This window comes from Vicia villosa, unplaced genomic scaffold (genome assembly GCF_029867415.1).
Source record: "Vicia villosa cultivar HV-30 ecotype Madison, WI unplaced genomic scaffold, Vvil1.0 ctg.002629F_1_1, whole genome shotgun sequence".
Classification (NCBI taxonomy): domain Eukaryota; kingdom Viridiplantae; phylum Streptophyta; class Magnoliopsida; order Fabales; family Fabaceae; genus Vicia; species Vicia villosa.
The window spans coordinates 204,824-276,912 of NW_026705989.1; the positions used below are offsets into that span (position 1 = coordinate 204,824).

Here is a 72,089-nt window from a genome sequence, read left to right on the forward strand (position 1 = left end):
TGAATTGTGACATCTCTTGTATGTTTACTCTGATTAATAATTGTCTATATGCCGCGGGTTATTAGAGGGGTGTTACAGTCAACATCACAAGAACCTACAAGGTCACACACATAAGGAAATATTGGTGAGAGAGTGAAATATGGAATACCGTAACGTATGATATACTTAAGAAATTACGAATTATCGTAAGATACGACGTGTTTAAGTGAAATGTGTAACACTATAAGGCACAATGCACTTAAGTGGAATATGAAATATCGTAAGGTACCGTATACTGAAGTGAAATACATTACACCATAAGGTAAAATGTACTTAAGTGAACTTTTTCAGCCTGGATCCCACATAAGAGGTTTTACAAATAGAACCCTTGTGTAGAAGCTTTTACACTTGATGAAATTCAGATTGGAAACCTATTCGTATTCTCTTTCTATATCTATCTATGTATATTTCTCTCTCAAGGTCTTTATTTCTAGCATCTAGCATTGAGATTGAACACACTTTGTTTGTATGGACTGAGTAGATGAGTTATTCTTTGTTTAATGCTTCTGATCATTCATCTGATTATGCATCAAAGGTGTTAATTTCTACAAGAGTTAACTATTTCTATCACTGACCATGTTCATTTGTAAGAATCGACTTAAGGAAGATTTTATTTTCTGCTGCATTTTATATCACATTTTCCCTTCACACACAACAGGGAGTTGTCACGAATTGTACTTTTAGCAAGTACAATTGTCGTCCAAAGTGAGGCTAGCTAAAACTGACCTGGGCCACATTCATCATCACTCACCAATCGTTTTCAACACCTTCCCCTAAAAGATGTAAAAACAAAGTTCCAAGATCACTATTATAAACACCATTGCCGGAGGTTTCGCCAGCGAGGAAGAATCTAGTTCTTCTCACACAAAATATGCCAAGTAGATTTTTTATAGCAAAAGTCATACCCACCACTATGGAAACCCTAGAGAAAGAGCCAGAGTCCAAAACTTCCTTCTCCAGCAAAGTCACCATCAATATTCTTTATCACAACAATGATCCCATGACCATCACGGTGTAATATGATAATTGAGATTTGAAACGAGTATTGATTGACCTTGGATGCTCATCATATATCTTATTCTGGAACACCTTTCAGGGGCTTCAGCTTGACCCAGACGACATCCGAGCATTCCCAGGCTCTTTAGATAGTACGTTAGACAAATAAGTACAGGTGAAATGTTACATAATGCTCGGAACAATATTTATCTTAGAGGAAAGCGCAAGGACAATCAAAGTAAAATATCTTATAGTAGATTCCTTGTTCTCATACAAATCCATCCTGGGGCATTCCGCCCTCAACTTATTGGGGGAGGTCCTTTCCATCCTTGAATTGAGCATAAAGTATACACTACCCAAATAGCAAGTTGGATTGGTCTAGTAAAACCATAAGGCCGTCTAAGAATTCTATCTAAAGAGTCTGGAAATGAGAAGGGAGAATGTTGTTGCAGAAACTTTCCTTCAGTGAAACACATAAAAGGTAAATTCCGCAAGCTAGGGTCCTAGATTAAGGCCAGAGGATGAAATGATCGCCCCCACAGAAAACCTAAAAGAGGTATGTATTGGCCCATTAGACCATCAAATCACCAAGATAGGTAACTCCCTATCTGATTCTGAGAAGAATGAGTTTGTCACCCTATTGAGGAGAAACATAAACTTTTTTGTCTGGGATCCCTCTGACACGTGAGGGATATATACAATAGTGGTCTACCACCGCATCGTCAATAACTCCAAGCAAAGCCAGTGTCTTAGAGGAAATGAAAGGTGGGAGAGGAAAAGAAAGCGAAAATTAATGAAGAAGACTAGAAACTGAGAAACATCACTTTTATAATTGAGGTTAAGTACATATCTTGGCCGGTTGACATAGTTTTGGTATGGAATTCATCAAATAAATGGTACATGTGCATCGACTTTAGTGACCTTAATGCTGATGCCCTAAAGGTCCATGTCTTTTACCTAATATAGATCATCTGATCGACATATAATTTGGCTACAAAATATTGAGTTTCATGGACACCTATTTTGGTTACAATCAAATCAAGATGGATCCCATAGATGCTCCCAAGATAATATTCATGTCCAATGACGACAACTACTATTACAATGTCATGCCCTTTGGACTAAAAAACACAAGAGCCACCTGTCAAATGCTCATGGTCGTTGTGTTCTCAAAGCAAATATGGTGCAACCTATAAGTTTATATCGATGATATGATAATAAAGACATCATATGGGAAAAATCACACTGCAGATCTGAAAGATATACTGGAATTAGTCAATAGCTACAACATGCACATAAATCCTACTAAGTGTTCATTCGAAGTACATGGGGGTAAGTTTCTTGATTTAATGTTAACTAAGAGAGGTAAAGAGGCGAACCTAGATAAGTGTCAGGCCATCATTAACATGGGAAGCCCATCTAACATTAAAGAAGCTTAACAACTAATAGAGCGCTTAGCCGTGCTAGCTCGTTTCATTTCTTGTGCAGGTGAAAAGGCTTACCATTAATTTTCTACTTTTAAGAAAAAAGATAAGTTATAGTGGACGAGCGAGTACGAGTAAGCATTCTCCAACTTAAAGGCCTTCCAGGTGCTGCCTCCTATTTTGACACGCTTGATAGTAGGTTGCTCCCTCTACCTTTATCTGCGCGTTACTAACCAAGCAATATGGTATGTGCTCATACAAGAGACAAACAAAGTTGAGCGAACTGTCAATTTTGCGAGCAATGTATTTAAGGGCATTGAGACCATATATTAGAAGATTGAAAAGCTTACTCTAGAAGTCATGATAACTGCAAGAAAACTAAAGTCCTAATTTCAAGGGAACAAGGTAATGGTTAAAACCCACCATCCTATTTGATAAGTCTTGAAGAAATCAGACCTCGTAGGGAGGATGATATATTAGGCTGTCGAGTTATCTGAGTATGATATCCAATATCTCCCTAAAGGAAGTTTCAATTCACGGGTGCTGGCTAGTTTTCAGAAGATTTTAGCTTGTCAATAGGTAAAGAGATCACCCGCATATGGATATTGTTCTATATGGCACCTCAAATGTTAAAGGAAATTGCACATGAATAGTACTAGAAGATCCAAATGAGATATTGCTTGAGCTATATTTGAAGTTTGAATTCAAATCCAACAATAATCAAGCCAGATATGAAGCCCTTATTGCTTGTATGATCTTCGCCATTGAGATGGGTGCTTCAAGTCTGGAAGCCAAGAACGACTCGCATCTAGTGGTGAACTAGGTCATTAGAGAGTACCATGCGAAGGAGCCTAGCTCATCAAATATCTAAAAAAGGTACACCACTTATTTGAATATTTCAAAGCTTTTGAAATAACATATGTGCCTAGGGAACAAAAATTTCAGGATGGCATTCTCTTTAAGCTCTCCAACAAAAAAAGAGCGGGACATAACTGTATTGTAATTCAGAAAACTCTAGCCGCCCCTAGTATTGAGGCAGATGAAATCATCACTCTCAAAGTTTCCCAGACCATCAGCTGGATGAAACCTATAATACGTTATCTACAATTAAAAGAACTATTTCTAGACGAGTTAGAAGAGAAGAAGATTAAAAAACATTCATCAAAGTACCTTAAGATATCAGAGAAGTTTTACAAAATGGTAAGGGATTTCCCCATGCTGAGATGTATAAGACAACATGAGATCGTCCTAGACCTCACAGAGGAACACTAGAGAGCTTCCGGAAATCACATTGGTAGGCGAGCACTAACCCATAAGTTGCTAAGGACATGCTATTGTTAGCCCACTCTAATGAAGGGTAATGCAACACTCATTAGGAAATATGTCAAAATCTAGAAGCATGCCAATATGCATCATGCACTAGCTAAAATCCTCCATTATGGCACGTCGCCTTGACCATTCTACTAATGAGGCATGGAGTACCATATATTTTAAAGGCATAACCAGTACAAAATCTTCGTCCATCTAAATTATAAGTATTATTAGAATCAACAAAATAATTTAATTAATATGTATCCCCTTAATTAGTATGTATCCCCACCAAAAAACAAACATGTGTTAATAATATCTTTCAAGAACTTTAAAATCATTTCACCGCTTCTTAGTGTGTCTTTCCTGAATTTTCTTTAAATCCACTGACAACACTAATTTGTTGTAAAAAATCTGGACATGTACACACCACGACGTACATTAAAGTTGAATTACTGATATTTTGGAGGTATTTTAACCATTTGAATTTGAATGAATAGTTTTAATTAGTAAAACAATATATAGTTAAGTATGAAAATAAAATACCTGTTAATTTATTGAACAACCACGTTATCCAACTCTTAACAATAATTGTGATTCTTCTTTTTATAAACTATCAGCAACTCATTAATCAATTCAATAATATGAAATTGAGAATAATGTAGTACAAGTCCAAACATACTACCCTTAGGATTCGTGTTTCCTTGACAAACTTATAATTGAGGATCATTTTGTTAGTCAATGACTTGTTTTGCTTTGGTATATGCCATTAATTGAAGGGACATTACCAACCCCAAAGATATACATGTAGACTTCTGAGATTCCTTTTACAATTTTAGTATCAAACTTGATCATCCTACCTAACTTGTGTGATTCTCTAGAATAAGTTAAGTATATACATCATACATGTAACATGTGCATGTGACAACTGGTTTTTAATCCTACGTATTTTTAAAAAATCATCTTATTACTATTACTAGTTTAATCAGTGTTTTAAAAATCAGACCGGTCATTAAATAAATCAGTGAAGATATTTGGTCATTGGTTCATTGATTGAACTATTGAACACTGGTCAAACCGCATGACTAAATCGGATTAAACCGATCTCTATTGTAATATTATATATTTATTAAATCGGTACGAACCAGATGACTTAGTCTATAAAAAATATCACAACACCTACAAAATTTTATAATTTTAAAATATCATAATTTCACATGTTTATTTTTTATATTCAAATTCTAAATATAATCACCACTCACAATAAAATAATATAAAATATAAATTTAAATAAATTTTAAATCAAATCTAATTCAATAAGAGAAAAGTTGTTCCAAATAAGGTTTGAATAAAGTCTAATTATAATTTAATTATATTTTTTACTTAAAAAATCATGAAAACGATGTCGTTTTGTGCGAAAAAAGAGAATATCCATTTGAACCATCTGTTTTTTAAAATTGCCGGTTCATCGGTTTTTTCCAATTTTAACTGGTTTTGGTCAGTTCTCACCGGTTCAATAGCATATCTGATCCAACAATTAGACCAGATCGAAGATCTTTCTGATTCCCAGTCTGACCGGTCTGACCGATTCGATCAGGTTTTTAAAACATTCAACATAACATTCTTGTCTTACACGAGACTAATCATCCCCTCAATCACATGCATGGTAAAAAGATGACATGATATTGACGATTACTTTGGTTCAACTTCTTTTGTATGTATATTCTTATCATTTTCACATATATTAGTATTGAAAGAAAAATAGATAGTATATTTATTTAATGTATCCATGATGTAGGGACAATTTTTTGTGAAGATGTTATGATTAATGGCAGAGGTTAAAAATGATCCTTGTTGAACATTTTTGGTGAACAGTTGATAAAAATTTACTGTAATGATTATAAAATGGATCAAAATTTACTAGTACTTTTTATCTTCCATTAATGAACTCATGTTCTTTCTGCCGAATTGTACAAATGTTTCTTTCACCAATAATATTAATGAAAGTGTAATGTTTCTAGTAAGGACAATTTTTCTCCTATATCATCTTCACCAACACATGCTCCTTCTAGTTCTAGATTCTTCAACCTATCATAATTTTCTATTGCTGCTCTTTATTTCATCAACCTCTAACAAAGGATAAGAACTTGTTTCTTAACTGCATTAAATTTGTAAAAAAAATATTAAAAAAAATAAAAAAATAAAATGTTTGTTAATTTGTTTTGGACGGCAGAGAATGTGTTATCACTAGACAAAGGTTGACTTGGATAATCTCATTTTGTATTACCTGTCTAGAGAATAAGATGAATCAATTATACTTTAATTTATGTTGTATGTGAGTACTCATGTCACTTTTCATATCTTTTCACCAAAGGAAAATAAAGTAATATTCAACAAATAAAGTAATATTTCCTTCGCAAATCCTAACTCAAATGAAAAAAAGTTGATATTATTATATTACATGCCATCACTAAAATTTGAATCTCGATATAAGGATGGCAGGCAGACCCAAATCCGCGGAGTCCACCCCTACTCAAATCCGAGTCAACGGGTGAAAATTTGAGTTGATTGAGTTCAGGTGCAGATTTAGATAGTGTGAAACCCACACTCGAAATTCAAAACCACATTTACTTAGACCTGGAATTACATAAGTGTCCCTAAATATATATAAGTGTAACGAATTTGATGGAAAATTTTAGACTATAATTTAAATTTCAATGTTGATGAAAAATTGTAATGTTTGATGTTGGAAAGTTGTAGTAAAATTGATAGAAAATTGTAATGTTGTTGTTGAAAAGTTGTAGGAAAATTGATGAAAAATTTCAATCTTATTGTTGTATTCTATGTGTTTTGCCGCAGGTTTGAGTTCGGGTGAAAAAACCCGAGCCCAACGGATGTGGGCGTGAATGTTATTTTACTATCCAAATAGCTTTTGAGTTTAGATTCGAGTCGGATAATAATTTCGAATACATGTTTAGATAATGTGAAATCCACACCCGATCCTACACGTTTTCATCCCTACCTTAAATACTCACCATTACAATTATATCTATTAATATACGAAGTAGTTATTAATTATTACTACTTCATTTAGAAGAAAAAAAACACTAATATTTCCATCTAATGTTTCAAAATCATGATTAAACACTATTCAAAATTTATTACAATATGATTTATTTTATAGTGGTATTATCATAAAAATATTTATAGTTGACGTTTGAGAATAAAGACAAACTCTATTTATAATGTACAAAAAAAATCATATAACTTTTGGAGTACTTTGAACATGAAATCTACTAATTTAGAAAAAGATTAAAGCAGAGGAATATGGTAAACTATGATACATTTGTTTCCAACATTCTCCAAAGGTGAATTTCAATAAGGGAAACACGTTTTCAACTTATGAGACAGAAATACATAATTATTTATTCAATTTTTGGCAAAATATTATATATATATATATATATATATATATATATATATATATATATATATATATATATATATATATATTTATTTTGTTAATTATTTCAACGTGATTAGTGAAAAGATAGTTGAAAAATGAACAAACATAACCATTTCTCCCTTTATATATATTACAATGCTTCTGCATAGTTTCCTTACCAAATAAATACTCTCACATTTTTCTCTCTGACTCTGCTCTATATTATTCCAAATTTCAATCTCAACATTTACATTAAAGTGAAATTTTACAAGGAAAAGCAAAATGGGGTTGGAGACACTAGAAAAGACAAAACCAAAACATAGGAAAGGTTTATGGTCACCTGAAGAAGATCATAAACTCAGAAACTATATCCTTAAACATGGTCATGGCTGTTGGAGTTCTGTTCCTATTAAGTCAGGTTGGTTTTTTCTTTCATCTTCATGTTTGTAATTTTTCTTATGTACATGGTAAATGTGCATTATTCCCTAATCATATTTTTAAATACACCATTTTTATTTTAATTTTTTCTATACAGCGTGTGGATTATGTGATAAAAGTTTGATCATATTATCATAAACGAAAAAGTTTAAATTTTTTTAGTGACGGTTGTAAAATGTTTATGAGTATCTCTTTCTCGATTTAAATTTAATTTTTTTTTTTTACTAAATTTTGTAGGCTTGCAAAGGAATGGAAAAAGCTGCAGATTAAGGTGGATTAACTATCTAAGGCCAGGATTAAAGAGAGGAAAGTTCAGCAAACAAGAGGAGGAGACAATCCTGACCCTTCATCACATGTTAGGCAACAAGTAAGCTAGCATTATAGTTAATCTACTTTTAATTTTACATTTCTTTTCAATTTTTAATAGTTTCAGTTTTATGAAAAAGTTTAAAGTGAAAGAACTAGTTTTTGTAATTTTTGTCTAAAATATTGATATAAACTTGCAAGGAAAGATAAAAACAATGTTGTTAATTTAATGTAACTAGTTTGGTGGATAGTTTTATATATATATAATTCAATTTTATTTATATAGAATAAAGTGGTTCCAATTTAAAGGGAAAATAAAATAAAAAATTGATAGGTAAGTCAAACGAGGAATTGGCATGGTTGGCATGCTTTTCTGTATAATAATGGATGAACATTGGAAAACAATTGATTATACTATTCCTTAATTCTATATATTCAAACTAAAACTATTTCAAGATTTTGTATTCCTTTGGATAAATTCCAATATGTTATCACCGATCAAACATTTTCCAGTCAAATATAGTACAACTATTTTACTCCAATTTTTTTGCTACAAAGGGATCAAGATCTTCACCATTTTTTCTTAGGTTCACTTATTTTTTATACATTTCATTTCTTTTTTATACAAATACATTGCATTCTTAATTAGGTTAAATTTGATAAATAATTTACAGACTTAGATAATAATTTTTGATGAATGTCTACTTCAAAATTATCTTAAACTTTTTTTACCCAAATAACGAGACTATGACCTTATTGAAGTTTCAATCAATTTTTAAGTACTACTGTATAGTAGAAATTCCAAAACTATGCATTTAAAACTTTTTTTCTCTATACTATTTTTTCCCTTTTAAAATGAAGACTGTTAAGAAACTTCAATTACATTGTTTAGGTGGTCACAAATAGCACAACATTTACCAGGAAGAACAGACAATGAGATAAAAAACTATTGGCATTCATATTTGAAAAAAAGAGTGGCCAAAGCTAATGAAATGGAATCTCAAAAACAATTTCAATATGCTACCTCAAGTTCAGACACAATCAACTCCTCACACTCTCTTCAAAAACTTGCAACCCAAGATCCACACACTTACAACAACATCATCACCAAAGAGACTCAACAAAGCTCATTACCAAAGCTTTTATTCGCCGAATGGCTTTCACTTGATCATGTAAACGGTACGAACTCTTCAAATTCAGTTGAGTCTTTGGTCATGAGAAATGGATTTGATCAAAATAATTCAGGTTTTCAAGAAGCTGCAATGCATCATGATGTGTCGGAGTATCATAATAGTGTGATGTTCAATTCACAAGTTAAGTTTGCTAACCAAATGATGGGAAATGGGTTTGTTCATTGCATGCCTGAGGTTGATTTGAGTAACAATTTCAATTTAAGCAATGATGCAATGTATGTTTGAGGGGTTTGAGTTATGGATAATGAAAAGGATAAAAAGTTTAGAAGTTTAAAATTATGCTTCCTTGGTGATTTGTATTTACTATACTTCTCATAACAAATTCAATGATTTCTAGAGTTGTTTATGCATACACACATGTTATATGGCTTTTAGGTTAAGAAGTTAACAATCATGTGGTCTTGATATGTTTTTGTTGTAAATCATAAAGATTTGTGTGGAAATGATTTACAACTTCATTTCTCTTTTTATTTATTTAAATGTACATTTAGCATTGACCTCCGAGCAATTTGATTCTCATAAATTTGGACCGAATTAACCGATTTAATATCAGACTAATTACATAAACAATCAAATAATATGATCTTTTTTTTATAAGCAACAGTATATTCAATTCCGAGTACTAGGGGTACTCGAACCTGAATACAAACACCAACAATTCAACTATACATAGCTGTTACAAAAATTCCAACGGATATTTACTCCATTCGTAAAAATTACAAGGTAAACGATTGGCATCTATTTGAAGCCACCACCACGAATGCATTTTGATCTTAAAAACAGCTCGTCAACATCTACCACTTCCTCCTTAAAAACGACGTCGTTGCGAGAATTCCAAATACACCACATCGTTGTTAGCCAAATAACACATTGTCTATACCGCGCCGTCTTGTGCAACATTAAGTTATGGAAATTAAGAAAAAAACAACAGCAATTAACACCTGAACTGATCTCTATATCCGTCTCCTTCAATTCTAACCAAACGAATATCCTCCGCCATATGTCTCTAGCAATTGTGCAGTGAATAAAAAGATGATTACAGGATTCTGTTATACCATTACACATCACGCACCTGCAATTTTCCGGATTCTCTATGATGCCCCTCTGTTGTAACAGTTCCCGCGTCGGTAAACGCTCTTGCAATAATCTCCAGCCAAACACTTGAACCTTATGCGGCACTTTGGAATGCCACATGATACAAAACGGTTCCTTTAGCTGGTTCGATATGGTAGCATCCCCCGCCCCTGCTCCAGCTTTTTATAACAGGATTTTACCGAAAAAACGTTCCCGTTTTCAAGCGGCCAGACCACACGATCAACAATTATATTGTTTGGTGAAATACCAAGCAACATCGATTCCAACTCTGCAGCTTCTATTGACAATTCATTATAATTATGCAGCGTTACATAGTTCACCTTCCACTACCAGCCACCATCCCCCCACTCCCCACACTCACTAACAGTAACAAACTTGTTTAGAACCGTCGAGAACAAACCCGGAAAAGCATTGCACAATCTGACTGCTCCAATCCAATTTGAAAACCAAAAAAGAATTTTATTTCCATCGCCCAACCTCCACTTCAATAAGCTCGGAAAACCGCGAATTTCCAACACATCAAAATCATTAATTTTCAGTAAATCGCGCCACCATAGGGATTCCTTGTGCTTGTTTCTGTGGACAAACCCAGCCTCAAATCTTCTTCTGATATCCCCATATCTTTGTCTTACCAAGTTCTGCCATACCGCATTATCATCTTCAAAACATCGCCATATCCACTTATACATTAGGGCCTTATTGAATTGAACCACATTCTTGATCCCGAGCCCCCCGTCCTCCTTCGATCTACAAATTGATTCCCAGCTTATAAGCCTCAATCCACCCTTCTCAGCTGTTCCATTCCAAAGAAAATTCCTTTGGATACAAGTAATTTGATGCGAAATTTTTGACGGCATTTTAAAGAACGATAATTGGTAGATAGGAATGTTGGATATGAAAGCATTGATTAACGATATTCGCCCCTATACACAATAACCGTCCCTTCCATGCCGAAAGCCTTGACAACGTCTTAATTAACGGGTTCCAAAAATTTAGTCTCTTATGATTCCCTCCCACTGTCATACCTAGAAGTTTAAATGGAATGTTGTCAACACTGCAACACAAGAATTGAGCAGCAGCATTCATAAAACCTTTTTCAATTCCAACCCCAAATACTTTACTCTTAGCCATATTAATTCTCAATCCCGAAACCATTTCGAACCCTCGTAATACCGCCTTCAATGTCCATATGTTCTGCCACGTTGCCTCCCCCACGATGACGGTATTGTCCGCGAATTGTAGTAAGCTGAAACCCTCCGTATTATTCAGACAAAATTCTTTAAATAATTCTTTTTCAACCGCTTGATTCATAATTCTAGTTAACCCTTCCGCAGCAATCGCAAACAAGTATGGAGACAGAGGATCTCCCTGTCGTAATCCACGCGAAACACCAAAATTCGTCGTTGGACTACCATTCACTAAAACAGACGTGAAGTTCCTAAAAACGCTAGCTTCCAACCAACTCATCCATTTTGGGCCAAATCCTATCTTCCTCAATAAACCTCTTAAATTGTTCCAATCCACGCAATCGTATGCTTGCGCGAAATCCACATTAAATAAAAACACCCCTTCTTTTCTCTCCTCGCAAAATCAAGAATCTCGTTAGTAACCATTACCCCATCCAAGATCTGCCTACCAGGAATAAACCCCGTTTGGTTGGGCGAAATAATCTTGCCAATCACCCTACGCAATCGAGCAGCTAACAGTTTCGATATAATTTTGTATAAACACCCAATAAGACAGATTGGACGAAAATCACAAGCTCTTGAGGATTGTCCACCTTCGGTATCAAATCGATAAATGATGAAATCACAGCCTTAGGAAGCTTGGCATAAGAATGGAATTCCAAGATGAACTCAGTAATGTCATCCCCCACTATGTTCCAACATTTCTTTATGAATGCTAAGTTAAAACCGTCTGGACCTGGGCTTCTATCCCCATCACACTCGAAAACCACCTCCATAATTTCTTCCCTAGTGAATTCTTCCTCTAAACCCAATCTATCTTCATCTGACAGAGACTTGAATTCCAAATTATCCAAATTTGGCCTTTGCATCTTCTCCTCCGTAAATATTGACACAAAGTGATTCTTTATTTCCGTCTTCACATCTTCAACACCCTCAATTACACCGGACTCCGTTCTGATCATGACAATAGCATTACGACGGTTCCTAGCTTTCAACATAGTATGAAAATACCTGGAATTTCAGTCACCTTCACGAATCCATGACTGCCTAGATTTCTGCTTCAAGAAACTTTCCTTCAAGATTAAGTTTGACCATATAGATTCAGCCGCATCTTTTCTCTTCTCCTGCAGCTCCGGCCCTCCCAACCCCCTAGACGACATCATATCACTTTCCAATTCGTTCAGCATGTCCACACCCTCATCAATCTTCAGATCCACCCAGCCATCAACGTTTCAATTCCACCATTTCAGCTTCTCTTTTAGTAGTTTAAATTTCCCCTTTAAGGCAAATAACTTTTCCCCTGCCCAACATAAGACTCCCAAACAGATTTGACAAAATCAAGAAAGTCTTTATGGTCAAACCAGCAATTATACGCTTTGAAAGGTTTCGGGCCCCAGTTCAGGTTACACGCCTTGATCCAGATCGGTCGATGATCTGATATATCCCTGTTTCCAGAACATTGCACTACAATCTTCCAAGCTTGAATGATCCCATCAGAAAGAAGAAATCTATCTAATCTGCTACTTGCCGACCCTGAAGCGTTTATCCAAGTATGAATACACCCTATAACCGGAACATCCACCAAATCCATCATGTCTATGAATGAATTAAAATCCTCCATTTCTCCTTATTTGAACCCCAGCCTCCTCCCTCTTCTCTCCTCCTTTGACTTCACTGCATTAAAATCACCACCCACCACCCATTCCCCCACTCTGAGACTGTTCTTTAGCTTCAACAGTTCTGCCCATAGCTCACGTTTTCCAGCAGAGAAACAAGAAGAATATATATTAACAAAAAAACAGATTACACCATTCCACATTGCTTTCATCCCCAAAAAACCTTTTCCTCTGAAGGAGAAAATCGGCTGAACAATACCCTTCTTCCAGATTGTTATTATTCCACCAGAGCGTCCCTCCACACCAATGGCTGACCATTCACAATCCACTGAGCCCCATAAAGTTGTAATGAGTTCGACATTCACCTGCGTAACCTTCGACTCTTGGATAAAACACATATTCACATTACCTTGTTGCAAAAAATTTTGAATTCGCCATTTTTTTGCAGAATTCCCACACCCTCTAATATTATAAGATACAATATTCATGAGGAAACCAGTTGCATCTCCACCCCATTTTTATCAGCAGCGCGATCCCTTGCTTCCAGACTACGAACAATTCCTTCATAGACTTCGTCATCCTCCTCTCCCTCAACGCCCAGCTCTTTAATCGACTTCCATATCTTTGATGGTAAATTCCTTTCCATTTCATTCCAAATCGAGAATTCCCATGTTGAATATCTGAATCATTGGTAGAATCGCAACATAGAACAGACCCACCAGAATAATTAGATGAAGAATTTTCAAAAAGCCCCAATTTTAAGATGGGTTAGAATGTTTTTTCAGAGAGCCCAAAATTGATTCAAGGGATTTTTTCTTCCTGGGCCGAACCACATATGAGGATCCCACTTGGCCCAATAACCCTTGATCCACAGGGTATGTTGAAGATACATAGCTTAGGACTGTTTTTATGTGTTAACAGATAGTTAACACTGTTAAGTCTTAGTTAGTAGAGTTGGTTAACCGTTATGTTTACTAACGGAACCATGTGTATAAAAGCTATGATGTAGTTCCTTGTTTGGCTAATAATGAAATTCTGAATGATTAAACACCTTTACTCTTTCATAGCTTATTCCTTTTATCATCTTCTTCACTGAGTGAAGTATGGAGCAAAAGCTCAACTTCTAACATGGTATCATTCGCCTGATTCGTTCTTCCGCGCTTCTTCTCCTTCTGCAGATCCGTTTCTTGATTCGTTCTGGTGCTCGATTAACCAATCTTGAAGATTCATCAATGGCGTCTGATGGTTCTCCCGATTCGACAATCAAATCGCAAGAGTTCTCAACAGGTGGCGTTGGATCCAAATCCACTACTCCGTTTGGTCCGAAACTCTCCATTAAGCTTCAAGATAACAACTATTTGTTGTGGAATCAACAAGTGGAGGGAGTGATTCTCTCTCAGAAAATGCACAAACTTGTGGTGAATCCAGTGATTCTGCTGAAGTTCAAGACACCTCAAGATCGAGTTACAGGTACAATGTCTGAAGAATACGAAAACTGGATTGTGCAAGATCAAGCCGTTTTCATCTGGTTATTATCCACAATTTCTGAATCTGTCTTACCAAGAGTTCTTGCGTGTAAGCATGCCTTTGAAGTTTGGGACAAGATTCATCAACATTTCAATGCTCAGATGAAAGATAGGGTTCGTCAGCTACGTGTGGAGCTCAAATCCACCAAGAAAGGGACAAAATCAGTCACTGAGTATGTGCTGCGAATCAAAGCCATTGCCAATTCTCTTCTCGCAGTAGGTGATTCAATCACTGAGCAAGATCAAGTTGACTCTATCTTACAGGGACTTCCAGAGGAATATAATCCCTTCGTAATGCAAATGTATGGTTATCCTACACCTCCTACACTGTGTGATGTAGAAGCCCTATTGTATGTGCAAGAAGCACAGTTGGACAAGTTTCGTGAGGAGCTCGCAGCGTCAACCATAGCAGCCAATGTAGCTCACATGACTCATGAAACACATGGCTCCAGAGGAGCATATTCCGGCAACAGGGGTAGAGGAAGGTTTCAACGCAGCCGTGACCGTGGGCGTGGCAGAGTTTCTACGGGAAACAGACCTACGTGTCAGCTGTGTGGCAAATATGGTCATGAAGCCTCCACATGCTGGCACAGGTTTGATGAGAACTATGTCCCTACCAGTGCAAATAATGGTGTGGTGGCAAACTCTACTCAGACTGCAACTAAGCAAGAAGCACAGTCCAATGCTTCCACAAATACTCAGGCTGTGGCAATGATGGCCACCACAGGGCACTCGACTGGGTATACTGCAGAGTATAATCTACCCTCAGAATTAGAATCTCAAGCCTGGTTTGCAGACTCAGGTGCATCTCATCACCTAACTCCTTTCTCTCATCTGTTGTATAATAGGAAGCCGTATTCTGGTAATAGTAGGGTATTTGTGGGCAATGGTCAGACTATCACCATAGCATCAGTAGGTTCCACACACTTACAATCCACCTTGCACCCTGCACATAAGTTAATCCTCAATAATGTTCTTCATGTCCCTTCTATCACTAGAAATTTGTTGTCTGTATCAAAATTTGCTAAGGATAACAATGTCAAGTTTGAATTCCTACCTAATAAATGTCATATTATCTCTCAGGCTTCTAGGCATATCCTTGCTGAAGGAATTCTTGATGCAAGTGGCCTCTACTACTTTCCTCAGCTGCATTTGGAGCAACAAAAGCATTCGAGTTTACATAGCAACCTGAACCATAAATCTGGTATTCATAGTTATGTTGTTTCTCATTCTGATGACAATAGAGTAGATGTGAATAATACTAGGACTCTATGGCATTATAGGCTTGGCCATGCCAACTTTAATTCTGTTGCTACTATACTCAAACTTTGTAATATTCCTTCATCAAATAAAAATAGTCATTTCTTTTGCTCTGCGTGTCAACTTGGTAAAGCACATAGGATACATGCTCCTCTTACTAATACTGTCTATCACAAGCCTTTTGATATGATTTATACAGACCTATGGGGTCCTTCCCCATGTTCTTCCAGCTCAGGTTTCAAATATTACATAGCTTTTGTAGATGGGCACACTAGATACACTTGGATTTACTTGTTGAAACAAAAGTCAGATGCTTTGCAAGCATTTAGACTGTTCCATGTTTTTGTTCAAACACAGTTTTCCACCAAGGTCAAAGCTGTTCAGTCTGATTTTGGAGGTGAGTTCAGACCTCTCACCAAGTTCCTAGCAGAGTTAGGGATATCTCATAGACTCACTTGCCCCCATACTTCACATCAAAATGGCTCAGTTGAAAGAAAACACAGACAGATAGTTGAAATGGGGCTCACTTTACTTGCTCATGCCTCTCTACCTGAGTCATATTGGGACTATAGTTTTACTACTGCTGTTCATATCATAAACAGGTTGCCGTCAGCATCTCTCACCCATGCCAACTCACCCTACCATGCCCTTTATGCCAAAGACCTTGATTATACTACCATGAAAATATTTGGATGCTCTTGTTACCCTTTACTGAGACCATACAATAAACACAAGTTGCAGTTTAGGAGCCAAGAGTGTGTCTACCTTGGAGTATCACCTCAACACAAAGGATTTAGGTGTCTAAGTAGGGATGGGAGGATTTACATATCCAAAGATGTTACTTTTAATGAGCTCATTTTTCCCTTTCCCAAACTATTTCCCAAAGATTCTACCTCAAATAAAGGGACTGACAATCGAGTCTGTCCACCTACCAGTCTACCTATGCCTCACCTTTCCTCCCTTGTTCCTTCACTGTCTACTCCTGCAACTCTTCCCTTAGTCTCTAATGAAGTGGTCCCTACAACTGACCCTGTCTTGGTTCCAAATATCTCAGAGGCTCATGCCACAAATATGTTAGATAATACCCTTGATCACAGTCCCCAAAGCTCTGCTCACTCTTCTCTGCCAGCTCAAAAGTCTGCCATACCTCAGACTCTTTCCACACACAGTCCTCAAAACTCTAAGCCTAGTATAGCTGGAACACTTCAATGTTCAGAGAACCTTATTTCTCCCTCCTCTGAGTCTACTCAGCTACATCATTTCAGGCCTAGTAATAATACTACCCGTGAACCCAACACTTCAGGACATAGCCCTATTCCTTCTAATGTCCATCAGGTTGTGTCACCATCTGAAACTAACTTACAGGACTTATCTCTAATTTCACCTAACCTCACATTTGATGTTGATACTACTCAGTCCTCTATGTCTCCTTCCATAGGCACTAATGTTTCTCCTCCTCACCTTCTACACAATTCTCACCCTATGATGACAAGAGCTAAGACTGGCCATTCAAAACCCAAAGTATTTTTGGCTCACTCTGAAACTGAACCCACTAGCATTAAACAAGCTTTATCTAAACCAGAGTGGGTTAAAGCTATGACAGATGAATACAATGCTCTTATGGCTAATCAAACTTGGTCTCTGACAACTCTTCCTCATGATAGACAGGCAGTTGGGTGTAAGTGGGTATTTAAGATCAAAGAAAATCCAGATGGGAGTATAAGCAAATATAAGGCCAGACTTGTGGCCAAAGGCTTTCACCAAGAGCAGGGATTTGATTACACTGAGACCTTTTCTCCAGTTGTGAAGCCTGCCACTATTAGAGTTATACTCACTCTAGCTATCACACACAAGTGGGACATCCAACAAATAGATGTTAATAATGCCTTCCTCAATGGCACTCTTCAAGATGAAGTTTATATGACTTAGCCACCTAGCTTTGTAAATTCAGACAAGTCCCTAGTGTGTAAACTACACAAAGCCATTTATGGGCTCAAGCAAGAGTAAAGGTGTTTAATCATTCAGAATTTCATTATTAGCCAAACAAGGAACTACATCATAGCTTTTATACACATGGTTCCGTTAGTAAACATAACGGTTAACCAACTCTACTAACTAAGACTTAACAGTGTTAACTATCTGTTAACACATAAAAACAGTCCTAAGCTATGTATCTTCAACAGCCCCCCTCAAACTGAAGATTGGGGAGTGAAGCTCACAACCTTTAGTTTGTCTCGCAAGTTCTGAAAGGCAGCTGTTCCGAGAGGCTTTGTTAAGGTATCTGCAATTTGAAGAGCAGCTGGGATATGCTTGATTAACATCTTACCTGCCACAACACGTTCGCGAACAAAATGTATATCCAACTCTATATGTTTTGTGCGAGCATGTAAAACCGGATTGTGCGATAACATGACTGCACTTAAGTTATCACACAGGAGAATAGGTGTATGGAATGGAATACCCAACTCAGACAGTAATGATTCAAGCCAGAGTAGTTCTGAGGTTGAATGTGCGAGAGCACGATACTCAGCTTCCGTGCTTGAGCGTGCTACAAGCGACTGCTTCTTGGAGCTCCATGAAATTAGGTTAGGACCAAAATATAAGCAAGATCCTGATGTAGACCTTCGATCATCTGGGTCACTCGCCCAGTCAGAGTCACTATAGGCTCGCAGAGAGTACTTAGAGGTAGAGAGAGATGGAGATAACCTGAAGCCCATTTTGGCCGTGCCACTTAGATATCGCAGCAATCGCCTAACAGCACTCCAGTGAGATTCCAAGGGGCATGACATATACTGACAGGCTTTATTCACACTAAATGATATATCTGGCCTAGTGAGAGTTACATATTGCAGTGCACCCACCACTGACCTATACAGATGAGGATCAGAGAAACAGTCCTTACCATGTTTGCTCAGCTTGCAATTACTCAACATGGGAGTGGGTACCCCATTAGCATTGGACATCTTGGCTCTTGCAAGAAGGTCCTGAATATACTTGGACTGATTCAGAAATAAGGAGCCATCTTTGCAAAACTTCACTTCAATACCAAGGAAGTAGCTAGGTCTTCCCAACCTCTTGAGAGGAAAACTATTGTGCAGATTAGTTATCACAGTTTGAATGAGTTTGGTACTAGAGCCTGTTAACAAAATATCATCAACATACACAAGTGCATACATAGTAGTGCCCATTTTGAGTAGACAAATAAAGAAGTATCACACTTGGAAGCTGTAAAGCCAAACTGCAGAAGAGCATGTGTCAGTTTCTCATACCAGGCCCTAGGGGCTTGCTTGAGCCCATAAATGGCTTTGTGTAGTTTACACACTAGGGACTTGCCCAGGCCTCCAGAGAAACCGGATTCAGTGGAGGCGGATGTTGAGGGTTCCAAGGACGGCGGACTGAAAGCTACTAAACAGTCTAAAAAGGTGGCAGGAGGCGTGATTTTGGTGGAGGATATGGGGAAGATTGCTTGTGATGATGTTGACAATTTGGGGTCAACATTTAATGCTGAAGTTGACAAAAGTACAAAAGGAAAAAGGTTAGAGTGTGGGTCAAAAGATGCGGGCCATGGTGCTATTGTTTGTCCAGATAATTCGGGGGGCATGTGAACCAAAGTAGGGTGGGCCTTACGGTAGTGGACTCTGATCCAATTTCTTCATCCCCTCCTTAGAACTGATTAATGGTTTCTTAGGGTTTGCCAACACATGAGCATAAGATCGATCCTCGTGTATTCTACTTCCACTGTTAATATTTACCCCCCCTTGAATCTACTAGCATCCCTGAACCTCTCCTCAGTCACTCTCTGATTAGCAAATCCCATCTTGCCATTTACATTCTTCCCTCGTTGAAACTTTGGCACGTTTGCATGAAGTTTCTTACCTTTGATCATGATATTATCCAGCTTGATCCCTAACATATGCTCATCTCCCACCTTCCGAAATCTCACGAAACCAAATCGCTTCCCGTACTTGTCTCTCCTTAGTGGTATCACTACTTCAACCACCAAACCAAACTCCTTAAAGATATCAAACATCTCCCTGGCTCCATATGCATCTGGAAAAGCCGAAAAGAAGAACGAAGAGATCACCTCTTCTCTTAGGGCACCTTTACCTTTCTTTGAATCCCATCTTACTTCCATATTTGTGTGTCTCTTCCCCTTATTGTAACTTATTTTCTGCCACCCACCACCGTCGTCAGCTCCGCCGCCATTCTCTCCCACCACACTCTCTCTCCCGTCTCTCATAGAATATGACTAGATTAAAGATAAGTAGGTTTAATCATTTGAACCGAACAAATCAATTTTAAAATTATGCTAATTTCATTCAAATGAAATGTCTCACTTTCAAGCTAGACAATGGAAATTTCGTACAGATTTGAAAAGTTTCAAACAATTACTTTTAATAGGATCCAACAATTTTTGTCTTTCTCTTTCTCTGTTATTCCTGGTTTATTATTATGTGCTTGGGGAGGGACTTCAGTGAGCCACTATGTAATGAATGATTCACGTCCAAGTTTTCCATAAGTCCATTAGGATTAATAGTGATGAGTCACTACTATTTAGAAGGATCTAGATGGTGATTAATTAATGGATTGCAATGTTATAAATAGGTGTTTAATGAATGTAATAGATTATCAAATGAAATGAATAGAAAAGTTAATTTTAGATTTGTTAGCTTCTTTTAGTGTAGTTTCTCCCTATTTATCTTAGCTCAAAGTTATGTTCATAACAAATTATTCATTACACAGTATATATTATTATTTTTTTCTAAAATCAAAGTTGTAACTAGTGGGCCACGAAGTCCTTCTACTATATATCGAAGTTTCATCCTATGGAGTAATTAAACCATCATTATCAATCAGCCTCAAATAACATAGTCGTTTGTGAGTACTAAGCTAGCCCATACTAGAACAATAGAAGTAATCAAAACAATCATAATTGGTGTCCATTTCATAGCAATCACCTGTGCTCCAAAACAATAATCCATAATTAATTAATTGAATTAAGAGTACGAAAGTTTAGTTATATTTTTTATTGTTTTATAATCAAAAGTATAACACAATACCTCAAGGCGTGGTGAACACCATATTGAGGATGCAGGTTCAGGACTAACTTGTAACCCTCTTATTCTTTCTGTAAATAAAAGATATTACCATGTGACTACAGAAATTGCATAACTTGTTTTACATATTTTTTTTCCATGTAAACTTCTTGGTGCAAATAATCAGTTTTTAGGAGGGTGAGAAAACTTACCTGAATTTCTTCTCCTTTCTAAAATGTGGGACATTTCTTCTGTAACAATTTCTAAATCTTGCTTCCTTTTGAGATTAAGTTTTGATAAGTTAGCCTGAGTTCTTGTATCAATGTATTGTCTACTAAACTTTGCAATTATACCATCTGAAAATAAAACTGTGATTTTTCTTTTTGGCAAGGAAATATGGTAGAATAAACAAAAATTTAACAAGTGTTAGATCTCCAATAACTACTAGAAAAATTGAATATAGAGACGGGGCAAATTTGTCTACAAAACATTAAAAATCCGTCATTGATCATTTTAGAGACAAAATTTGAGACGGATCAACACACATGTTGCTGCAGAATTCTTCTCGAAGTGTTCAGATATGAAAATGTTGTTCTTTCTAAGTAGAGATGGATATATTCCGTCAGAAGTATTGTAGTTTCGTCCTAAATATCTTATATGATAACTTTCTAAATCTGTCATTGTTATAGACGAATTTGACCATCTCTAAATCGTATAATTCTAATGATCTGTCTCAAACTCATACAATTCGGTCTCTATATGGACAAAACACTTAACCTTATCCGTCTCAAAACTCCATCTCTAGTAACATATTATTCTTTATTTGAAAAATACATTAATTTTTTAAATTATTTTTTAATATCCTTTACTAAAAAGTGTTAAAAAAATAAAATTTCATTTATTATTATTTTAAATATTAATATTCTTTCTAGTCCTTATTATAAAAAAAAAAAATCATTTTTTAAATACATTAAATATTTCATAAATAGAAAAAGTAATTTATTTTTCCTATAATAAAGACTAGAGGACAAGAGGAAGTATTTGTTAATTAATTGCTATATACAATTAATACATAGAAGTATTAGTATATCATATTAATGGTTCAAGGGAATTACCTAATTTGACAAAACTGTATGGTCTTGTGATTTTGCCTATGAGGGTTTTATCAAACTTCTCAAACTCTTTTTGTATGTCTTGTAAGTAATGAAATGCTAGCTTTCTTGGGTATGCCAACTCACACAAAACAATATAAACAACTCCATTTTCTACCAAGAAACTTAATAATAAAACAGCATTACCATAATTAACCAAATTATGTTGAATTTAAAGAAGTTAGAGATAGAAAAAAAAAAGCTTCAATATTAAATTAAACACTGGTTAATGGGTGATTAACTATTTAGGTAAAATATCACTTTTCATATTTCTAATTAAAAAACCATCAAACTATATTGTGATAATGGGCATTTAATTAAATAGTATGAATTATAAACTTTTTTTGAACAAGCATGGCAACGGTTTTAGCAATAAGTAGGGAATGAAGAAATTAAAAGCACAGAAAAGAAAAATAGAAAAATAATAATAAGGATACTTGAAGCAGTAATGGTCAATGAGAATGGTCATCATGGAATATGACAAGGCTCCTTTTGAAATTTCTTGGAGTATAAACTCAGCTTGTTGCTTGTAAAATGAAAGATAGGGATTTTCTTCATTCACATATCTTAGTCCTTGTGCTAGAGGTAATCCATCGCTTGCCCTTGCAACTATTGTTATCTTAACCATTATCTATGAATAGCTCAAATGAATGATTTGGTTCTCCTTTCTAAATTTGACTTAAGCTATATAGATGGACTTTTTTGTGTGATTATGAGGGTTACTTTAGAGGATACGTATGAGGAAGGAATGACTTATGAGAGAGGAAACTTGGAAAATAATAAGTTATTCTTAATGTGTCTATAAAGGAACATTTTGAGAATAGAAAAGATAATTGGATTGTCGTGTGATTTTAAATTGTAATTCGTAACCGTAATTGTAGTTGTATTATTGTTGACGCGGCAACCGTATATACAGTGTAATTTGAAATCATATATTTTTTTAAATTATAAATCATATCAGACAACTTTGTCAAAAAATTTTCTGATATTTATGTCAAAATTTATACCTTAAAACTCAACTTATTTTTCAAAAACTTAACAATATGTGTTTTCTAATTGAGTATTTCAAATTCTTCTAATCATAATTTACATAATTGTAATGACCCGCATTGCGCATTACAACAATCATAAAATAAAAGTTTATACTGTGGGTGATGACAGAGTTTGATCTTTTACTTTAATAGTTTTATTTTTTTACATTAAAAAGTAAATTACAAAAGTTGAAGGAAGATTCGATCCCATAATCTCAATCTCTAAGACAAAAAAATTGTCATAATATTGAACAAATAATATATAATACACCTTAATATTGAAGGCCATGTGCACTGGGTATGCTGAGGATGGTCCTTGCTTATTGTACATTTTCTAACCATAGCTCTATTTAATTAAGTCTTTTACAAGGTTATGAATGAATGGATTTTGGGTTTGAAAAATGACATTATACACCAAATCATACACCTACACTTAAAACACTAAAACACTGTTTACAAATACGTGAACAATATTTTTTACTTTAATTTAAGTTTTTGATATATTTTTCAATTTTTTAATAAAATTACTTTGGTTAATAAAGTATCAAAACTTGATTAATACAATTTAGAATTTAGTTAATATTATTCTGACATAAAAAAATAGTTTTAAGTTATAAAGTAAATTTGGTTAACTGAGTGTTATAAATTGGTTAATATAGTTTATAGTTTGGTTATCAAGTGTTCTAATATCAAATATTAAATCTTACGTAGTAAATCGACTTTGATTAATACTATGTATAAAATTGGTTAATATAGTTTATAACTTGGTTAATGAGTTCTCAAACATAAAAAAATTAAATAGTAAAATAAAGTTGGTTGATTAAATGTAAAAGTTGATTAATACATTTATAAATAAGTGTCAGAACATGATTAATAGTATGTATTTTATTGGTTAATGTAGTCGTGAAAGTGGTTAATGAATTATAAGTAAAATAAGTGGTTAATGACGTACATTTTTATGGTTAATACAATTATGAAGTTGGTTAATGACACAATCTTATATATTTATGTTATAAAATAATTAATTTTAAAAATAATTTTTTTTTAAAAATAATATTATTTTATTAAAAACACTATTCACCGTATAAAATACGGTGAACAGTGTATACGGTGTAGGCATTTGGTGTAAGATTGAGTGTACACATAGCATTGCTGGTGTAAGAAATGATATCTATACACCAAATCATACACCTACACCTAAAACACTCTTCACAAATACGTGAACATTGTTTTTTTATAATTATTTTAAGTTTTTGATATATTTTTCAATTTTTTTAAAATTACTTTAGTTAATAAAGTATGAAAACTTGATTAATACAATTTAGAGTTTGGTTAATATATATTATGACATAAAAAAAATAGTTTTAAGTTATAAAGTAAAGTTGGTAATTGAGTGTTATAAATTGGTTAATATAGTTCATAGTTTGGTTATCGAGTGTTCTGTTATCAAATATTAAATCTTACGTGTAAATCAACTTTGGTTAATATTATGTATAAAATTGGTTAATACAATTCATAACTTGGTTAATGAGTTCTCAAATATAAATAAAATTAAATAGTAAAATAAAGTTAGTTAATTAAATATAAAAGTTTGTTAATACATTTATAATTAAGTATCAGAACATGGTTAATAATATGTATTTTATTGGTTAATGTAGTCGTGAAAGTGGTTAATGAGTTATAAGTAAAGTAAGTGGTTAATGACGTATATTTTTATGGTTAATACAATTGTGAAGTTGGTTAATGACACAATCTTATATATTTGTGTTATAAAATAAATTTCAAAAATAAAAAATTCTTAAAAATAATATTATTTTATTAAAAAATACCGTTCATCGTATAAATATGGTGAACACTGTATACGGTGTAGGTATTTGGTGTAAGATTGAGTGTACACATAGCATTGCTGGTGTAAGAAATGATATCTATACACAAAATCATACACCTATACCTAAAACACTGTTCACAAATACGTGAATAATATTTTTTTTTATTATTTTAAGTTTTTGATATATTTTTCAATTTTTTTTTTAAATTTCTTTAGTTAATAAAGTATCAAAACTTGATTAGTACAGTTTAGAGTTTGGTTAATATATATTATTACATAAAAAAATAGTTTTAAGTTATAATGTAAAGTTGGTTAATTGAGTTTTATAAATTGGTTAATATAGTTCATAGTTTGGTTATCGAGTGTTCTGATATTAAATATTAAATCTTGCGTAGTAAATCAACTTTGGTTAATATTATGTATAAAATTGGTTAATACAGTTCCTAACTTGGTTAATGAGTTCTCAAACATAACAAAATTAAATATTAAAATAAAGTTGGTTAATTAAATGTAAAAGTTGGTTAATACATTTATAATTTAGTGTCAGAACATGGTTAATAGTATATATTTTATTGGTTAATGTAGTAGTGAAATTGGTTAATGAGTTATAACTAAAATAAGTGGTTAATGACGTACATTTTTGTGGTTAATATAATTGTGAAGTTGGTTAATGACAAAATCTTATATTTGTGTTATAAAATAAATTTTAAAAATAAATATTTTTTAAATTTGTTTTTTTAATAAAAAACACTGTTTACCGTATAAATATGATGAATAGTGTATACGGTGTAGATATTTGGTGTAAGATTGAGTGTACACATAGCATTGCTGTAGTAATAAACATAGTAAAAGAAGAAAAAAGAGTTAATAGCAAATAAAAATAAAAAAAGTAAAATAAAAAAAAAGATTAATGAATTTAAAGAGATAATTTTATATTAAAAATTATTTTTAACTTTAACAATAATTCAATTTGAAGGCAATATTTTAATTTTGAATTAAAGTTAAAATTAACATTAAAAGTTAATATAAAATCATGGTGATCGTACATATTTCTTTTTATAGATTTTTGAATAAGAAATAAAGCTATGAAATTAAAATGATGACAATGGAACTTTAAACCTAAAATTGGAATGGACTCGAAATGCTGACTTTTAGGTTGGGCTGCTTCGAATTATCTTGCAAATCTTGACATTCTTGATTAATCAGTCCTTGTCCTACACAATAAAATAGAAACAAGACATATTTTTGCAATTTGTATTTAAGGGTTAGTAAACATAAAGCATAATCTGATGAAATGCAATAATGCAGATGATACGTATGAGGAAGGAATGACTTATGAGAGAGGGAACTTGAAAAATAATAAGTTATTCCTAATGTGTCTATAAATGAACATTTTGAGAATAGAAAAGATAATTGGATTGTCGTGTGATTTTAAATTGCAAATCAAAACTGCAATTGCAGTTGTACTAGTGTTGACGCGACAACCGTATTGGACCGTATTTGTAGTGTAATTTGAAATCATATATTCTTTTAATAGTTTATTTTTTTACATTAAGAATTAAATTACAAAAGTTGAAGGTAGATTCAATCCCACGATCTCAATCTCAAAAAAAAAATTGTCAATAAGTTGTATAGTCTAATATTTAACAAATAATATATAATGCCCCTAAATGTTGAAGGCCATGTGCTGGAGAATGGGTCCTCTTCTGTTTTCCCAATTCAGCCGTCTCTCCTTTTTACAATCTATTGGTTGGTAAATCTACATAGAAAAACAAGGTTCATCTCCTTTTTATGGGGTGAAGCTGTTTCGACTATTATTTATATTCTGAGCAGGTGCCTTGCCAAGAAGTTGAAGAATAAGGTTCTTGAAGAAGCGCGGAGTAGTAAAAGACCACCAGTGAGTCATCTGAAGATGTTTGGCTCTATGTGTTTCAAGCATGTTCCTGATGCAAGAAGAAGGAAGCTTGATGACAAGAGTGAACCTATGATTCTAGTAGGATATCATAAGACTGATGCATACAAGCTATTCAATCCAGTTAATGTGAAGATTGTGTTGAGTCGAGATATTGTGATTGATGAAAATTCCGCCTGAGATTGGAATTCGAGTAATTCAATTAACAAGCCATTGATGAGCTCTAACTTCAACGAGGAAACTGCTGAAGTCGAAATTGGTGAAACTCAAGTTGAAGTCGAAGTAGTTACTGACAGTCTCAATAAAGTCAAATTCGAAGAGGTTGTGGCTGAATCAAGTCAGAGACCTCAAGGAACTAGAGTTCGTCCCACTAGACTTCAAGATTTTAAGGTGGTTGGTGATGATGAAGTCACACCAGATAGAGAATTAGTTCATTTTGCTTTACTTGCAGGTGCTGAACCAATCAACTATAGCAAAGCTTTAAAGAGTCAACAGTGGAAGTTAGCTCTGGTCGAAAAGTTACAAGCAATCGAAAGAAACAACACATGAGTTAGTCGAATTTCCAACACATACAAAAGTTATCAAAGTAAAGTGGGTGTTCAAGGTGAAATACAATGTTGATGGGTCGATAGCAAGACATAAAGCAAGATTAGTAGTTCGAGGATTTCTTCCAAGAGAAGGACTCGACTACTCTGATGTATTTGCTCCAGTAGCAAGATTGGAGACTGTTCGACTAGTGGTAGCATTGGCATGCAGCCAAGACTGATCTACATTTCATTTAGATGTGAAATAAGCATTTCTGAATGGTCCTTTAAACGACGAGGTCTATGTCACACAACCTCCAGGGTTCGTGATTCAGAAGGAAGCGGGTAAAGTATATAAGTTGCACAAAGCGCTCTATGAACTCAAGCAGGCACGTAGGGTATGGAACAAGAATATCGACTCATACTTAGTCGAATTAGGATTTGTAAAATACAAATATGAGTATGGAGTCTATGTTCAAATTGTAGCATAAGACATAACAATTATCTGCTTATATGTTGATGACTTGTTGGTAACTAGAAATAGCTTGGAGAACTTGTCGAAGTTCAAAGAGCTGATGATGGGAATTTGAAATGTCGAATCTGGGAAAATTGTCTTATTTCCTAGGCATGGAATTTTAAATGTCGAAGCAAGGTATGGTGCTACATCAAAGTAAGTATATCAAAGAGATACTCAAGAGATTCAGAATGAATGATTTGAATCCTGCATCCTCACTTGTCGAACCAAATGTGAAGTTGGAGAAGATTGGAGAGTAAGGAAAAGTCGTTGTAACTTTGTTCAAGCAAATTGTGGGATCTCTGAGGTATATGTGCAACAGTCGACCTGATATAGATTTTGTAGTCGGATTAGTGAGCAGATACATGAGTGAACCAAGAGTGTCACACATGAAGGTTGCGAGAAGAATTTTAAGATACTTAGAAGGATCGATAGAGTATGGAATTCTATTTCGACGAAATTCTGAAAACAAAGAAACAACAATTACTTCTTTTTCAGATGTTGATTGGTGTGGAGATAAGGAAGATCGAAGAAGTACAACTGGATATTTCTTTCAAGTATTTGGTGCCCCAATTTCATGGTGTTCGAAGAAACAACCCGTGGTGGCATTATCATCGTGTGAAGCTGAATATATAGCAGGATCCTATGCTGCATGTCAAGCAATTTAGATAAGATCGGTACTTGAAAAAATGGAGGCCGAAGTAAAGAAACCTCTTGTGTTGCAAATCGACAACAAGTCAGCCATAAATCTGGCGAAGAATCCAGTTCTGCATGGAGGAGTAAGCAAATTGAAGCTAGATTTCACTTCCTGAGAGAAAAGATAAATCGAGCCAAACTTGAAGTTAGACATTTCTTAAGTGAAGCACAGTTGACCGGCATTTTCACCATAGGATTGAAGATCCACATATTCCTAAATTTGAGAAAGAAATTAGGAATAATTTAGATTGACTATTTTTAGAGTATGTTTGACAACTTGGATTATAGGGGATATGTTGAGATATAATTGGGATTGACATATTATTTAAATATTAAATATAATATCAAATATAATCAAATTTAATAATATCAAATATGATTTAAGTTATGTAAGCGCAAGTCCAATTAAAGTTGTATATAAATAGTCATAGTCTATATCATTATTTATACAATTCAAGTAAATAATATAGGGCCCGTTTGTTTTGGCTTTTTAAAAAAAATGATTTTTCACTACGCCAAATTTGTCTTTTAGCAGCACCCCTACGAAAGCGCTTTTAGGAAAAAGCGCTGCTATAGGTTTCGCTAAAAACAAAACTAAAAATGAAGGGAAAAAAGCGCTGCTATAGAGGGTCCTACAAAAGCGCTTTTTAAAAGCGCTGGTATATGGCTGGTTACCAAAGCGCTTTATAGAAGCGCTGCTATAGGGCTGGTTACCAAAGCGCTTTTAGAAGCGCTGGTAAAGGAGTAGGTTACCAAAGCGATTTCTATCTAAAAAGTGCTGGTATAGGGCTGGGTACCAAAACGCTTTTTAATAGCGCTCTCGTAGGGTATTTACAATTAAATTTTTTAAAACAAAACATTCCTAGTTTATTAAGTTTTTCAGAAATCACGATACCATTCTTCTTCCCCAAACGTAAACCTAGCTAATTCTCCATGAAAATCTCTGCCTTCCACGATACTAAATCACCATTCCATCCTTGAATTTTGTTTGGGGCTGAATTTCGACGATACTGAATCACGATTCCATCTCTGAATTTTGTCTTCTCCTTCCGCCTCTCAAAGCTCTTCGTCTTCTCCTTCACTTCGCGGCTGAGTAACAGCGACAGAAACCCCCGCCTCCGGCTGAATTTCGTCTTCTCATTCACCGCCTCGCAAAGCTCTTCGTCGACTTCTCCTGTCACACTTCTTCTTCTCTCTCGGTGAGTCGATTTCACATTCCTTCTACTACTCTACTAGCAGTAACGTTAATTTTTATTCTATGTTATTTAAGAAATTGTTAGTGAAACTGGTTGAAGATTAAGAAATTGTGTTTAGGATGGTTGTGATGAATAGGCCTGGTAGTGAAACTGGTTGAAGATTGAGGAGGAAACTGTTTTTGAAGTGAGAATTCTTACTGTTGAGATGAAGAAAATAAATATTAATGTTAGAATTGCATCTGCTATAGCTGATTTAATCACACCCATTTTGAAAATAGTTTAGGCTTTGTGTGTTCTTGTTGTTCCTTGGAGTTGGAAGTTGGAACTCTAAGAATCACTTATTTTGTGTCTTCTATATCTTGAATCACTTATTGGAGTTGGAAGTTGGAAGTTGACTTTCTGTCATTATTTATATGCATGTGTATATGTGGGTTTTAATTTCAAATATGGAGTATTATTAGTATTATATACTATATGGTATATTATTTTATAAGTTAAAAATAAATAAGCATAGTAAAAATGTGGAAGTGATTTGATTAATAATTTATCTATATATGGTGTGTGAGAGAGTTACTGGATATAATGTTGATCATGTTAAGGCTTATATGGATAATGGTGTGCTCACTGTTAATGTTCCTAAGAATAAAGTTGGGAACAAACATGTTAGGAGTGTTCAAATTTCTCATGTTTGAGAACTTTATTACCACTGTGTCATTATAAAAGTGTTCATTAGATAGAAAGAATCTAAACACCTATTATTTTAAGAATTGAAGCTAGAGTATTGATATGTATATTTGTGGAAGAGACACGGTTAACTATATATAAGTAAAACATGACTATGTTGTGTTTTTCTATATCAAAATGAGAACATGACTATGTTGTGTTTTTCTATATCAATATGTCTCATACTTTTGTATCCTTTCTATTGATCCATGCAACTCAAGAGAAAGAACGATTAAGTTTGCTCTTTTATTAGGAGAGTTATTGGTGATTTGTGTCGGTCATGGAATTGGTGATTGGTGTCAATGGGAAAACTCAAATCCTGAAATTGTGTTTTATGGAATCTGCACTATTCACCCGTTCTTATTTTAATCATACATTGAATTGAATTTCTTGTATAGGTCTGACTGGATTGATAACTTTGGATCTCTTTGGAGCTCGTATCACTGACTCTGGTACTACATATTTACGAGTATGTACACACTTCAGACTATTGTTGATTTCCTTTGTTCATTTGATTTTCTTCCTTCTTTAAAATACCTAATTATAATTTGTGTCTCTATAATCCGTTATGATATTGTTATAATTATTCAAAGAGAATAAATAAATATACATAAAGTTTACTCTTCTTTTCTTTATACACATTTAAATCTTATTTCCTCTTATTGCATCATGCAGCTTTTAATTATATTTTTATATACTTCTCAAATTCTATTGGCATACACTGTAGCCGCAATATAAATGCATTGGAAAATTCTGAAGTGTTTTGAATTTTGTCTAAAATTCTGATTTATATTGTAATTTTGATGTCTCCCATCAAATGTATTTGTTGATTATAATCGTTCTCTCTCGCCAAAGTAATTAGTTATGCTTTGAATGAACTGCTATGATGGATCGTTTCCACTTTAATTAGTTGCTTAAATCTCTACTTATGAATGATCTGTAATTAGTGGTTGAGTCAGTTTTTATTGTATGAAATTTTTTATAATAGAATTTTTCTTTCCTTTGAATCAACAGCGTTTCTCGTCCTAGTTCGACGTACAACGCTCATTCTCTACGTTTTCTTGAGTTCGGTAAAATTCGAGGTAAATTTCTTTCTCAAATTACTAGTATACTTTGCATTTTGACAGAAACGCATTATACCGTTTTGTGCCTTAATAATCAGTTGTTTTTGTTTAGCTCAATTAGGACATGGATAAGACATGGATGAATTCAAACCGATTGTCGAAAGAGTACGAGAAAGGTGCTTTTGTGGCTCAATACCGGCAGACGCTCAGAACACTTGTTGATATGTCAGATTTGACGACAGGTGATTTCCGTGAAATTAATATGGATGAAGCTGTCTTTGGTATTGAATTCCTCTAAAATGTTGCACTAGATGACATGAAAGAGATTTTTACGCATGGCCAATTAGGCGTCGGTAATATTCACTCATACATCTGGTAATTCGATGAATATATTATTTAATTAGTTGAACAATTTATTTACACATTTCAATGAAAATAATCTAATGTTTATTATGTTTTTATTTAAGGTTGTTGTATGACAAAGTGTTGCGCGGGACTGAATTGTCAAACAGATTCCATTTCGTGTCTTCCGCCTATTGCAGCGGACATACAATTGCTACGGAACCAGATTTAGTTAGACATCGCTTAGTCTATAGATTCATGACCACCGGCAATAAAGAAAGCCTGTTTCTTTGGCCATATAATACCCGACCAGTAGGGTTAGTTTTTCATTCTTGGTTCATCTAATCTTTGTTTCTTTTGCGTAGCAAAATTTTCATATAAACTTTAATTTTGTTTTAATTTATAGAGCACACTGGTTGTTGCTTGCTATCAACCCTATAAAAGAAGTGGTATATTTTCTGAATTCGGTATATGGTGATTAGACCAATTATCCGGCTATGAAGTCAACGATTGATACGTAAGTGAGATCGTTCTAAATATTCGTGTATATTTATATATTTAATTATTTGTGAGATTGATCTAAATATATGCTTTTATATTTTTGTTAGATCAATGCAAGTGTTTCGAAGTCAAAGAGACGCACAGGTATCCCGGACTAAATCAAACAACATTACTTGGATCAAAGTATAGATACATTAATTTTCACAATTTTGCTTATAATAGTTATGCTACTTGATAAAACAAGACAACTAAAAAATCTTATTTGTTTTTCTATGTAGTGTCTGCAACAGCGAAACAATACAGATTGCGGATACTTTGTTTTGAGGTTTTTGAAAGAAATCCTTCAAACGAATCAATTAGAGATTCCAATCACGGTATGGATTTATAACTTAGGATAATTTCTTATAATTTATTACATTTAACTAAATCATGCATATTATGTTTTTGTTATGTAGTACTTTGATGACTTCTATGCTGCTTCTTACACGAAACTTAAGTTGGAAGAAATCAAAGAGGAATTGTGTCAATTTTATATTCAGCGACTATTCATATAGGTATGAATACATTATTGTGTGAAAAGTTTTATGAATACATTACTGTGTGATGAATTTTGATAATGGCTTTGTGTTTGAGTTTCTTTGGTGGATGTTGGTTCATTTTGCTTAATATTAATTGACGATGATGACGTTGTTATATGAATCAAGTTTGTTGTTTGCTAAATAAGAGTGCTGAACTTTGTTTTTGTTGTTGTTGAGTTTGATTCTTAAATAAGTGGTGCTGATAGTTTGATTTGAGGCTGGATTGATGACACATTACATTGGTGGATTGAGTTGCAAATCACATGAAATTGTTGCTAATAATATTGTTGATGTTTCTGAATGACAATTTGTTTTCTTGGAAAATTTGAAGTATAGATGTTGGAGCCTTTAATTGTGTTTGAGCAAAGTTAGTTTAATTGACCGTGTTGTTCTGTTCATACTTTGCAGGACCAGGACCGTGCGCTCGTCGGATTTTGAGAATTTCGGGCTTATATTCTGATTTAGTTATTGTTAGAGATGAGTTAGTTATATGTATCTGTTGTAAACATGTGAATTGAACTATAATGGTGTATATATATATATATATATATATATATATATATATATATATATATATATATATATATATATATATATATATATTATTTTGGATTATAATGGTATTATATTGGTATATAATGTCCTACCTATGGTTCAAAATATTACAGGTTGAAAATATATTATAGGTCGAAAATAAATATAGGTTGAAAATATTACAGGTTGAAAATATATTACAGGTCGAAAATATTACGGGTTGAAAACAAATATAAATTACAGGTCGAACTGGGAGGCTTAAATTACAAGTTGCACTTTAAAATATTGCGTTTAGCAACGACAGCGCTTTCAAAAACGCTCTTAAAGGCCTACCTACGAAAGCGCTTTCAAAAACGCTCTTAATGGCCTACCTACGAAAGTGCTTTATAATTAAAAGCGCTGCCTAAGATAAAAAAAAAACATAAAAGCGCAACCTACGAAAGCGCTTTTTGGAAAAAGCGCTGCTATAGGGGATGCTACGAGAGTCCTTTTCTGGATAAAAGGGCTGCTATAGGGGAGGCTACGAGAGCGCTTTTCTAGAAAAAGCGCTGCTATAGGGGATGCTACGAGAGCGCTTTTCTGCAAAAAACACTGCTATAGGGGATGCTACGAGAGCGCTTTTCTGGAAAAAGTGCTGCTAAAGGGGATGCTACGAGAGCGCTTTTGGCGTACCAAAAAGCGCTGTCGTTACCTACGGCAGCGCTGGCTATGGCAGCGCTTTTAAGCGCTCTAAAAGACCAAAATAAGCGCTATAATAGCCCATGTAAGGCGTAGTGTTTATAGTGTTAAATAATTTTGTGAAATTTTTTTTTTATAAAGAAACTTTTTATAAAAGCTTCAAATGGAAATTTTGTTTGAATAGTTATTCTTAAAATGTGATTTTAGGTATCTTATCTATTTATGGAAAAAAAATTGGATATCAAAATTGCGATTTTGACTAAATTTTAGTCTTCAATAATATATGTTTATGTTATAGGATGTCAAAATTAGTGTTTATACACTAATTTTGACATCCTATAACATAAACATATATTATATTGATGAAAATGATTCAATATTTGATCATTAGTTCGATCACTACAATATTTAGTGGCCAAATTAAAGATTAAATTTTAAATTTATCTTTATATGTCCATCTTCCATCTTCATAGAAAAATAACGAAAAAACTCCATTTCTTGTGATTCAAAATCATAACCAATTGTGGTGCAAATTTGATCACTAATTCTCGATTTTATATAGATGCGTGCACACTGAGGAAAACTTATAATCACTATTAGGATGAAAGGAAGGAACCATTCTAATAGTTTACCATGCAATCCATAAACAAATCAACAGGTTATTATTCAAATATGCATTTACACTTGCAACAATAATATTGAAGATATGTCATTGTCTTTAACATGATCAAATCTTTTCTTTCCAAAACATGCCACGTTCTTTTCAACTAATGATGGAAGGAACATAACATAAAGCAACACCATGCCTTCTTAAATTGGGATTTGAGTTTGTTGCTTTTTATAAAAATGGATTTTGATTTTATTTGTTTGCTGTTCTTTTATTAAATTACAAGATTTCATTTTGGGAAGATTTTTTAAGATATGATTTTGAATAATGTGACGGTTGATATTTAATAAATTAATATATTTATTAAAATATCCTCAATTTTATTTTATTAGATGGAATGCATTTCATCTCATTCCATCACTTTCCATCATATTTTGTACCTTCGATTTGGGCGAAATAATAAAATTACTTTATTCCATCATGACGTACCCAAACAATGGAATGACACATTTATTACATCCTACTTCGCTCCGTTCTTTTTTTCGTATCCAAACATAGCTTTAGTGAGGGTGTGAGTAGGGGTGGAAATAGGCCAGGCCGATAACAGGGGCCTACAGGCCAGCCTATATAGGCTCAGGCCAGCAGGCCACAGATTATTTTTAAATAGAAAAGGCCTAGGCTTTTTTATAAGCCTATTTAGTTAAAAAGGCTAGGCCTCAGGCCCTAAAAAAAGCCTTTTAAGCCTATCAGACCGGCCTATTTAAATAAATATGAATACTTTTTTATTTTCATTATGTTATGTTTTGTACTTTGAATTAAAATACATTAATAAAACTTGATTATCTTGAAGAACTTGTGAAAATAAGATGAAAACACCTGATGAACATCATTTTCATAAGTTTTTTTAGTTAGTTAGTCTATTTGAACATTATTTTAATTGCTTATTTACATATGTCTAAAACAAGTAGGCTTTTATGTAGGCTAACAGGCTAACTAGACCTTCAAAAAGGCCAGGCTCAGGCCTAAAAAATAAGCCTACGATAGGCTACAGGCCAGACTTAGGCTTTAGTTTTTTTGACAGGCCAGGCTTAGGCTTGGCAAAGCCTAGCTCGGCCCAGCCTATTTCCACCCCTAGGTGTGAGGAAAGTGGATGGATGAGAGGAGTAATTGGGATATTAGGTTAGAATAAATAGATAACTGAGAGAAAATTTTGTCAGAACGTGCTAAATTGGGAAAAAAGAGAAAAACAGGCAGAACTTAGGAAGGAAGAGAGAAGTAGATCCTAAAAGGCCAAAGGTTTTCATCGATCGATAATTTCTAGGTAACGGAGGGGGGGGGGGACTTTTTACATATGAGTGTTTAGACAGTCGGATTGTGAGGGATCATTTCCCTCCTATCTTTTTCTTCTTCTGTGTTTGTGACTGTATGTTTATGGCTTAAGGGTTTGCCTTAACCTTTCTGATTTGAATTCTTAAGTACTATTGTATTGCTATATCTTGAATCCATGTTAATGCATTGTTGTTTATAATAATCTGTAGTTGTGCCCTTTGGAAAAATTCATATTAACTAGAGTATGGTATAATTGTCTGTCGTTGATCTATGTTTATGAGCAATAATTGAAAAAGCCATGAAAAATCCCAAATAACATTTTTCTTGAAAAATAAAAATAGCAAGAAAGTCGAAAAACGAATCGAATCGAGAAAGGGGCACAAAAACGTGCAACGCCAAATAGGCAACGGCGGCACATGCAGCCTGAGGATGCAGCGTGCTATCACGCACGAGAGGAGCCATGACGTGGAAGGAGGTAGTCGGGCGAGGCCGCAACGTCGCCGATTGCGCGTGCGGCGTGCTGCCGCAGGAGCGCGGCATGATTTTGCGCGGGGTGGGAAGGATGCAACTCGGTGGCAACCGCGCGACAGGGCCGCAAAGGCGTTCGTGCAGGTCGCCAGTGAGCCAGGGTGGCGGCGGCCAACAGATGTTTGCGGGTCGGCGGGCGGTGGTTTGACGTTTTTCAGGTTAGTTGTCCATTTTGGAGTTTAGAGCAATTTTGAGTTCAGTGACTTTTCGTTACCTTTTGATAAACTTAAGAGAGAAATTTGTTACATTAGAGTTGTCAGAGTTGTGTTTTAAGTTGTTTAGAGTTGTAAATTTTTTTAGTAACTATGACATGTTTAGAAATGTTATAGTTGTTATAGAGTTGACAGAGTTGTTTTCGATTTGTTTAGGGTTAAATCTGACGAGTTTTAGAGTTAGAGTTAAAGGTATTTAACCCTTTAGAGTTGTTTTGAATTATATTATTACTTGAGTAAAACCTCCAGCCAAAAAAGTTAAATTTGAGTTGTTGAAAATTTGTAGAGTTAGAATTTATGAGTTGTTAAAGTTAAAATTGAGTAATTCATACATGTTTAGAGTTGTGTTGATATGTCTGTGAGTAATTTTTTATTTCCCTGTTGATGGGTTTACACGAGAAATAATATATTCTTGCTCTATTGATAAGTATTTCTGAAGATTTATATAATTGTTGAGTTCTAATTATATAATATTTGAATTGAGTAGTTGAGAGAGAACTACAGAGTTGTCCCTGCATTGGCAAAATTGTGGGTTTAGAGAGGAACCTCGTTGAGTACGAGATGTGAACGTGTAATTGTTGTTGATTATGAATTATGACTATTATTACTATGATTCATGCATTCATGTATATCAGAGATAGGTAAACGAGGTCACGGTTCAGAGAGGTGCCAATGACGGTCTTAGGTTCAGAGAGGAACCAGAGACATGGAAAATTCAGTAACATATGATCCAAAAAGTTGGTACCAGATGTATATTGGAGGAGAATTAGATAGCATTTCATATTTGCATTGTAACTGTTTGTGAGTGTGAATTGATATGCGTGTTTTGATGTTAATGCTTTTAAAAACTATCCTTGTTGTTTAATAAACCATTAACTCCTATGAAGTTATTCTCACCCCTGTTTTTCTTGTTTGTGGTGTTTTATACTCTCTTGAAGTATAGTTAATCAAGTAGAGGAGTAGCTGCTCTTTGGGTTGGAGAATGGCATTGAGGTCTCTTCATTTATTTACTGCTTTTCCATGTTATTTAGTTTTCGATGGTGCTCTGATTTGTAACATTGGGTTTGAGACCTTTTATTATTGTTATGAGTTGTTGTTTAGATTATTTATTTAATGAACTACTTTATTTTATTTGATATGATTTAAAGTATGTTTGAAGTCGAGTTCCGCTGTTGTTTTATGTTTTATTTTGAAAGAGTATGTTTGTTTGAATATGTGTAACACCCATTTCGGAGAAATAATTGTTTTATCTTTTAAAAATAAAGAGTCGGGGTCTTCAGGGTAATACATTGTGAATCCAGAAACATAGGTACTCATGCATCCAGATCTAGTCTAGACTCCTCAGATAGCTGGATCTGTCCAAGTACCACAAATGGACCTCATATTCCACCTCTAGTTGCACATCCTGAAGTCTTAGCCAGTTTCTAACTACTACGAGCAAACCTTGGATTACAAGGCTCTAATGAGTTGTTGAACAATATGTACAACATCGTTCGGCAGCAGAATTCACAAGTGATAGAAGAAAGGTTATTTCACCTCACAGAAAGCCTCCACAATGCTCCTCCGCATGGAAACATTGTCTTCCCGGAGCTGACCGCTACAAAGAAGGATGAAGATCTTAAGTAGAGGAATCCGTAGAATAGCATGAAGCACAAAATCCCCCCTAAAGTCCTGAGGGAGGTCGAGGCAGCCACACTTATCCCCAGAATTTGGCGGAAAATCGACCATCGAAGAATCAACCTAAACATCCTCTAAGCACCACGATGTTGGATGGAAAAATACCAAAGTCCATTGAGAAGTCTCCCAAGATGAGAGACTACAATGGAACATGAGATCTAGACAAGCACGTGCATCTCATCAACGATCAGGTGAATTACTCCAGTGTTGATGAAAGCTTCCAAATGCAAGTTGTTTGCATTAACTCTGGTCGATCCGCTCATGCTATAGTTCAATGGCCTGTTGGACGGGAGCATAAAATCATGGAAATATTTTTGTGAATGTTAATCTGTGCACTTAACCGCCCAAAAAAGACAACTTATGACGACAGTTGTAACACCCTCTAAACCCCACGACAAATATATTGCATAATCAAAGTAAATAGCATGCGTATCAAAAGAGGGTGTCACATATATTTAAAACTAAACACAAATGCACTTGTTCATGTTCATAACACACAATTAAATTCATGTTTCATATGCACATCACAATGGAGTAATAAATAAATTCGAAACGATACCAATAATGGAATCTCATAATAGAAAATCGTGCATAAAGGCATTAGGCACCAAAGGCCAATAATCACATAATCTCAATACACCATAATATAAAAGAGAGTATAACAAATATATCTTAAACAAACATGAGTTCAAACGTTTCCCTGTGTTACATAACTAGAGCATGACTCATTATCTAGAATAACGATAAACAAAAAACTAGATCCAAGACTAATCCTTGCAAGAAAAGCACCACTACTCCTCGGTATCTGAGCGATATCGTACAAAATATCATTTCAACATAAGGGTGAGAATTCATATCATTATAGAAATATATAATAATAAGTAATGCATAACAACATACAGCAATCGAATTTATCACACTTCATACATTCATATATTCAAAAAATTTAAAATACAATTCACATGTTTACATATACAACATAACTCAACAATTTAAGATACGAAAGTAATCAATCATAATTACCACCGATGTATCATTCACACAACTATCACATAAGTGCACCAAGATAACATTTCACATCGACACATGTGACTCCAATGCGACTCTATGAAATATGCATGTGGTACCAAATGTTTTCCTTAGCAGTATCACCGCGTCCATCTCCAAGACAGATAACCACAAAAAATAAGCCTGTCCCCTAGGCTTCAAACTCATCTCTAAGGTTTGGAACAAGTCATTAGTTTCCACGAAACTAACGAACATTGCCTCTTCTTACCAAATGATGCATGTGCAATTATCAACAATTATATGCAATTAAGACCATCTCCAAATCTTAATCATACAAGCATATATCACACCATTCATCACATATGAATTATCTCACCTTTTGTACAAACATACATATATCATATCATCAATCACATTAAAACACCTTCATAGTACTCACCAAATCAACACATCATAATTAACATATAGCAAACAAAGCTCAACAATGTTAATCTCAATCAATTATAATTCACAACATACATATACACAAAATTCAAGTGTTATGTTCATACAAAGAATTGCCTCAAAAGCCATCCAAACATATTCAGAAAATTCCAGAATATTCATGACAATTCATGATAAATCAATAGCATACAAGATCCAGTCCAGTTCATGAAAATATAAAATTTCACATTCCAGACTGTGCTAAGCGCTCTATACCGCGCTAAGCCCACTCACGAAAAACCAGAAAAATCTGCCACGGAACAATTATGTTTTCCCATGATTTCCACCATAGAAACTCATCCAAATAGCCATAGTTAATGGATTAAAAACATAATAACATGTATTCATCATATAACATCATTTACTAACATAGAAATATGATTCAAACATCAGTTTCATGGATTTCACATCAAAATCTAAGCATACAAAACCTAGAAATTGAAATTCCAAATTCTACACATGTTACTACCCATTACATATATCATATACCCCATAATCACATGAAAAACCCACCCTTACCTTGAATGAAGTTCTTCCTCTAGAGTTTCCTCTTTTCCTCTTCTCTTCTATTCTTTCTCCTCTTTTTTCTTATCTTGATTTCTATATTCTCTTGTTTTGACTAAAACTCTTACTAACATAAGTTCCACTAATGGGCTTACTAACTCATATCCCCAACTTTTACTCATCCTATTATTATTATTAGGCCCAATTATCTCGTTCTATTATTTTCACACCCAATGAGCCAACACATATATAACACATATGTTCACAAAATCACACAATATCATATAAATATTAATAAAATAAATAACTAATAAAATAACTAGTAAATAAAATATGGGTGTACAACAGTTGGTTTCAGCGCGATTTTCTGAGGGAAGAAGGAGAGCATGTGGTCTTATATCGACCAATTTACTTAAGTTGTTGTTAAAGTATAAGAAGTTGAAGAAGGCATTAAGTGTTAGATCTTCAAAAATGGTCTTCTACGCGACCATCCTTTCTGGTTGAAGATAGGAAGAAAAAGGTACAAACCACCCAGGAGATGTTGAGCATGGATCAGTCTTTCATGATCCTGGAAAAGAAGCTGAATACACGCTTCGATAACCCCATCTCTGTCGACAGCAACTCCAGCCGCCCGACAGGGAAGGAGTCCCATCGACAGAAGGACGAATCTGATCGATGTATGCATGTCCGGTACAAGAAGTACATGCCACTGAATGCATCTTAGGAGAAGATCTACCATGATTTTGCTAATAGAGTTTCACAAAGGAGGAATCCGGCCCCTGTTAGGTGCCAAATTGTGTTTATATTTAGTTTAATTAATGGCACCTTTCGACCGTTTTTTATCGGATATTCGTACAATTCCCTGAAGTTTTAGATAATTATTTATAGTTTATAATATTAAGCTTTCATTTTATGTTAATATGTGTTTTAGTTATGATTTTGTAGGTTTTAGCCAATTTTGGGGAAGTTTGGAGCTTGTTTTGAGCTTTGCAAGAGAGTGCATGGCAGAAGTAAGCGCGCGTCGCGCGGAGATGTGGGCGCGTCGCGCCCTGGGCAAGATATTTTGGAGCTTCAAAGCAGAGAGTTGCGCGCGTCACGCGCATGGGCGGTTTAAATTTCTTAAGTGTATTGGCGCGAAGCGCGCTGGAGGGCGCGACGCGCCCTGGACAGAAAATGTTTTTTCTATATAAAGAGTAATTCTGATTTTTTTGGGTGTGGACCTTTTTCTTAAGAGCTAAAAAAAACCTAATCACTGTAGCAAACTAAGAATTGAAGATTGGAAGCCTTGATCGTCGATTATTCGCCTTTGATGCTTGTTGATCTTCATCCTTTACTTCTTGAGCAAGCTACCAATTTCATGGATAGCTAAACCCCTTTTGTATCAAGATAATATGTAATCTTCCTAGCTTTTTGTATGTTTTTCTTGTGAATATATTATGTATGAACAAGTGATGATCAATATAGATGGTTTAGTTTGTTTATTAAAGCTTTTTCTTTGGTATAAGTGTTTGAGACATCAATATTTGTATCTAGATCTAACTTTATCATCTATCAAACTATAAATTGCAGACATGGATTTAGCGTTTGATGTTTACTTAGTATCGGTTTTAAAACGTTATTTGTATTGTTTAAACGGTGGAGAAATCGTCGGTTAAACAATACGGTAAATCTAACTATATCGTTGCGGACACGGACGATATAGGCGTCGATACGTAATTATGTTGATCGTTACCATGTTCATATACGTATATTTATAAGGAGACATACAAATTTAGGTCGATGAAATCGAATCTTGATACATTTTCTTTAACTTAGAACTCTCATTAATTTACTCTTTGCTACTAAAAGAATTGAATGATCTTTTGCAAACCTAAAACTAAAGTAACATTAACTCAAGACAAAATAGGCTATAGAACGGCGGTGATATCGCAATAATCCCTGTGGATACGATAATAACGAAAAGTACACCACAATACTCTTCCAACAAAATGGCGCCGTTGCCGGGGATTGTTGTTTAGATATTGCAAGCATTGCAATAGTTTGTTTTGAATTGAGTCTTATAATTAATATCTTGTTTCTAAATTTATTTTCCTTGTGTTTGTTAATTTGCTTGGTTAGTTTTTCAGATAACAGTTTATGCGAGGACGTGTACCTGCAGATCAACTCCTTTTTGATCCTGAGATTGAGAGGACTGCTCGTAGAGAGAATAGCAAAACTCGTAGGAGGAGACAACTAGCTAGGGAAAGAAGACAACAACAAGAGGCATATTCTTCTTCAACTCCGGTTGAAAACTTAGTTGAGGGAGAAATGGCAGGAGAGATCCCTAATGTTCCAGTTCGAGGGCCTTGTGTTAATAGCCCTCGACTCAATGCACAATTTGCTCGTGATCAGGCCAATGGAAGAAACTCCGAGATGAAGACGGGGTTACTTCAATTATTATACCAAAATCCGTTCACAGGGGCAGATCACGAGGATCCATTTACTCATCTAACAAAGTTCTACGAGATCGCCAGAACAATTGGTGCTCCGGAAGACCAAGAAGAACAGGTGTTCAGGAGACTTTTTCCTCATTCCTTAATTGGAAAAGCTAAGGAATGGTACCTTGATCAACCAAATAATGTCATGACAAATTGGAACGAGTTAGAAGAGAAGTTCTTGGATCGGTTCTTTCCTCACAATAGGTTCATGGAAGCGAAAACTTCTATTGCGGTGTTTTCTCAAGGTTCGAATGAATCTCTCAATGAAGCATGGGAGAGGTTCAAGTCCATGGTTAGAAAGTGCAAAGGTCATGGGTTTGATGAATTGTCTCAAATCCATATCTTTAGGAATGGACTCCAACCTCAACCAAAAACTCTTTTAGATGCGACCGCGGGTGGTTCGTTGATGTCAAAAACAGCTGCTGAAGCAATTGCTATCATTGATAGGATGGCTTTGAATGATCATCAAGGGCAACACAACCGTAGTGCATTGCAAAGGAAACCGGGAGTTCTTGAATTGAATACTAGTGATGCAATACTTGCTCAAAACAAGTTATTGACACAACAAGTAGAATTGCTCACTCAACAAATGTCAAAACTCCCTCAACAAATCAAAGAGATAAATGGGAGCCCTTCTAAAAATCAACATGTGATGTGTTGTGAGTTGTGTAGGGGTGACCATCAAACAGGTTTTTGTCCTCCACCGGGTGAAGAGGTGAATTATGTGTCTAATCCTAATCAAGTTTATGGTGGGAGACAACAACAACAACCTTACAACAATAACCAAGGTTACCAACAAAGAGGTAATCAAGGTTATCAACAAGGATGGAGGCCGGAAGCGGGCCCATCGAATCGTCAAAATCCTTATCAAGGCGGTTACAATCAACAACCTCAACAAACAAAGCTTTCAATCGAGGACATTCTTAGCCAATTCATGCAATTGCAAATTGCAAGCCAAAAGAGTACGGATGCCGCAATAAAGAACCTTGAAACTCAAGTCGGGCAATTGTCAAAGCAACTTGCCGATCAAAACAAAGGTCCTTTTCCGGCTACTACACAAGAAAATCCTCATGAGCATTGTAAGTCAATTCTAACTCGTAGCGGTAGAAATATTGATATGGGTGTAGGAGAAATAGTTGAGGAGGAAATTGTTGAGAGTGAAAAAGATAGGGTGATTGAAGTAGAAAAAAATGTTGAGGGTGATTTAGTTGAAAATGAGAAAGAGAAAGAATTAGTGGAAAAAGAAACTCTTGAGAAAGTTGTAGAAAAAGAGAGAAAAAAATTGAGTGTGAGTGAAAAGGGAAAGAAGAAGGTGGATGATTCTATACAAGTGAAGAAATTACCTTACCCTCCAGGTCCGTCAAAGAAAGAAGATGCAAAGCACTATGCTCGGTTCTTGGATATTTTTAGCAAGTTGCAAATTAATGTTCCTTTTTCCGAGGCATTAGAGCAAATTCCGATGTATGCAAAATTCATCAAAGACATCATCACTGAGAAGAGAAGATTCTTGGATCCGGAGGTAGTAACGGTGAGCTCTTGTTGTAATGCGTTAATTCAACGCACTACTCCGATAAAATCAAATGATCCTGGGCGGGTAACCTTACCGGTGTCTATTGGAAATGTTCACATAGGCAAAGGTTTGGTAGATACCGGTTCTAGCATTAATTTGATCCCATTGTCTATGGTGAGAAGATTAGGAATCAACGATTTGAAGCCGACAAGGATGACGTTATCATTAGCGGATAAATCCACAGCTCATCCTCATGGAGTTGCGGAAGACTTGCTTGTAAAGGTTGACAAATTTTGGTATCCTGTTGATTTTATTGTCATAGACATGGAAGAAGATCCTGAGATTCCATTGATCTTAGGAAGGCCTTTTATGAAGACGGCCCGAATGATGATAGATATTGATGATGGCTTAATGAAATTAAGGTACCAAGATGAAGAATTATGTCTTGATCTCTTTGAAGCCATCAAGCATCCTAGTGATGAGGATGATTGTTTTAGAATCGATGCTACCGAAAGGGCTATTATGAAAGTGGAGAATCAAATGCACTTGTCGAATCCTCTTGAGAAGACTTTAATGGAAGCTCTCGAAGTTCTCACCAAAGATCAAGAGAAGGAAATTGAAGATTGCTTGAGAAATTTAGAGGCTTGTGAGGAGATGAATCCATTTGAAACTCAAATTGAAGAGTTGAAGGATGAACCTAAAGTTGAAGAGCAAAAGGTGGAGTTGAATGTGTTACCGTCTCATTTGAAATACGTGTTTCTCGGTGACAATTCTACTAAGCCGGTTATCATTAATAGTGGTTTGTCTAACAAGGAAGAGCATCGATTGAAGGAAGTGTTGACAAAGAATCAAGAAGCAATAGGATGGGTTTTATCCGACTTGAAGGGTATTAGTCCGGCCTATTGTATGCATAAGATTATGTTAGAAGATGATTTTCGGCCCGTGGCACAACCTCAAAGGCGATTGAATCCAACCATGAAAGAAGTTGTTAGAAAAGAGGTTGTGAAGTTATTAGAGGCGGGGATGATTTATCCCATCTCCGATAGCGAATGGGTGAGCCCGGTGCATGTGGTTCCTAAGAAGGGTGGATTGACAGTAGTGAGAAATGAGAAGAACGAGTTGATTCCTTCGAGAGCGGTGACCGGGTGGCGTATGTGTATTGATTATAGGAGGTTGAACCAAGCAACAAGAAAAGATCACTTTCCATTACCTTTTATGGATCAAATGTTAGAGAGGTTAGCCGGAAGAAATTTCTATTGTTTCTTGGATGGTTATTCGGGATACAATCAAATATCAGTGAATCCGGCGGACCACGAGAAAACTGCTTTTACTTGTCCTTTTGGCGTTTTCGCATACCGAAGAATGCCATTTGGACTATGTAATGCTCCTGCAACATTTCAAAGGTGCATGCAAGCTATCTTCTCAGATTTGATCGAGAAAAGCATTGAGGTTTTCATGGATGATTTTTCTGTGTACGGGTCGTCATTTGACTTGTGCTTAAAGAACCTTGATGTGGTAATGGAGAGATGCATTGAAACAAATTTGGTTCTCAACTGGGAGAAATGCACTTTCATGGTGACGGATGGGATTGTTCTTGGCCACAAGGTTTCTTCAAAGGGGCTTGAGGTCGATCCGGCAAAAATTGAAGTTATTGAAAAGCTTCCACCTCCGGTGAATGTGAAAGGCATAAGGAGCTTCTTGGGACATGCTGGGTTCTATAGAAGATTCATCAAGGATTTCTCCAAGGTCGCAAAGCCTTTGAGTAATTTGCTCAACAAAGGTATGGAATTTAATTTTGATGAATCATGTCTAAAAGCTTTCCTAGAACTTAAAGCAAATTTGACCACCACACCCATAATTGTCGCTCCTAATTGGTCGCTTGAGTTTGAACTCATGTGCGATGCGAGTGACTATGCGGTTGGTGCGGTCTTAGGCCAAAGGAAGAACAAACAATTCCATGCTATACATTATGCGAGCAAAGTTTTAAATGAGGCACAGGTTAACTATGCCACTACCGAAAAAGAATTGCTCGCAATTGTATTTGCATTGGAAAAGTTTCGCTCTTACCTCATTGGTTCTAAAGTTGTGTGTTATACTGATCATGCCGCAATCAAATATCTTCTTACCAAGCCTGATTCAAAACAAAGGCTTATTCGGTGGATTCTTTTGCTTCAAGAATTTGATCTTGAAGTGAAAGATAAGAAAGGTACAGAAAATTTGATTGCGGATCATTTGTCTCGGTTAGTGAATACCGAGGTGACAAACAATGAAAAAGAGGTGAGGGAAGAATTCCCAGATGAAAAACTGTACATGGTACAAGAAGTTAGACCCTGGTTCGCAGATATGGCTAATCATAAAGCATCTGGCTGGATACCGGAGGATCTAACTTGGAATCAAAGAAAAAAGTTTTTAAACGATGCTAATTTTTATGTTTGGGATGATCCTCACTTGTTTAAGTTGAGTAGTGACAATCTTTTGAGAAGATGTGTCGCGGATGAGGAGGCAAAAAGCATTTTGTGGCATTGCCACAATTCGCCTTATGGTGGTCATTTTAATGGTTTGCGTACGGCCACAAAAGTCCTTCAATCGGGATTTTGGTGGCCTACTTTGTTCAAAGATGCTTACCACCATGTTGCCTCATGCGACAGTTGTCAAAGAACTGGTGGAATAGGGAAAAGAGAGGAAATGCCCCTCCAAAGTATTGTAGAAGTTGAGGTATTCGATTGTTGGGGCATTGATTTTGTTGGACCATTCCCTTCCTCAATGTCAAATGAATACATCTTGGTAGCTGTTGATTACGTGTCTAAGTGGGTGGAAGCGATTGCTTCACCCAAAGCGGATGGTAAGACCTGTCATACCCCAATTTTTGACCCTAAGATCACACATCATTTGCATACCAATCATCAATCAAGAAATTTAAACCTAGATCTCTGCTTGCAATGTTGTGCTCAATTCATCTGCAAAGGAATCATCGAGCACCCATGTTTTAGTTTGTGTATATTGCTTTACTAACCAAAATACCAAAAATATTGCCTTGTGCTCTTGGTTGTTTGTGTTTTGTAGGTACCAAGTCAAAATACCCATCAAAGGAGCATTTTTCAACATTTTCACTGTGCAAATCGATTTGCATAAGGTGTAAATCGATTTACACAACTGTTTCTGCACCAGATTTGCTTCTGCCATCAGTGCAAATCGATTTGCATAAGACAGCAATCGATTTGCATAACTGTTTTTGCCCCAGATTTTGCCTTTTTTCAGCCATGTAAATAGATTTGCATAATGTGCAAATCGATTGCACCAGCACGAATTTGGAAAAATGAAGGCAAATTTCAGCTTTTTGAAGTGTTGACATCATTTGCAAGCATGGGAAGCATGACTTGGTTCTTACATTTGATTTCCTACATCATCTAATCATGTACCCTCATGTGATTGCATCAAGACCATTGGATTTCATTTTTGGCTCCAAATCACTTTTCCAAGCCTAATTCTATTTTCCAATCCTAACTCCAAGCCACAAAATTTCCCAAGCCTAAGTGCTATAAATTGAGGCACTCCCCTCTTCATTTTTCAAGCTTTGATAGCCAAGAAACTTATTGCAAATTCTCTCCTCACCTCTTCCAAACCCATCACTCAAAGCTCTTTTTCTTCCACACAAATTAGTGAGTCACATCTTGAACCTCACTAATTTAGAGCTAAACCTCAACATAAACACTACTTTTCTTCATCAATTGTGATAGATCAAGGCTTGTGGTTGTGTGTTCTTGAAGAAGATTCAAAGTTTGTGAAAGATTTGGTAAAATTCTAGATCCAATCCATAATTCAAGATGTGATCCATTGTTGTTTATGCTTGATGCACCTTTGGTGCTACATTGATGAGATTTGCTTGCTTAATTGATACATTTTCGTGCTCAAATTGATCCAAGATCACAAGGTGTTTGGTTTTATGTTTAAACAAGTTTTCTTCTCTTTATTTGCTGTTTTTTTGAAAACTGTGTTGTGCAAATCGATTTACATCTTGTGCAAATCGATTTACATAACTGAAAACTGCGCAGATTTTGAAAACAGAGTTATGCAAATCGATTTACACTCTGTGCAAATCGATTTACAGCTGGGCAGAATGCTTATTTTTGTGGTTTTTGACTTGTTTTTGGTTCTAACTCATCTTCTACTCCATTCTTTTGATATTTTCTTTGAATCACAAGTTAGAGGCCTAATTTCTCTCTAATTTCAATGGACTTAGGGCGTTGATAGGATGAGAATCCAAATCCGCAATATTAAGTGATTGAAATTATGGATGAAAGGAGCTTTTAATGTGGTTCCATCTTTTACTTCTTTTTATTTTGGTCGATGAAAGTCTTAATGCCTTGAGAATTCTTATGGATTCTTGGTAAAGACTAGATCACTCACCTATTTTCTTTTCGTGCGGTATTGCTTTCGGAAGGCGATCTACATATCGTTCTTCTCGCATGCATTAGCACATAAAGTTTTGACCGGCCTCGTTGTAGGGTGATTTCTATATAAATCACTTGGCGATCTGCTTAACATAGCGCAATATTTCGTGTCCCGAATAAAAAAGATCAAATATGGAAGAGAATTGTATGCGGTTGATTTAAGACTTGTGGAGGTTTTTATCGTGTAGTCGCTATGATTTTATCAAGCTTCTGATAAACCCCATTGAATTTAAATCCGAGTACATCATTCACTCACCATTGATCTCCTACTAACTTTGATAACATACTTGACAAGCTTCAAGATGGTTATCTTTAACATTTAACAACTAACTTTAATTTCCGCACCTTTACTATATCGTTCTTTATATTACCGCTCTTTATATTACCGCTCTTTATATTTCTCGCTTTATCGCTTTATTTTATCATTTCATCATATTTACTTTCCGTCATTTTTTCTTTTGTCCACTTGGACCATACTCTATTTTTCTTGCTAAAACACTAATAAATAACCAAAATCTAAAAAATACATAAGGTTCTCTTTGGACTATCAGTTACTATCCCTAGCAATTTGGAGATTCGGACTTATGGACCTAGTACCTTTGGACTCATTCTATTACTATCCTGTGATTGTTCTGTCTGTCTGGCATTGTTCTGTTGTATGTTTATGTGTGCAGGTATTTCCTTGAAAGCCCTTGATGGTTAATTCCAAGGCATTGAGATAAGGATTTTACCCAAAAACAGCCGTTACTCTGCCCAATTTTTGTCAGAATCTTAATGTGCTTAATGAAAAAATGGTGCTAAGATAATAAGTTCATCTGGATCCCCAAGTGTTAATGTGTTGGTATTGATAAATCCAAAGGATGGGAAAATTACCTTGGCTCTTAATGTCAAGTGTTGGCTTCTTATTCGGTTAGACCGTTTCTTTCCTTAGCTTTTATTTTATGCATTAGGTTAGCCTCTTCATCTCCTCCCATTCTTAAATTTTCAAAATCTTCTCCCTTTTTCCAAAATATTCTTATGTTTGCAAATCTTTTCAAAACCTTTTTCTTAAAAATATCTTTCGCCCTTAGTGGCTTTTCTTCAAAAGTTTAGACACCGTTAACTGTCGAAACGAGTGGTTATACCCCACGATTTTGAAATTGATTGATAATAACGAGATCTTTTCCGCGTGAGAGAGCTAGTGGCATACTCGTTGATTTTATCCGAGTTGGAGCCCTTCTTTCATTTGCGACGCAAAGAACTTGTTTGTTCTCATGCTCAAAATCAATGGCTGAGTATTTCTCTCTAACGACACCAAAGTGTTTATTCGTTTTTAAAACGTTTTTCCCAAAAGCGGAACTACATTAGCTCTGACTTCTCCATTGCACCGAGGAGGTATGTAGGCACAAAGCTTAACGCTTTGCCGAGCTTATTTTAAAAATAAAACAAGCCCTTTTTTAGCACACACGACACAGATTTTCAAAAAGGTTCCTGTGGAGTACCACAGATATGAGGGGTGCTTTAAACCTTCCCCTCATATAATCAACACCCGTACCTGAGATCTCTTTCTTGTTTTAAAAACAAAACTTTGGGTTTTACGTTCTTTTCCCTTTTCCTTTGAAAAAAATAAAGCGCGGTGGCGATTTCAAAACGGAATATTGATTCGAGTCAATCTCATGGCTTCGATATCAGATTTTCCCCGCTACAGAAAAATGGCGACTTCACTGGGGATCCAGTTTTAAGTGTGTTAAGCCTATTTTTGTTTATCTGTGTGTTTTGTATTTGTATATATTATTGTGTGCTTTGTTTGTTTATTTTCTTTTTTTTTCTTTCTTTTTGGTGCTCGATGGTTCCTCTGTGATGAGATAAAGTTCTAAACCGGACTTTGGTGAGTAACTTGAGATAGGAGGTGGTAAGACCAATAGTCGCATGTCAGGAGCAATCCTTACCATGAGCGTCATATGGTGGAACCCCAATCAGTGGAGGCCTCATGGAAGGTAGTAGAGGTTGTTACGAACCATCGTGATAACGCTATTACTTTCAATAGTGAGTGTCCGTAGAAGCTGAATGGCCTAGAACCCTTTTTAACCAATCTAAGCCTTTTTAGGATGTAGTGCAGAAACAAGATCAAGTACCAATTTGAGCTTGTTGTCATGCGATACTACGCTCAGACGAGGTCTTTTTAGGCATATTATTGGCGCCCATGAGCAATTGTGCGTGCCGGTAATATCCGATAGAAGATTGAAAACTCTGGGAACCTTTGTAGAACCCGATTGGCAGGTACAAACTTCCCTAGATCACACCTTGTGGGATGGGTAGACCCATGGCTCCATGCTCGTGACGTCGAACCTTTGAACCTGGACTGTATGATTTTGTGTGATTTGATGTGATCTTGTGTGCTCTTGATTGTGATTGGTGCATAAACCATGCATTCATGCATTCATAAAAAATAACATTCACAAATGGTTTTCAAGGAACTTAGAGACATTTTTTGTAAACATAACAGGTACCATGGATCAAAAGAGAAGCATCAAGAAGTACACTTTCAGAAATTCAAGTGCAAAGGAATTGAAAGAGCTAGCAACTTTGGTTCCTAATCTTGACAACTTCAAAAGTCGTTATGGGAAATTGATTTCTATTTTGAAGACTAAAGTGGAAAAAGGGATTCTTGAGACTCTTGTGCAGTTTTATGACCCGGTTTATCATTGTTTCACCTTTCCTGATTATCAGCTTATGCCCACTTTGGAGGAGTATTCTTATTGGATTGGTTTACCGGTTACGGATGACATACCGTTTAGCGGTTTGGAGAAAGAGCCTCAGGTTGATGAGATAGCAGAACTCCTTCATTTAAAAATATCAGATGTAAAAGCAAACATGACCAAAAAAGGAGGAATTTGGGGGTTGACTTCTAAGTTCTTGATTGGAAAGGCTTCTATGTTGGCTAGTAAAGGAAGTATGATTGCTTTTGAGACATTTCTGGCCTTGCTCATCTATGGTTTGATACTCTTTCCCAACATTGACCATTTTGTCGATGTTAATGCTATTCGGATTTTCATGATTGGGAATCCTGTGCCTACTTTGCTTGGGGATACTTATCATTCCATTCACCATAGGAATGATAAGAAAGGTGGACTTATCAATTGTTGCACTCCTTTGCTCTATAAGTGGTTTATTTCTCACTTACCTCAAGCTAAGAGTTTCCTGAACAATCCTGATGGTCTCTCATGGTCTCAGAAAATCATGCCTCTTACTAATGGGAATATCCATTGGTACAATCCTGCTTATGACATTGGTGAGATTATTGATAGTTGTGGAGAATTCCCTAATGTACCTCTTCTTGGTATACAAGGAGGAATTACCTACAACCCCATTCTTGCAAGACGTCAATTTTGTTACCCCATGAAGGAGCGACCTGCTAGCATCCTTGTGTCAGGAATCTTCTATCTTAATCAAGATGGAAATTCGGATATGAGAAATCGGTTTGTGCGTGCTTGGCACCATGTTGATAGGAAGAGACATTTGGGAACGAAACAATGTGTTGCTCTCAAAGACTACACTGATTGGGTTCAAGCTAGAGCTCATACTTTTCAGATGCCTTATTTACTCGAAGAGCCTTCTCTACCCATTGCTCCACCATTGTCTCTCACTACTCCTGTTGAAAGTAGTGAAGAACATCTAGAGCTCGTGGCTAAGTTGAGAGCGGAAAGAGATGCTTTGGAGTTTGAGAACAAAGAGTTGAAGATACACTTGAAAGAAAAAGATGAAATGCTTGATATCCAAGATGGTTGGTTGATGGAAAAGGAAGATCAGATTCGTCATCAAGAAGAGTTGCTTCAACAACATGGTGAAAAGCGAAAGAGACCACAAGAAGATTCAGTTGCATGGAAAGAAGTTGCTGATAAGCTGCTGGTCGAGAATGCTCATTTGAAAGCCTTTTATGAAGATGAATTGGAGAAGCTCCGTAGGAAGCTGCAGAGAGGAGTTGGATCTTCGTCAGAAGTGTTCCCTTCTAGTTTTTAGCTTTTTCCTTTGTTTTGTAATTTTGGATCTCTGAATCCTTTTGTATGCTTTTCCATGATTAATGAAAGAATATTGTTATGTTTTATGATGTTTTTACTAATGTTTACAATTAATGTCTTAAAAGTTCCTGGAAAACCAAAATAAAGATCATTTGCATTGCATTTCATGCATCATTCTGCATTTTGGTCCTGCTTCCGAAAGTATTCCCGAGGTCTTATTCAGTGTTCTTCATACAGAATCAAGCTGTCTCACCGGTATAATACTCGAGCTAACTGCAAGAAGAAGATGGAAGGTCTTGAACAAGAGAATCGTGAGCTACGTGAAGAGGTTGTTACTTTGAGATCTGGTGTGGATCGTCTCACTGCTCTGGTTGAGACATTGATGGCTGCTCAGAATCAAACTCAGAATCAGAATCAGGTTCTTCCTCCCAATGCCCAAGCTCAGGGTCAGACCACTGTGATTTCTGAAATTGCTGCTACAACCATTCCTGCTATTCCTGTTGGTGCTACTCAGCAACGAATGCCTAATGGATATCCCTGGGGCATGCCTGAAGGTTATTTGTCTGTTCCTGAGATGACTCGCCCGTTGACTCCTGTTATGGTCAACACCTCTCCTATTGTTCATACTGGTCCTTTTGTCCCAGAGCCCATTTATGATGCTGCTCCAAGTGAAATTCATGATAGAATGGATGGTTTCCAAGATCAGTTTGAAGAACTGCAAAAAGAGATGAAAGCCTTGCGTGGGAAAGAACTGTTTGGAAAGAATGTGCATGATCTTTGCCTTGTTCCTAATGTGAAAGTACCTGCTAAGTTCAAGCTTCCTGAATTTGAGAAGTACAAAGGAAACTCCTGTCCTCAGGCGCACCTGGTGATGTATATAAGGAAGATGTCCACTCATACTGATGATCAACGTCTGTTGATCCATTATTTCCAAGACAGTTTGACTGGAGCTGCTTCTAAGTGGTATATGGGCCTTGATAGCACCCATATTCGCACTTTCAATGACTTGGCTGAAGCGTTTGTGAAGCAATACAAATATAATGTGGACATGGCTCCTGATAGGGATCAATTGCGAGCTATGATGCAGAAAGAGAAGGAATCCTTCAAGGAATATGCTCAGAGATGGCGTGAGGTTGCCGCCCAAGTGATTCCTCCGATGGAAGAAAAAGAGATGACTAAGATTTTTCTGAAGACTCTTGGTCCGTTTTATTATGAGAAGATGATTGCTAGTGCTCCTGTAGACTTCACCGAAATGGTGGGTATGGGTGTCAGATTAGAAGAAGTTGTGCGAGAAGGTCGTTTGGTTCGAAATGAAAATTCATCTGGTGGTGCAAAGAAGTATGGTTCTTCATTCCAAAAGAAGAAAGAGTCAGATGCCAATGCTGTTTCTCATGGGAGGAATAGTCGAGTCAGGAATCAATCTCAACAAGTGGCGTCAGTAACTCCTGTTGTGAATTCAGTGCCTGTAGCTCCTGTTAATCAACAACCAGCAAGGCGGAATCCGTATCCTCGAGTTAATGTTGATCCTATTCCTATGACATACACTGAACTGTATCCTGCTCTAATTCATAAGAAGCTGGTTCAACCAAGGTCACCACCTCCTGTTCCAGAGAAACTCCCTTGGTGGTACAAGGCTGATGCCACTTGTGCTTTTCATCAGAATGCTCCTGGGCATGATTTGGAAAACTGTTGGCCCCTGAAGAATGAAGTTCAGAGATTGGTCCGTTCTGGAATGCTTTCTTTCCGTGATATTGGTCCAAATGTGAAGAACAATCCATTGCCAACTCATGAAGCGTCTGCTGTCAATATGGTTGAACATAGTTTGAGACGCTGTCGTGTGCCTAATATTTGTGCTCTACGTGGATCTTTGAAGGAGATACATGAGAGGTTTGTTAGAAAAGGAGTGATAGAGTTCAGTCATGATGGTTGTCCTTTGTGTGGTGAAGATCCAATGGGATGTGCTGCCCTCCAAGATGATGTTCAAACACTGATAGGTTTGGAGTTATTGGATGATGAGATAGATAACACTTATGTAGATCACAAGTTGCATTTGAAGCAGTTTAATGGGGTTGTGAGTAATATCACTGCGTGTAACAATTTGAGCTTCAGTGATGAAGATTTGCCTGAGGAAGGAAGAAATCATAATTTGGCTTTGCATATCTCTGTCAATTGCAAAGAGGACTCAATGTCCAATGTGTTGATCGATACTGGATCATCTCTGAATGTCATGCCGAAGTCCACTCTTGCCAAGCTGTCTTATGATGGCACACCAATGAGATTTAGCAATGTGATCGTCAAGGCTTTTGATGGATCGAAGAAATCAGTGGTTGGAGAGGTTGATCTGCCTATTGGTATTGGACCATTTGTCTTCAAGATTACTTTTCAAGTGATGGATATTTTCCCTGCATACAGTTGCCTATTGGGACGCCCGTGGATCCATGAGGCTGGGGCAGTCACTTCAACTCTTCACCAAAAGTTGAAATTTGTGAAAGATGGAAAGATGGTCGTTGTGAATGGAGAACAAGCTTTGCTGATTAGTCATCTCTCTTCGTTCCGTACCATAGAAGCTGATGAAGTGGTCATTGGAACTGCATTCCAAGCCCTGTCTGTTAATGATGAATTCAAAAAAGATGAAGCTTCCATTGCCTCCTTCAAAGATGCTCAACTGGTGGTTCAGAATGGACATTCAGGAGTCTGGGGACAAGTGGTGAGTCTACAAGAGAACAGGAATAGAGCTGGTCTGGGATTTTCTGCCTCAGACAAGTCTGTGATGAAGTCTGAATCTGCTTTTCGTCCTTATCAAGAGATGTTTCATAGTGCTGGGTTTCTACATCCGACTCTTCCAGAGGTGAACGCTATTGTTGAAGATGAACCAGAGCCAGAAGTGCCAAACTTTGTGACCCATGGAAAGATGATTAAGAACTGGATCATCATTGACATTCCTGAGTGTACTCATGTCTCAAAGTAATTTGCTTTTATGTTTTTCAAAATCCTTTCATTCTGCCCAAGATGAAAGTGAAGTTGTTGGGGCTGTTTTCTGTTTGTTTTAAACATTAAAATCATCAATAAAAGTCATTTTGTTTCTGCATATAAATGCTTTTTATCTTTTTGCTTTTTCTGGAAAGTGGTAACACAAAAAACCTTAAAAAATGTTTTCATTCTCCATAATCTGCACGATTACATGTTGCATATATCTTTCCTTTTCCTGAAATAATAATCATTTGTGCAGATTAATCAATAAAACCGTTGAAAGTAATGACCCTGCGCCCTCTCCTAACTTCGAGTGTCCTGTGTATGAGGCGGAAGAAGAGAGTGATGAATGTATTCCTGATGAGATTTCCCGACTGCTTGAGCACGAGGAAGACACCATTCAGCCGTATAAAGAGCCGTTAGAAGTCATCAACTTGGGTTCTGAAGAGGATAAAAAGGAAGTCAAGATTGGGGCGCTGCTTGGTCAAGATGTTAAGAAGAGGATGGTAGAGCTTCTTAAAGAGTATGTTGACATTTTTGCGTGGTCCTACCAAGATATGCCTGGGTTGGACACCGATATTGTGGAGCATCGTTTGCCGTTGAAACCAGAATGTCCTCCTGTCAAGCAAAAGTTAAGAAGGAGTCATCCTGATATGGCAGAAAAGATTAAGAAAGAGGTCTTGAAACAGATAGATGCAGGTTTCCTTGTCACTTCTGTATATCCTCAATGGATTGCCAATATTGTGCCTGTTCCGAAGAAAGACGGAAAAGTTCGCATGTGTGTGGATTACAGAGATTTGAATAAAGCCAGTCCGAAAGATGATTTTCCTCTACCTCACATTGATATGTTGGTAGATAGCACTGCAAAGTTTGAAGTTTTCTCCTTTATGGATGGTTTTTCAGGATATAACCAGATTAAGATGGCACCTGAAGACATGGAAAAAACAACTTTTATCACGCCATGGGGGACATTCTGTTACAAAGTGATGCCTTTTGGGTTGAAGAATGCTGGTGCGACATATCAGAGGGCCATGACTACTCTTTTTCATGATATGATGCACAAAGAAATTGAGGTTTATGTGGATGACATGATTGCCAAGTCCCAATCAGAGAAGGGGCACATGGAGGATCTTTTAAAGTTGTTTCAGCGTTTGAGAAAGTATTGTCTCCGCTTAAATCCAAACAAATGCACTTTTGGTGTCCGTTCTGGAAAGTTATTGGGTTTTGTTGTCAGTCAGAGAGGAATTGAAGTAGATCCTGATAAAGTCAAAGCAATTCAGGAAATGCCAGCACCAAAGACTGAAAAACAAGTGAGAGGTTTCCTCGGACGTCTGAATTATATCTCCAGGTTCATTTCCAATATGACTGCTACCTGTGAGCCGATCTTCAAGCTTTTAAAGAAAAATCAGGGATGTGTGTGGAATGAAGATTGTCAGAAAGCTTTTGACAACATCAAAGAATATCTGCTTGAACCTCCCATTTTGCTCCCTCCAGTTGAGGGAAGACCTCTAATTATGTACCTCACAGTGCTTGAAAACTCAATGGGATGTGTGTTGGGTCAGCATGACGAGTCTGGTCGAAAAGAGTATGCAATATACTACCTTAGCAAAAAGTTTACCGAGTGCGAAACAAGATACTCGCTGCTTGAGAAAACTTGCTGTGCTTTGGTGTGGGCTGCTCGCCGACTAAGACAGTATATGTTGAACCACACCACCCTATTGATCTCCAAAATGGATCCAATTAAGTATGTATTTGAGAAACCTGCATTAACTGGAAGGATTGCTCGCTGGCAAATGTTGCTATCAGAATATGATATTGAATACCGAGCTCAAAAAGCTGTGAAAGGAAGTGTGTTAGCAGAGTACCTCGCTCACCAACCAATTGATGAGCCTCAGTCTATCAAGATGGACTTCCCAGATGAAGATATAATGTATTTGAGATCTCAAGATTGGGATGAACCATTGCCAGAAGAAGGGCCGGATCCTGAATCCAAATGGGGTTTGATTTTTGATGGAGCTTCTAATATTCATGGCCATGGAATTGGCGCCATTATCATCACTCCACATGGATCACATGTTCCTTTTACTGCAAGGATATGTTTTGACTGTACAAATAATATTGCTGAGTATGAAGCTTGCATCATGGGACTTGAAGAGGCCATTAATCTGAGAATTAAGATTCTTGATGTTTATGGAGACTCTGCGCTTGTGATTAATCAGATTAAAGGAGAATGGGAAACTCGTCATCCTGGTTTAATTCCTTACAAAGATTACGCCAGAAGGCTATTGACATTCTTCAACAAAGTTGAATTCCACCACATCCCTCGAGATGAGAATCAGATGGCTGATGCATTAGCCACATTGTCTTCCATGTACAAAGTGAATTTCCATAATGAGGAACCTCAGATTACAATCAGGCGTCTTGATAGACCTGCTCATGTATTTGTAGTTGAGGAAGCAACAGATGAAAAGCCTTGGTATTTCGATATTAAGCACTTCCTTCAGACTCAAGAGTACCCACTTGGGGCATCAAATAAAGACAAGAAAACTTTGAGGAGATTGGCTGGCAGTTTCTTCATCAATGCTGATGTTTTGTATAAAAGGAATTATGACATGGTTTTGCTCAGATGCGTGGATAGACACGAAGCAGACATGTTGATGCATGAAATTCATGAAGGTTCTTTTGGTACCCATGCCAATGGACATTTGATGGCTAAAAAGATGCTTAGAGCAGGTTACTATTGGTTGACAATGGAATCTGATTGCTACAAATTTGTAAAGAAGTGTCACAAATGTCAAGTGTATGCTGACAAGATTCATGTGCCTCCGACACTTCTCAATGTTATTTCCTCTCCATGGCCTTTCTCTATGTGGGGTATTGATATGATTGGCATGATTGAACCCAAGGCTTCGAATGGACATCGATTCATCCTGGTAGCAATCGATTACTTCACCAAGTGGGTAGAAGCTGCTTCATATGCTAATGTAACAAAGCAAGTTGTGGTCAGATTTATCAAGAACAACATCATCTGCAGATATGGTGTACCGAGCAAGATCATTACTGATAATGGCTCGAATCTGAACAATAGCATGATGAGAGAATTGTGTGAAAGCTTCAAGATTGAACATCACAACTCTTCGCCTTATAGGCCAAAGATGAATGGAGCTGTTGAAGCAGCAAATAAGAACATTAAGAAAATAGTGCAAAAGATGGTTGTCACGTACAAGGACTGGCATGAGATGCTCCCATTTGCTTTGCATGGGTACCGTACATCTGTCCGTACTTCAACAGGGACAACTCCCTTTTCTTTGGTTTATGGTATGGAAGCAGTGCTCCCTATTGAGGTTGAGATTCCATCATTGAGAGTTTTAATGGAAACCAAGTTATCTGAGGCTGAATGGTGTCAGAGCAGGTTTGATCAATTGAATTTGATAGAAGAAAAGAGAATGACGGCTTTATGCCATGGTCAGTTATATCAGAAAAGAATGAAGAAAGCATTTGATAAGAAGGTTCGACCTCGTGTATTCAGAGAAGGCGACCTCGTGCTCAAAAGGATCTTGTCTTTCACCTCTGATTCAAGGGGCAAGTGGACTCCTAATTTTGAAGGACCATATGTTGTTAAGAAAGCCTTCTCTGGCGGTGCATTAATTCTTGCAACTATGGATGGAGAGGAGCTCCCACGTCCCGTGAATGCTGATGAAGTCAAGAAATACTTCGCCTAAATAATAAAAGAACAGCTCGCTAAGTTGAAAACCCGAAAGGGCGGCTTAGGCAAAAAAGAGCGTCTCGGTGGATTGAAAACCCGAAAGGGCGGTCCAGGCAAAAATTAGAGACATAAACAGAATAAAATACCCGGTGGACTGAAAACCCGAAAGGGCGGTCCAGGCAAAAGTTAGGGATTCATGGCAAGTAACTACATCAGACAAGATTTGATCATCAGCAGTCATCTGTTTATCATGAAGAAGTCCAACACTTTTCAACGGAAGCCTTGGCTCAGGAATTCCCAGTTGAGAGAGAGGATGGGGTCATTACATTTCAATGTACCTTTTCCACAAAATTACCACTTTCCAAACTTTGTATTAATCCATGGGGTCTTGCCTTTTGCAGGCTACCATTCTATTAAGAAAGTTTGAGCCTTTACCTTTTCATTTGGCAATCTTATTTCTTCCATATCTCTCAAAATGTCATTTATTGTTGATAGTAATTTTTGAAACAAAGAGAAAATTGATTTCAACAAAATCCTTTTGAAAATTATAAAAGAATTTTTACTTTGATTCATGAGTGCATTACAAGGAATGGATATGTTGATGTATTCATATGCAGAAGAACGTATTACACTCAATATACCTTTGGCCTGGTTCGAGTTTGGTTTAGAACTCAACTACGGTGTTCTCTCAGCTTCAATGTTCCCTAGTGTTGGGTATCATATATTTTTGAAGCCATCAAAATTGATAGCAGTTTCTGCTCTGGTGTTCAGTTTGGGACATGCTTGATTATGTCATCTTTGTACACCATCTCTTTTATATCATCAGTGGTACGGTGGTATGCCTTCTTCACCTTCAGTGGAACGTGGGTATGTGTTATCGTTAGTGGTACGGCGATACATCTCTTTCTACCTCCAGTGGGACGTTGGTAGTTCACCTCCAGTGGAACGTTGGTGTATTTTGTTATCTTCATCGTCAGTGGTACGTCGATGTATATCTCTTTCTACCTCCAGTGGGACGTTGGTAGTTCACCTCCAGTGGAACGTTGGTGTATTTTGTTATCTTCATCGTCAGTGGTACGTCGATGTATATCTCTTTCTACCTCCAGTGGGACGTTGGTAGTTCACCTCCAGTGGAACGTTGGTGTATTTTGTTATCTTCATCGTCAGTGGTACGTCGATGTATATCTCTTTCTACCTCCAGTGGGACGTTGGTAGTTCACCTCCAGTGGAACGTTGGTGTATTCTGTTATCTTCATCGTCAGTGGTACGTCGATGTATATCTCTTTCTACCTCCAGTGGGACGTTGGTAGTTCACCTCCAGTGGAACGTTGGTGTATTTTGTTATCTTCATCGTCAGTGGTACGTCGATGTATATCTCTTTCTACCTCCAGTGGGACGTTGGTAGTTCACCTCCAGTGGAACGTTGGTGTATTTTGTTATCTTCATCGTCAGTGGTACGTCGATGTATATCTCTTTCTACCTCCAGTGGGACGTTGGTAGTTCACCTCCAGTGGAACGTTGGTGTATTTTGTTATCTTCATCGTCAGTGGTACGTCGATGTATATCTCTTTCTACCTCCAGTGGGACGTTGGTAGTTCACCTCCAGTGGAACGTTGGTGTATTTTGTTATCTTCATCGTCAGTGGTACGTCGATGTATATCTCTTTCTACCTCCAGTGGGACGTTGGTAGTTCACCTCCAGTGGAACGTTGGTGTATTTTGTTATCTTCATCGTCAGTGGTACGTCGATGTACATCTCCTTCTACCTCCAGTGGGACGTTGGTAGTTCACCTTCAGTGGAACGTGGGTATGTGTTATCATCAGTGGTACGGTGGTATATCTCTTTTCATGACATCAGTGGTACGGTAGTGTATTTCTCTTCAATGCCTCCATTGGAACGTTGGTATGTGTTATCGTCAGTGGTACGGCGGTACATCTCTTTATCAGTGGTACGATGATCTGCTTTCTGTTAACAGATGATGGGTATTCAGATGCATACTTTCTCATCCCCAGTGAAAGAGGATGATCCCCTTTTCTCATCCCCAGTGAAAGAGGATGCTATAACCTCTCTGACGCGAAATGTTTTCCCCAGAGAAGTTTCTGTTCCCCACTAAAGTTCTGTCTCCAACAAAGTCTTGCCTTCCCCAGAGGAGTTCCTACTTGCAAGACATTTGTTTCCCCAGCGGAGTTATATCAAGACATTTGTTTTCCCCAGTGGATCACCTGTTACTCCCCAGTGTTGTCATGCTTTATTATCATCACATGCATTCATTGACATTGCATTGCATCTTAGGCTCAAAAATTGTGCTTTATATATTTAAGTCTCTTCGATTTTTGTCAAAACGAAGATTTCCAATCATCGTATCTCCAAATCGAAGAAACTTAAATAGGGGCATCTGTCATACCCCAATTTTTGACCCTAAGATCACACATCATTTGCATACCAATCATCAATCAAGAAATTTAAACCTAGATCTCTGCTTGCAATGTTGTGCTCAATTCATCTGCAAAGGAATCATCGAGCACCCATGTTTTAGTTTGTGTATATTGCTTTACTAACCAAAATACCAAAAATATTGCCTTGTGCTCTTGGTTGTTTGTGTTTTGTAGGTACCAAGTCAAAATACCCATCAAAGGAGCATTTTTCAACATTTTCACTGTGCAAATCGATTTGCATAAGGTGTAAATCGATTTACACAACTGTTTCTGCACCAGATTTGCTTCTGCCATCAGTGCAAATCGATTTGCATAAGACAGCAATCGATTTGCATAACTGTTTTTGCCCCAGATTTTGCCTTTTTTCAGCCATGTAAATAGATTTGCATAATGTGCAAATCGATTGCACCAGCACGAATTTGGAAAAATGAAGGCAAATTTCAGCTTTTTGAAGTGTTGACATCATTTGCAAGCATGGGAAGCATGACTTGGTTCTTACATTTGATTTCCTACATCATCTAATCATGTACCCTCATGTGATTGCATCAAGACCATTGGATTTCATTTTTGGCTCCAAATCACTTTTCCAAGCCTAATTCTATTTTCCAATCCTAACTCCAAGCCACAAAATTTCCCAAGCCTAAGTGCTATAAATTGAGGCACTCCCCTCTTCATTTTTCAAGCTTTGATAGCCAAGAAACTTATTGCAAATTCTCTCCTCACCTCTTCCAAACCCATCACTCAAAGCTCTTTTTCTTCCACACAAATTAGTGAGTCACATCTTGAACCTCACTAATTTAGAGCTAAACCTCAACATAAACACTACTTTTCTTCATCAATTGTGATAGATCAAGGCTTGTGGTTGTGTGTTCTTGAAGAAGATTCAAAGTTTGTGAAAGATTTGGTAAAATTCTAGATCCAATCCATAATTCAAGATGTGATCCATTGTTGTTTATGCTTGATGCACCTTTGGTGCTACATTGATGAGATTTGCTTGCTTAATTGATACATTTTCGTGCTCAAATTGATCCAAGATCACAAGGTGTTTGGTTTTATGTTTAAACAAGTTTTCTTCTCTTTATTTGCTGTTTTTTTGAAAACTGTGTTGTGCAAATCGATTTACATCTTGTGCAAATCGATTTACATAACTGAAAACTGCGCAGATTTTGAAAACAGAGTTATGCAAATCGATTTACACTCTGTGCAAATCGATTTACAGCTGGGCAGAATGCTTATTTTTGTGGTTTTTGACTTGTTTTTGGTTCTAACTCATCTTCTACTCCATTCTTTTGATATTTTCTTTGAATCACAAGTTAGAGGCCTAATTTCTCTCTAATTTCAATGGACTTAGGGCGTTGATAGGATGAGAATCCAAATCCGCAATATTAAGTGATTGAAATTATGGATGAAAGGAGCTTTTAATGTGGTTCCATCTTTTACTTCTTTTTATTTTGGTCGATGAAAGTCTTAATGCCTTGAGAATTCTTATGGATTCTTGGTAAAGACTAGATCACTCACCTATTTTCTTTTCGTGCGGTATTGCTTTCGGAAGGCGATCTACATATCGTTCTTCTCGCATGCATTAGCACATAAAGTTTTGACCGGCCTCGTTGTAGGGTGATTTCTATATAAATCACTTGGCGATCTGCTTAACATAGCGCAATATTTCGTGTCCCGAATAAAAAAGATCAAATATGGAAGAGAATTGTATGCGGTTGATTTAAGACTTGTGGAGGTTTTTATCGTGTAGTCGCTATGATTTTATCAAGCTTCTGATAAACCCCATTGAATTTAAATCCGAGTACATCATTCACTCACCATTGATCTCCTACTAACTTTGATAACATACTTGACAAGCTTCAAGATGGTTATCTTTAACATTTAACAACTAACTTTAATTTCCGCACCTTTACTATATCGTTCTTTATATTACCGCTCTTTATATTACCGCTCTTTATATTTCTCGCTTTATCGCTTTATTTTATCATTTCATCATATTTACTTTCCGTCATTTTTTCTTTTGTCCACTTGGACCATACTCTATTTTTCTTGCTAAAACACTAATAAATAACCAAAATCTAAAAAATACATAAGGTTCTCTTTGGACTATCAGTTACTATCCCTAGCAATTTGGAGATTCGGACTTATGGACCTAGTACCTTTGGACTCATTCTATTACTATCCTGTGATTGTTCTGTCTGTCTGGCATTGTTCTGTTGTATGTTTATGTGTGCAGGTATTTCCTTGAAAGCCCTTGATGGTTAATTCCAAGGCATTGAGATAAGGATTTTACCCAAAAACAGCCGTTACTCTGCCCAATTTTTGTCAGAATCTTAATGTGCTTAATGAAAAAATGGTGCTAAGATAATAAGTTCATCTGGATCCCCAAGTGTTAATGTGTTGGTATTGATAAATCCAAAGGATGGGAAAATTACCTTGGCTCTTAATGTCAAGTGTTGGCTTCTTATTCGGTTAGACCGTTTCTTTCCTTAGCTTTTATTTTATGCATTAGGTTAGCCTCTTCATCTCCTCCCATTCTTAAATTTTCAAAATCTTCTCCCTTTTTCCAAAATATTCTTATGTTTGCAAATCTTTTCAAAACCTTTTTCTTAAAAATATCTTTCGCCCTTAGTGGCTTTTCTTCAAAAGTTTAGACACCGTTAACTGTCGAAACGAGTGGTTATACCCCACGATTTTGAAATTGATTGATAATAACGAGATCTTTTCCGCGTGAGAGAGCTAGTGGCATACTCGTTGATTTTATCCGAGTTGGAGCCCTTCTTTCATTTGCGACGCAAAGAACTTGTTTGTTCTCATGCTCAAAATCAATGGCTGAGTATTTCTCTCTAACGACACCAAAGTGTTTATTCGTTTTTAAAACGTTTTTCCCAAAAGCGGAACTACATTAGCTCTGACTTCTCCATTGCACCGAGGAGGTATGTAGGCACAAAGCTTAACGCTTTGCCGAGCTTATTTTAAAAATAAAACAAGCCCTTTTTTAGCACACACGACACAGATTTTCAAAAAGGTTCCTGTGGAGTACCACAGATATGAGGGGTGCTTTAAACCTTCCCCTCATATAATCAACACCCGTACCTGAGATCTCTTTCTTGTTTTAAAAACAAAACTTTGGGTTTTACGTTCTTTTCCCTTTTCCTTTGAAAAAATAAAGCGCGGTGGCGATTTCAAAACGGAATATTGATTCGAGTCAATCTCATGGCTTCGATATCAGATTTTCCCCGCTACAAGACCGTGATAAAGTTTTTGAAGAAAAATATATTTTCGCGGTTTGGCTCGCCAAGAGTGATAATTAGTGATGGTGGATCTCATTTTTGTAATGCTCCGCTTGAAAAAGTGTTGGAGCAATATGGAGTAAAGCACAAGGTAGCTACTCCATATCATCCACAAACTAATGGGCAAGTTGAGAGGACCAATAGAGAGATTAAGAGAATTCTTGAGAAAACTGTGTCTAGCTCTAGGAAGGATTGGTCAATGAAGTTAGATGAAACCTTGTGGGCGTATCGGACCGCTTTCAAAGCACCGATCGGTCTTACACCATTCCAAATGGTGTATGGTAAAAGTTGCCACCTTCCCGTAGAACTAGAGCATAAGGCATATTGGGCCTTGAAGCTTTTGAATTTTGACCACAAGTTGTGTGGAGAGAGAAGAAAAATCCAACTTAATGAGTTGGAAGAGATGAGATTGCATGCCTATAAGTCCAATTCGATTTACAAGGAAAAGACCAAATTCTATCATGATAGTAAGGTTAGAATGAAGGACTTTAAGGTAGGGCAATTAGTTTTACTCTTCAATTCCCGGTTAAGACTTTTCCCGGGAAAGTTGAAGTCTAAATGGTCCGGACCGTTTTTGGTCAAAGAAGTGAGAAGCCAAGGGGCTATTGTGATAGAGGACCAAAAATCAAACCAAGAGTGGGTAGTAAATGGTCAGAGGTTGAAGGTGTATCGAGGAAGCGATTTTAATCGTGAAACTTGCGTTTTATCGTTTGGCGATCCTTGATTGCCTTTGACCGTCGAGCTGACCGACGTTAAACAAAGCGCTCTTGGGAGGCACCCCAAGATGTATATATTCACTTGTATTTGTGTTCTTTTTGCAGGTGGGATTTTTGAGTTGTCGTCGAGCCAGAAACGATCTACCGGTATTTTTGGGTGTGCTGAAACAATGCAGTTTTTCTGCTGTTTCTGGTGTAGCGCGCGTCGCACCCATATGCGCGCGTCGCGCGCTATGTGAACTCAAGGACCCCTTCCAGGCAGAGATGAGGGCGCGTCGCGCCGAGTCTGCGCGCGTCGCGCGCTGTACATATTTTTGAAAAAAAAATATAATTTTGATTTGAGCCCACCCATGCTGGGCCCGACCCGGTTTCGTGGGCAGAGTGTGTTAGCTAGGGTTTTGGAGGTCTTTGCCTCCATTCCACCCTTTCTCCTCTTTGTTCCAAGAAAAGAAAGAAACACAACACACACTTGTTGCATTTCCTCACTAATTTCGTCACTCCACTGTCATCAATCATCAAAGGTTTGTCTATCTTCTTCTCTATTTCCATTAATTTAAGTTTTAGTTGTTAGGTTTTTAGATTTAGGAATATTTTGAATAATTTTGAAAAACTAGGGTAGAAAACAATCGTTTGCTGTATCTTATGCTTTCTGGAACCTTTGGAAGGGAGGAGAAGCTTGTCTCCTCTTCTGTTTTGTAGATTTCTGAAGAATTTTTCTGGGTTTCGCAGAGCGCGCGTCGCGCCCTGTTCAGCGCGCGTCGCGCCCTGGGTTCATCTTTGAAATTTTTTTTATGTTGTTTAGGGTGTAGATAGGGTCTGTTTTGTGATTGATGATGACTGTGGATTGATATAGGCTATTAAAATAGAGGTTATGCTAACTTTGTTTCAATTTGTGTGTTTTGTTTGTTTTAATTTGTGCAGGAATGGCACCCTTTTTAAAGAGAAAGAAGACTGGTTCTGGTGAGGGATCTTCCTCACAAGCTGGCAGGTTTGATCGGACGAAGTTTCTAGGTCCGGAGCAAGAGGCGAGGTACCATGAGCTTGAAAGCCGCGTTGTGTGGAGTGAACGAACTGTGGTTCCTATTGACCACGGCCTCTTCCAAAGGGCGTGGACTGCTTTGTCTGAAACATGCTGGGACAAGTTGTTCACTCCACCAAAATTCTATCAGGTGGAAATTGTCAGAGAATTCTACGCAAACGCCTTGCCTCCGAGCGGTTGGTCAGGTACTGAAGCTTACCCGTTTAAAACATGGGTGAGAGGTAAGGCCATTGATTTTAGCAAAGAGGCTATTTTTGATTTTCTGGATAACCCTCTTGCTTTGGTAGAAGAATGCCAGTACCATCCCAGGTTGAACAGAGGAAACTGGGACGTGGAGAGTATTAGGGAGAGGATTTGCAGGACTGGTTTCACCTATACTCTGACTAAAGCTGGGCTGCCAAAGACTTTTACTCGTAGTCAGTTGACGGAAGAGGCTCAGTTGGTGACTTCGGTGGTCCTTTACAACATTAGGCCACGGAGTCACACTTCCTCCCTCACCATTGATACGGCAGGTTTGGTTCAGGGTATTTTGAATGGTGATAACATTGATGTGTCCAGGATTGTGGCGAACGAGCTGAAAAGAGTCGCCCTGAATGGGACTCTTCATGGAGATGGGGTGAAATGTAGGTTGATTTTTCCTGGTTTAATAATGGGTTTGTGCAGGAAGGCTGATGTCCGGTTTCCACCTGGTGGTAGGATTCCCATGGATGGTGTTATAGATGATATTTTTGCTAACAGGTACTGTTTGCCTGGAGGTCGTCCTTTTGGTGTTGCTGGTGGTGCATCTGACCTTCCCGATGCTTCTCAAGCTGTTCCGGTTGCTGCTGCACCGCCTGCTGGTCCACAGTATGGTGATGCAAGTGATTGGAACTATCAGATGCATATGGCGCATCAGAGAGCGTTTATGTTTTTGCAGGATTCTATCCGGCAGCTTTCTCTGCAGCAGCCTGTTGGTACCCGGGATGATCTATCTGCTTATGCTTCATGGCCTGAGGGCAGGCCAGATCCTGAGGAGGGGATGGCTGATGCTGATGAGGATACTTCTGATGAGGAGTAGTTTTGTTTTACTGTTTTATTTTTATTGTTTTTAGTTTTATGTTAGAACAATTTTTAGTTACTTTGTTTTTAATGTTTATAGTTTTGTTCCATCCTTTTGGATGAGGTACTTTGAAAGGCTAAGTTTACGCCTTTGGATAGTTAACACCTGTTTGGTGTGGTTTTTATTTTATATAAGTTCAGTTTATTTTATTTTTGCATTTATTTATTTTTAAGTAGTTTATTTTAGTTTAGTGTTTATATTTTAGAAATAATGGTTTGATAAGTTGTCCTGATGATTAATTAGCTGGAACACGAATTTTTGTTGCCACGATGAATTTGGATGATGCAACACAATTTGAGTGGTGATGATATAAGTTGAAAACTGTACGCGCAAGGTACATCCTTTATCGTTTTATTTATCAAGTACCTTTGATTCTGATGCTTTTAATTGTACAAATTAGTTGTCATTAATTTCTGTGGATAAAATTAGTTCAATTGTGAATCACTTTAGCCTAGCTGTAGTTGTGAGGGGACTTTCCATTGTGTATATATATAAATTGTGCTGGATACCAGCAATGTGCGTTTTAACTCGTTTTTATTATGATTAATCTTGCATTATTATTAAATTGTGTTAAGCATGAAAGTGATCAAGGCGTTTTGTTCTGCACTATGAGAAAAACTTCCAATCCAAATGTAACCTACCCGGTGAGTGTGTGAGTTTTTGCTAACCACTTTGAGCCGTTTGCCAAGATTCTTATCGGTTAAGCTTATGTTGTATATAGATCTCTATACCGATTTTTGATAGAATCTTGATGACTTTCTTTTCTTTCTACCTAGAACTGTTTCCATTTGATATGATAAGGATTGATTCCTTTTTGCCTTAGAATAGGGAGCATTCTTAGTAATGTCTTGGTAATATACAAGTTGGGGAGAATAAAATAAAGGTGTACATTGGTGAGGATAAATCAAAAGATAGTGCTCAAGGGGTATATATATTTATGTATATAATATAAAAAAAAAAAAAAGAAAGAAAGAAAAGAATTCTGTGACCCTTGAGCAAGTAATGAAGAATGTGGTGAACTTGGTTGTTTAGGCTGTGATAATTGAATTTGAATGCTCTCTTAGGTTTTGACACTTTCGTTTCAATGGCCGTGAGATATGACACTTCCTTGTTAACCAAGCCAAGCTACAACCCGAAAGTCCTTAGTGATTCATGCTTATACACTTTTTATATGTCTTATGCTTAGATGAGTTTATAATTAATTCGGTATGTTTGCGTCATTGTCTGGTGAGTGTTAGGATCCTCCATTTTTGTTCTCTCAGTAGAGAAATACGTAGGTGTGATTCATTCTTGAACTTCTTTTGCTTTTTGGAATTTCTGACATAGAATTTGTATATAGGATTAGCATTGTTATCATGGTACTTTGATGAAAACTGGTAAGGATTGATCTTTGTGTACTTTTGGAATTTGAACCATTCAATTGTTCTTGTTTCTACCTTGTTGTTTCATTTGTGATATTTTGTGTTCCCGGTAATTTATCATTGTTTTGTTTGAGGACAAACAAGAGTTTAAGTTGGGGAGAGTTGTTAGGTGCCAAATTGTGTTTATATTTAGTTTAATTAATGGCACCTTTCGACCGTTTTTTATCGGATATTCGTACAATTCCCTGAAGTTTTAGATAATTATTTATAGTTTATAATATTAAGCTTTCATTTTATGTTAATATGTGTTTTAGTTATGATTTTGTAGGTTTTAGCCAATTTTCGGGAAGTTTGGAGCTTGTTTTGAGCTTTGCAAGAGAGTGCATGGCAGAAGTAAGCGCGCGTCGCGCGGAGATGTGGGCGCGTCGCGCCCTGGGCAAGATATTTTGGAGCTTCAAAGCAGAGAGTTGCGCGCGTCACGCGCATGGGCGGTTTAAATTTCTTAAGTGTATTGGCGCGAAGCGCGCTGGAGGGCGCGACGCGCCCTGGACAGAAAATGTTTTTTCTATATAAAGAGTAATTCTGATTTTTTTGGGTGTGGACCTTTTTCTTAAGAGCTAAAAAAAACCCTAATCACTGTAGCAAACTAAGAATTGAAGATTGGAAGCCTTGATCGTCGATTATTCGCCTTTGATGCTTGTTGATCTTCATCCTTTACTTCTTGAGCAAGCTACCAATTTCATGGATAGCTAAACCCCTTTTGTATCAAGATAAGATGTAATCTTCCTAGCTTTTTGTATGTTTTTCTTGTGAATATATTATGTATGAACAAGTGATGATCAATATAGATGGTTTAGTTTGTTTATTAAAGCTTTTTCTTTGGTATAAGTGTTTGAGACATCAATATTTGTATCTAGATCTAACTTTATCATCTATCAAACTATAAATTGCAGACATGGATTTAGCGTTTGATGTTTACTTAGTATCGGTTTTAAAACGTTATTTGTATTGTTTAAACGGTGGAGAAATCGTCGGTTAAACAATACGGTAAATCTAACTATATCGTTGCGGACACGGACGATATAGGCGTCGATACGTAATTATGTTGATCGTTACCATGTTCATATACGTATATTTATAAGGAGACATACAAATTTAGGTCGATGAAATCGAATCTTGATACATTTTCTTTAACTTAGAACTCTCATTAATTTACTCTTTGCTACTAAAAGAATTGAATGATCTTTTGCAAACCTAAAACTAAAGTAACATTAACTCAAGACAAAATAGGCTATAGAACGGCGGTGATATCGCAATAATCCCTGTGGATACGATAATAACGAAAAGTACACCACAATACTCTTTCAACAGCCCCCTTACCCTGTCAGAGAGGTATATTGAACTAACAAGTCGAAGTACTTCCATTTTCATAAAGGTCACAACCTCAACACTGACGACTACTTCGGGTTAAAAGATTCCTTTGAAAGACTAATCAAGAGAGGTCGGTTGGTCGAGTATATGAAAGGGGGCAAAAGAAAAAGTGAGGAATCACCCAAGTTAATATCTCCCTTGAAGACTACCAAAGTATGGAATAGCGGCGATAACAAATAGGCTATAAAAAGTAAGCTTCCATACATTGCCGCCGTCACCGTAGGAGAGCCTTGGGCGAACCTTCCTCCAAATGAGCCATGAAGATAAAAATTGTTGAGATGTTGTTCGTCCATATAAAGGATGGAGTTACATCAATGGAGATCCTTAGCTGACCAATGCTAGGATTCATAGACTTTGAGAAGGTGGGAGGCATTCCTAACGAAATCTTCCCCTTGGTGATTACAACCACAATCGGGCAGTTTGAGGTCTTTCAAATTTTGATTAATGACGACAACTCTTATGATATAATGTATTCAAATTTGTTCTAAGAGATGGGTCTCAAAAGAGGAAACTTATGGTCGTGTGAAGGCTCAGATTTGTAGACATTCAATGGGAAGGTTTGATTATTTTCGCTTCAGTTTTGTTTGACGGTAGAGTATAACTCAACGTTTATTTTGAACACCCATATTAAAGCCTCTCAAATAGCGGACATATCTCTAGGACTAGAAAAAGGGCATAAGAGGTCAAGTATTCATACTTATATCTTTCTGTTAGTTTATTGTGACAATAGCCTTTGTCATGTTAAAGATCTTAATATTGTACTAAATCTAAATCTTAACTTTCATGACGAATTTCATTATTATAGTATGTTCGGTTTGTGATTTTAGTACAACCACATATTGCTCACTAGTATAGAATTAATATTGAAATTCTGGCGTAACAGATCCAGATGTCAAGAAAGATGTCGAGACATGTGATCTGTCAAAAGCAATCAACAAAGAATATATACAAAAATATGCCAAACTGAAAGATAAAAGACACCAGTTCCAATCATCGCAATGATGTTGTACAGTTCTCCAGTCCCAGGAGCTGTAGTAACGACCTAATATCCATCTCCTTCTAGTCTCAAATATCTAAAGGTTTGGAAGACATACTTCCATGACAATCCCTAGCC

The 72,089-nt window shown here is 36.5% G+C and overlaps 3 protein-coding genes and 1 long non-coding RNA gene across 4 annotated transcripts; 2 read left to right on the plus strand and 2 right to left on the minus strand.

Annotated features, from left to right (window-relative positions):
• Window positions 1-7,407: 7,407 nt before the first annotated feature.
• LOC131639428 (transcription factor LAF1-like) lies at window positions 7,408-9,671 on the plus strand. The gene is made up of 3 exons (XM_058909926.1): window positions 7,408-7,630; window positions 7,888-8,017; window positions 8,849-9,671. Exons 1-3 carry the CDS (start codon window positions 7,495-7,497, stop codon window positions 9,372-9,374), a joined length of 792 nt encoding a protein of 263 aa, XP_058765909.1. The 5' UTR covers window positions 7,408-7,494; the 3' UTR covers window positions 9,375-9,671.
• Window positions 9,672-11,943: 2,272 nt separating this feature from the next.
• LOC131639420 (uncharacterized) lies at window positions 11,944-12,429 on the minus strand. The gene has a single exon (XM_058909919.1). It carries the CDS (start codon window positions 12,427-12,429, stop codon window positions 11,944-11,946), a length of 486 nt encoding a protein of 161 aa, XP_058765902.1.
• Window positions 12,430-20,586: 8,157 nt separating this feature from the next.
• Window positions 20,587-22,658, minus strand: LOC131639430 (25.3 kDa vesicle transport protein SEC22-1-like). Its single transcript, XM_058909928.1, has 5 exons — window positions 22,458-22,658; window positions 21,985-22,145; window positions 21,082-21,225; window positions 20,894-20,961; window positions 20,587-20,791 (listed from the first exon to the last, which is right to left on the minus strand). The coding sequence occupies exons 1-5, from the start codon at window positions 22,646-22,648 to the stop codon at window positions 20,693-20,695; spliced, it is 663 nt and encodes a 220-aa protein (XP_058765911.1). The 5' UTR covers window positions 22,649-22,658; the 3' UTR covers window positions 20,587-20,692.
• Window positions 22,659-32,630: 9,972 nt separating this feature from the next.
• On the plus strand, window positions 32,631-33,442 carry LOC131639424 (uncharacterized). The gene is made up of 3 exons (XR_009294941.1): window positions 32,631-32,725; window positions 32,807-32,905; window positions 33,338-33,442. It is a non-coding gene; the product is annotated as an uncharacterized LOC131639424 (long non-coding RNA).
• Window positions 33,443-72,089: the final 38,647 nt, after the last annotated feature.

Bases quoted from the DNA above. Each gene is read 5' to 3' on its own strand.
- LOC131639428 (XM_058909926.1), top strand. From the start codon at position 7,495: ATGGGGTTGGAGACACTAGAAAAGACAAAACCAAAACATAGGAAAGGT. The intron at 7,631-7,887 runs GTTGGTTTTTTC...TAAATTTTGTAG, and splicing joins TTCTGTTCCTATTAAGTCAG to GCTTGCAAAGGAATGGAAAA. The intron at 8,018-8,848 runs GTAAGCTAGCAT...TACATTGTTTAG, and splicing joins CATCACATGTTAGGCAACAA to GTGGTCACAAATAGCACAAC.
- LOC131639420 (XM_058909919.1), bottom strand. From the start codon at position 12,429: ATGTTGAAAGCTAGGAACCGTCGTAATGCTATTGTCATGATCAGAACG.
- LOC131639430 (XM_058909928.1), bottom strand. From the start codon at position 22,648: ATGGTTAAGATAACAATAGTTGCAAGGGCAAGCGATGGATTACCTCTA. The intron at 22,146-22,457 runs GTATCCTTATTA...TTTATTATTAAG, and splicing joins ATTGACCATTACTGCTTCAA to TTTCTTGGTAGAAAATGGAG. The intron at 21,226-21,984 runs GTAATTCCCTTG...TTTTATTTTCAG, and splicing joins ATACAGTTTTGTCAAATTAG to ATGGTATAATTGCAAAGTTT.